The sequence below is a fragment of the Triticum urartu genome, chromosome 4A (assembly GCF_056163025.1).
Source record: "Triticum urartu cultivar PI428250 chromosome 4A, HENAU_Tu73, whole genome shotgun sequence".
NCBI classification, from domain to species: Eukaryota; Viridiplantae; Streptophyta; class Magnoliopsida; order Poales; family Poaceae; genus Triticum; species Triticum urartu.
In genome coordinates, this window is record NC_141876.1 from 239,693,731 (window position 1) to 239,765,819 (window position 72,089).

The 72,089-nt window shown below is 42.7% G+C and overlaps 1 long non-coding RNA gene across 1 annotated transcript; it reads left to right on the forward strand.

Moving 5' to 3' along the window:
• The first annotated feature begins 12,667 nt into the window (after positions 1 to 12,667).
• Positions 12,668 to 15,033, forward strand: LOC125551668 (uncharacterized). Its single transcript, XR_015600844.1, has 2 exons — positions 12,668 to 13,154; positions 14,452 to 15,033. It is a non-coding gene; the product is annotated as an uncharacterized LOC125551668 (long non-coding RNA).
• The last annotated feature ends 57,056 nt before the right edge of the window (positions 15,034 to 72,089 follow it).

Below are 72,089 nucleotides of genomic sequence, written 5' to 3' on the forward strand. Positions count from 1 at the left end.
TTTTAATTTGATCTTATTTGGTGGATACCTTGGGCTACAAAAAAGAAAAGAGAGATGTGCATGGGTAAAAACAGGGCATAATCATGGGCTAGTATCATTAGCTAGCTGGCTGGGTGGCCAGTTTAATTTGGGAGGCCCATTGATTGTGTGTGTCAATGGAGCCAGCCATAGCCAACCATCTCTGCATCATCATCAGCACTTTTTTCCTGCCCTGCTTCCACCTTTCAGTACTAGGTTTTGGAGGCACATGTCATCATCAGAACAAAGCTGCTGCAAATGCATACCTTTTTTTACAAGTGCATCTGCACCTTTTGATCCATTCAGAGTTATCATAAATATATTTCCAAGGGTTTTTTTCATTTCACTATAGAGTCTTTGCTTCTGGACTCAATGCACATGCTCCATGAAAGTAAATTGTCATGGTCCAAGTTGAGCTGATTTTTGTCCATATGAAAGCAGAGGACCATATGGTCTGTGGCCTTTTCATCCATATGAAAGTAGAGGCACATTGTGGTGCTAGTTTGCTGGGTTTTGTCTCCGACCTTCGTGTCGTGATGATTTTGCAGGTACCCCGAGAGGCCCTTGAGTTTGCCGGAATGTCGATTAACTTTCGCTCCGGCAAATTCGGGTACTCCATATGTCCTATTTTCAGCAAAGGTCATGCTGAAATTTTCCTTGAATTTTAGCATGACTTTGCTAAAAATCGGACATATGGGGTACTTGCTACTAATGCATGGGTCGGGGTATCTTAGTACTTAATTAAGTAGGATCAACTGCCCCTTTATCCTTGCTGCATTAAACCATAGGTTGCAATAGAGCCAAATAATTAGGCCCAACTTAGAGTCGACAAACCCTAAATGATGAAACCTTCGCTTTTAGGGTGCCTCAGTGTCGCGATGAGAACCTAAATGATGTACGCTTAGGATTTTAGGGTGCCTCGGCGTCGAAAAACCTTCACTTTTAGGGTGCCTCAGTGTCACAATGAGAACCTAAATGATGTACGCTTAGGCTTTTAGGGTGCCTCACCGCTATGAGGACGTCGCGGAAGACACCGATCCTGACTACACAACCCCTAGCGACGTCGGGGATGACACCACTGATGATGGCGTCGCAGATGCCACCACTGATGATGGTGGCGCACGCACAGATGGCAGCCAACCAAAGAGGCAACGGAAGGACCGGCGCCCGAGCGTGCTCGGCACCGTCAGGGAGGAATTTACTGAAGTGAACTCCGACGAGCATCCGACGGCGCCCAAACACGTAGTCAAGGGGTACTCGGTTCAGCTCGGGTGCATTCTCTGGAGCATCGTCTCGATCAACACCGAGAACCTAAGGCATAAGGACCGAGGGAATTTGCGCAGCCTCCTCTTCACGAAGCTGCACGAACGATACAAGTTCCCCACTGAGTTTGCAAGCACACGCCTCTCAGGGAATAAAGTGAACGGTGCCGCCCTCACGAGGATGAGCACGGCCCTGTCTACTTGGAAAAGCACGGTGAAGGCAATGATTGAAAAAGGTGATAGCTATGAGAAGATTAAGGCGAAATATCCTTTGATGAGCGAAGATGACTACAAGGAGTTCAAGATCAAGTGCGAGAGCAGCGCAACCTCCGAATCAAGTCGGTGGGGGAAAGAAATGCGGAAGTTGAACTTAGGGGTCCACCAACTCGGTCCTGGCGGTTACAGAGTGGCGGAGCCTATATGGGACAAGGAGGACGCGGAGCGTGCCGAGCAAGGCCTACCGCCCCGCTTCGAGAAATACCGTGACAAGCAGACCAGGAACTTTCTCAGGGCCTGGTACAAGGAGGACCCGGTAACAAAGGAGCTTACCACGGATCCGAAGACCAGGGCGCTTGAGCTTGTTCTGGTAAGGAATACATCCACCGCATAATTAGCTCCATATGGTTGCATTCTAATTAATCCCCAATATTTCTAAATGGTTCACATTCCTTCCGCAGGACAATGAAAGCAGTAGCGCGGGGTCGTCTCAGAGCTCCCCTTTCGACACCCCTTTAAATAGGGCGTTGAACGTAATGAAAAACAAGGATAAGCTCAGTAAGCCGACGTCAGCTAGGCGTGGCCGGCAAAGGCTTGTCCACAAAATGGTCGTCATACTATACCGCTGGTGGGCGAAAGGAGAAAAAGACCAGCTCAGAAAGCTAGTCGCGCGAGGTTGAAGCACTCAAGGCACAAGTGGCGCGGATTCCAGAGATTGTCCAAGAGCAAGTGCAACAACAACTGGGAACGACGCTCAACGCCATGGTGCCTACGTTGATTCATGGGCGGACGACGTGGATTGCGGGCGGCCAACAGGGGCCTCCCCCGGTTCCCAGCTTCATGGCCAGCAACTCGCACAACGCACATGCGGCGCCATTGGTGTCTCCGGCGGAGGCGGTATTCGTGTCTCCGGCGCCGGCACGGGCATTGGAGCTTAATGCACCTGGGTGTACGCCGGCCGGCACCTCGCCAGCAAGTGGCCCCTCCGTCAGTTGCACGCCCGCCGTTGGCGGTGCCTCGACATTAGCCGAGCTCGACGGCATCACGGTAACTAAGCCTCTCGGCCGATGACTTCATCTCCTTGCCTTTGACTGGGCATCCCTGACGCCCTACATGTTTTCGCAGGGTGCCGCCGATGTTCCTTGCACTCTCCTGCACTTCGTGGGCGGCGAGTTGGTCGATGTCGCCAAGGGCAGAATCGTTCAACCGGGCAACCCCGTGTTCCACGGTAATCCGATGCCACCCACAGTGTATAGGGTTGAAGTGGTTCGGGTGCTGCTAGGCTGCGACGAGCTGTTACCTCCGATTCGACCCGCTGGGGCCGACGAAGAAGATGAGATGACCCTCAGCACCTGCGTAAGCTGGCCCCTGCTTTGGCCGAAGAGCCAGATTCGTTTGGGGGTGGGGGACACCACCCCACAAACAAGACCGCCAGTCGTGCCGGCGCCAAGCCATGGCAAGAACGCCGCAACGCTACCGGACATGTCGGACATCCCTATGGCACAGGATCCGGACATGCATATGGCACGGGATCCAGACGACGACGACAACGACGATGGTACATTTACCAACGTCGATAAGTACTTTGCCGAACATGGGTACGGTGACGAGTTCTGCGGGCCTCCTTCTCAAGAATCCAACCAAGACGATCGCGATCTAGCTGGTACAGCGGAGAAACCCAATTGCAATAGGCGTCTGGTGTTCAGTTCTCAAGAGACGCCTCCAGCTGCCGCCTTCACCGAGCCTCAGATAGCTGAGGTGCAAAATATTATCAGCCCCAACACGCTCAAGAAGGCGGTCTGTGAGCAGAACTCGGTCCCATTATAGCAGATCAAGAAGAAGGGAAGGAAACGAAAGGCTAAAAAGGGCGCCGGTGCGAGCCAGCCGGCACCGAGTACGATCCGTGCTCAGGACGGGCCACCTTCACCTAAGGATATCTCGAGGAGGGTGCATGTGGCGGGTAGGGCGATGCTACCGACAAATATGCTCAATGCTGCAACCGGTGCTATGTGGAGTCTGCATGACAGTGTTCTTTCTTTGGAGAAGCGGCGTCTCAGAGAGAATGATGTGGCATACCCGGTTTTCATGGCCAAGGTGCCAGAGGGCAAGGGCTTTGTGGATGGCGCCATCGGGGGTACGATCATCCTGCGGTTCGATGACATCTTTGCTATGTTTAACCTTCATCCGCTGCACTACACCTTCGTTCGGCTGTTTTCGCTGAGTATGGAGATGCGGATCATTAGAGACAAGACCCCGGACATCGTGATAGTCGACCCCTTCTACATGTGTGCCAAGCTCTTGGGCAGCGCTGGGGACCGCCAAGTCGCGAGTTCACACCTCGAAGGTGTCATTCTGGAAAACCAAGATAAGGATAACTTCCTCGTGTCTTACTTTCCCGAGTAAGTCATCCCTTAACCGCCCCGTAACATATGATTTCTTAGATTTCCATTGTTTTTTTTTCTAACATTCTGTGTTCTGTGCAGTGACACACATTGCACACTCATCCTCTTAAGCCCGAAATATTCCATGGCCACGTATTTTGACCCGAACCGTGACTCCAAGATAGACTACACAAATATCAGGAAAGTTCTTGATGATGTTCTCCCCGGCTACGCCAAATCTGGAGGTGCCTTCACCAGGCCAGTTCATAGGTACGGCAGGCACGTGTTCGCCCACAATACTAAGTTCTGCTACGTCAAGCAGCCGCCTGGCGGTCAGAAGGATGCCTACTACGCCCTCCATCACATGCGGGCGATCGTACGGGACCATCATCACCTTCTGCTACCAGATAATCTCAAAGATTGGGCCGCGAGCTTGTCGGCAATCCAGGACGCAGACATCAGATAAGAATTCTTTCGCATCCAGTCGGAGTTTGCGGAAATCATCCATCAAGATGTCCTTCATACCTCGGGGCAGTTCTACCTCAGATATCAACTGTCCAACAATGAGATAGACACAACACTACAAATGCAGGCTGACAACGCCCGCGATTTTATGACCATCACGATAGACGCCGGCTTCATCCACGCTCCGGTCCCATGAGTCGAGTCGAAAGTAGTGATGCTATGTGTAGTTCTGAAACACTGATTAGCTCATGTTGTAATTAAACTTTAATGAATTGTATGTCTCTTTGGTTTGGACAGTCGTTCAACTTAGATGTAATCGATGCTATTTATTAGTAGGACCATGAATCGTGCTATTAATGTCTTGCTTTTCTCTTCCGATCCTTTTGTTGCATACTTATATATTGCTCATGTATTGTCTATTGTTTGGCTTGTGCATAGAGATGCTGTCGTATGTCGTGTACAAGGGTAAGGTTCCCGGAGTCTACGACGACTGGGAGGAGTGTCGAAGACAGGTTCACCGTTTCAGCGGTAACAGTTACAAAGGGTACACCACTAGGGCGGAGGCAGAATCTAGATACGCCCGCTATCTAGCGGGAGAGATGAGGGAGCGTTGGAGGAACCGGATGAAGACCAGTTTCATCGCGATGATGCTCATCGTGATGACCGCAGCTCTCTTCTATGTGATGGTAGTTTAGATGATCGATATCGACTTGTAATGTGAAGACAAACTCGCTACTCGCGGTCTCGAGACTTGTAATGTTCTATCTTTGTTTGGTCTTTTGAATTCGGAGACTAATATAATGAATTGTATTCAGAGACTAATCTTCTATTGTATTTGATGAATCTTCTGTTGCTGTGTGGTGCATCTATATTCTGTCCAATAATATGTTTTGTAACCTGTGCAAAAATCAGAAAAGTAAAGAAAAATAAAACCTAATATTCATACTAATAGCGCATCATCTCAAAGTGCGCCATTAGTATGCCGAAGGATACTAATGGTGCATCACTACACAGTGCGCCATTAGTATGCCAAAGCACATGGGTAAATATGGCCCCCTGGGAGGCATACTAATGGCGCATGTTCGTCTACACTAATGGCGCACGGCGTGGTGCGCCATTAGTATACCAGATACTAATGGCGCACCCGTGGTGCGCCATTAGTATATAATACTAGTGGCGCACCAGTAGTGCGCCATTAGTAGGCAAAACTGGTGCGCCACTAGTAGGCCTTTTCCTAGTAGTGACGCACGTGACACCAAACTGTATGAAGTGATGTTAGAGGCTTCCAAGATCCCTAGAAGGTTCTACAGGAACTCAGGGCCATGTGACATTCTTTCAATTGCTCTGGAAACAAAAGAGCACCCTGGCCGTGCAAGGGGTATAGGTGTCAATGTCCCGCACAAGAGGGCTTTCACACTCAGCAAAGAAGAGAGGCTTGGCATGAAAAAAGCAAGGAGTGAAATGAAGCAGAATGCATTGTATGAAAAGTTGAGGAAGGAGATTTATCCGGCTGTTCGAAAGGATGTTGAGGAGTTAATGATGATGCAGAAGACTCTAACACTGGCAGATAGCCAGTAGATGGGAGGGGAGGCAGGCATGGAGGATGTTGCTTATTGCGCGACAAAACTGCACAAGAGTAGTTGTGCATCAACTGACCCTAGCGACATTGAGACAACAGCTGCTCGTGATGATTCTATATTTGATCTATCTAGAATGAAAGACAGACTGAAGGGCGTGCTTACACATTAAGAAAGTACATTAAAATGTGCAACAGACTGGGTTTGCCCGCCCTTCTTGGAAGATGTCCTCTTCTTGGACAATGTGCCATTGAAGTCGGGCTGTGTGAAGTGCTATGTGACTGAAGTAAAGCCTGGATTCAATGAATTTTCCCTGAAGAATGTCCTAGGAGACTTCGATGAGCAAAGGACCTTGGGAGAAACACTGTTACATCACATCCAGTGGCCACGAAAGGAAATAGAGTTCATCGATGAGATCCCTGAAGCCCAGCCAAGTGCAACCACTGTCGCCCCTCAACCGGTGATGCTCTCCTTGCCACAGTAGCTCTCACAGGCTGATGCATCAACCTGCGATCAGCCAACCCGACTTTGTGGCATATAGGTCATGTCATCCTCTGCCCCAAAGCAGCCAGTGGCAAGGCCTACAACTGCTGAAGACGCACCACCGGTTCAGATGCATGTCGCTGAAGCAGCAGGGGGAGACCCAGCTGCAGCACATGCTCAGCAGACCAACGTAGTGGAACAGATTGCTAAGCAGTCTGATGCTTAGGAACCGCCTGCTAAGCAGTCTATAGGTCCAGAACCGACTGCTCATTAGTCCATCGGTCCGCAGTCGTTTTGATCAACATACCAATGCGTCAGCACTTCCTTCTCAGCAAACCAACATGTTGGCATGGCCTCCTCAGCACACCGACAAATTGGCACCACCTGCACTGAAACCCGACATAGCTTCAACCTATGGTCAGCAGTCCGATGCCTCTGCTCCTACAGCCCAGCAGTCTGATGCCTCTACTCCTACAACCCAGCAGTCCGTCACAGTTGCACCACCAGCTTAGCGGTCCGGCATAGATAAACTGTCTGCTAAGTCCGTCCAAGCTTCACCGTCTGCTCGACAGTCTACCTTGCAGGCAACCAGACGTTCTGCCAGAAATGCTTCAAGTACCAAGAAGGAAGTGGCCAAAAAGGCTACACCCACGACCATGAGGAAGCATAGCGGGAGAGTGAAGAGGAAAGAGAACGATTGTCTCTTACTTAAAGCACTCATCGCCCAGAACCAAATTAACAACAGCTTGTTCGAATCAGGGAGTAATATTATTTCTGACGCAATGGATGATGAAGTACGTTTGTTGCTTGCTAAAAGTAAAGCAGGCGTACTTGAAGCACGCAATTACGTCCATGGCCAGCCATTTCTTGTTGGAGAATACTTTGATGAGTGCAGCTCTAGTTCCCGTGAGTTACATGAATATTGCATGGATCAAATGTCAGCAGGTCATCATGCTTTGCTAGTCCACTATAATAGAGATCATTTCCGACACGATGCTGGTTCCATCAATGTGAGTTTTGAGGACTTACATCTCTTCTTCAACTTCAACGTGCTCGATGCCACTCTTGTTAGATGCCTGATTTTGTAAGAACTTAACAAACTCTCATCAAGTTCTCCATACAAGGTTGTAAATGATAAAGAGCTAACTGCATTTTATTCCTCTCAAGGGATTGAAAGCGTAGAGAAGAAAAATGGAGGGTGTATATTTCATAGATCCTGAATTAGCAAATGGCACAACAATACATGGTAAGGACCTACGGGACTAGGCCGTTAACACGGTCGTCTGTCTCTTCGAAAACACGTCCCATACAGAATCATCTGTCTAGCCATATCATGAACGGTAAGTCAAGTAAACAACCACGCACGCACTGATTGTCTTTCAGATTTCAACATAATTCGTAAGTTCATGGCTTTATTAATATGTAGTGATCATTAGATATTGGTATTCATTATTCCAAACAAGAGCACAGTTTACTACATCGATTCTCTCAGAGAGTCAACAAACGCTCAGGATCTGACGCATCTTCAGCAATTCATGGATAGATATTGAATTCTATGATGTTGAAATTAATTTGCATTCATATCTGGTTCAATAATTGATGTTGTCAAACTTCATCATCATTTGCAGTGTGCTCGCATTGTGGAAAACTAAACCAGGGAACCTATTCAAGAGGGAACTACCTCTGCAGCACGAGATCGTTTCTCCGGTAACACACCGAAATTCGTTATTTTCATAGTGTTAATCCAACAGTCTGCAAATACCTTTCCTTACGCTAGTCAAATGTTCAAGCTTCTAAATAAACCTCTTTCTATTTTTTCCAAATAAAAAATAATACATCTAACACCGGTTAGGTTGTTCCTAATGGGACAAATACATGACTAATTCTGTACAAAAAAATCAGTTTCCTCAACAAGAAGCAGGGACCAACCTTTGTGGATACTATGTTTGCAGACACATGATCTCCATCTGAAAATCTGATGATAGTTGTGATGATCCTCGCAAATTAGGACCACTAAGTCTATCTTAATTAATATCTTCTACTCCACTCATATGGCACATGCTGGTCTTAACAATACTGCAGCTCATCTTAAAACCGAGGACCCCTGAACCGCTCCCGGCTGGTGAATTGCTGATGGTTCGGAGATTTATCAGTGACTTCTTCCTAGATTACTACATCAATCCCACTAGTAGTAATGAATATTTCAGCATGCGTTCTCCTGAAACATTGAGTAAGAGTTAGCCGCTAAACATATAACGCATGGATCCATTGTTTTCCATCTGATGAGGTCTTCGTATTTCGTACACTATGATTAATTATGTAATGCATGTATGTGTGGACAAATCATTGGAATTTAGCTACCATATGTTCAATTGCAATTGTTGCGAAATCTGATGAATGTTCTTCTTGTGGACACTATTTGTTCAATTGAATATAGTGGTGAATTTGCTTTTTGTGTGCAGACTCAAAATGGGATATTTTTGTTTATTTGTTCAACTGAATATTGTGGCGAATTTTCTTTTTGCATGCCGATTCAAAATATAATATTTTTGTTTATTTCTTCAATTGAATATTGTGTCGAATTTGCTTTTTGCATGCCGATTCAAAATGGGAAATTTTTGTTTTAACCTGGCAATTGCTCCGCACACGGTTCAACTAAATGAGTGTGTGCGATCCACATCGGAAAGCATACATCAATCATAGCGGAACCGTCGGTGATACACAGCAGATCGCAAATGATTTGCTACGCTACTACGTGTGTGTAGGGTCTTAGGAACCGTTTGTTATATCGCGTTATCGCACACGAGAACTGGGAGTAAACCGTGCCCAATGTAAAATACAATCCCAGTCATAATTTTTTCAGGAAACGTGTGGGATCCCAAACGAAAAGCACACGTCACTCTTGCGGTAACCGTCGGTGATACCCAACAAATCACAAACGGTCTGCAACACTTGTATGTGTGCAAAGGGGCTACTGGAACTTTTGTGATAGAACATTATCACAGATGGTAATTGTTGGCAAACATGTGCGATGGAGTCTAGCATGGCAGATGGGTTAGGAAGAAAACTCGTGTGCGATGGGGCACAAATCGCACACAGCTCATATGTTGGCCAGTGTGCCTTACATATTGTTTCCCAAACGGTTCATTACGACAGACCGTATGGTTTCACTTCGTCATTGGAAACGCTTAATCACCGATACCACACGTGCAAAAGAATTTAGTGTGTGTTGTAGAGCACACGATTAAAATTTGGAAGGCCTCTGGATCACTGCTCCATATCCTGGATGGTTTCTCGGTCGTGTGGGAAGGACACCCTATCATGCACACTCACTTGGCGACAGTCCAAATGCCGTCGTGGAAAGGGATTAAAAACCGTTTGTGTAGGACCGATGCATACCAGTGAGTATATGAAAGTGACAACATAGGAGACTCTCTATCATGAAGATCACGGTGCTACTTTAAAGCACAAGTGTGGAAAAATGATAGTAACATTGCCCCATCTCTCTTTTCTCTCTTTTTTTGTTAGATTCTTTGGCCTCTTTTACTTATCCTCACATGGGGCAATGTTGTAATAATGAAGATCATCAAACTTTTATTTACTTACAACTCAAGAGTTACAACTCGATACTAGAACAAAATATGACTATATATGAATTCCTCCGGCAGTGTACTGGGATGTGCAATGACTCAAGAGTGACATGTATAAAAATATGAAAGGTGGCTTTTCCACAAATACGATGTCAACTACATGATCATGCAAAGCAATATGACAATGATGGAGTGTGTCATAATAAAACGGAATGGTTGAAGTTGCATGGCAATATATCTCGGAATGGCTATGGAAATGCCATAATAGGTAGGTATGGTGGCTGTTTCAAGGAAGGTAAATGGTGGGTGTATGGTACCGGCAAAAGTTGCGCGGTACTAGAGAGGCTAGCAATGGTGGAAGGGTGAGAGTGTGTATGATCCATGGACTCAACATTAATCATAAAGAACTCACATACTTATTGCAAAAATCTATTAGTCATCGAAATAAATTACTACGCGCATGCTCCTAGGGGGGATAGATTAGTAAGAAAAGACCATCGCTCGTCCTCGACCGCCACTAATAAGGAAGACAATCAATAAATAAATTATGCTCCAACTTGTTGACATAACGGTTCACCATACGTTCATGCTACGGAAATCACAAAGTTTAACACAAGTATTTCTACAATCCACAATTACTCACTAGCATGACTCGAATATCACTATCTTTACATCTCAAAACAATAATAAGGAATCAAACTTCTCATAGTATTCAATGCACTTTATATGAAAGTTTTTATTATATCCCTCTTGGATGCCCATCATATTAGGACTAAAGTCATAACCAAAGCAAATTACCACGCTGTTTAGAGAGACTCTCAAAATAATATAAGTGAAGCATGAGAGTTCAATAATTTCTGGAAAATAAAGCCACCGCCATGCTCTAAAATGATATAACTAAAGCACTAGAGCAAAATTGCCTAGCTCAAAAGATATAAGTGAAGCTCATAGAGTATTCTAATAAATCACGATTCATGCGTGTCCCTCTCAAAAGGTGTGTACAGAAAGGATGATTGTGGAAAACTAAAAAGTAAAGACTCATATCATACAAGACGCTCCAAGCAAAACACATATCATGTAGTGAATAAAAATATAGCCTCAAGTAAATTTACCGATAGACGAAGACGAAAGAGGGGATGCCATCCGGGGCATCCCCAAGCTTAGGCTCTTGGTTGTCCTTGAATATTACCTTGGGGTGCCTTGGGTATCCCCAAGTTTAGGCTCTTGCCACTCCTTATTCCATAGTCCATCAAATCTTTACCCAAAACATAAAAACTTCACAACACAAAACTCAACAGAAAATCTCATGAGATACGTTAGTGTAAGAAAATAAATCACCACTTTTTGGTACTGTTGTGAAATCATTCTTTATTTATATTGGTGTAATATCTAATGTATTCTAACTTCTCCATGGTTCATACCCCCGATACTACACATAGATTCATCAAAATAAGCAAACAACACATAGAAAACAGAATCTGTCAAAAAACAGAATAGTCTGGAGTAATCTCGAAATCTCGAATACTTATGTAACTCCAAAAATTCTGAAAACTTAGGACAGCCTGGGAAATTTGTATATGAATCTTCTGGAAAAAAATCATTATTTTATCATGGTTCTGTTAAAAATGAAATTATTTTCCTGGGCGCAAAAGTTTCTACTTTTCAGCAAGATCAAATCAATTATCACCGTAAGCCATCCCAAAGGCCTTACTTGGCACAAACACTAATTAAAACACAAAAATACATTTAATACAGAGGTAATAATGCGTATTTTATTCAAGAACAGTAGCAAAACAAAAAACTCAAAAAAAAAAATTGGTTGCCTCCCAACAAGCGCTATTGTTTAACGCCCTTAGTTAGGCATATTGCAATAGACCTAGGTATTTTCATCTTTGGTATGCAATCCATAAGTAGATCTCATAATAGATTCATATGGCAACTTAATTTTCTTTCTAGGAAAGTGTTCCATGCCTTTCCTTGGCGGAAATTGAAATCTAATGTTTTGCTTCTTTCATATCAATAACTAGCAGGTGTACCCGCGCATTTGCGCGGCTAAATTTTTTTCCGTATAATTCCTAGAGAATTGTGATCACTATTATTTAACATGTCACGTACTGTTGTTTTTAGGGATGATAATGTTAAAAATATGATGTTAGACTTTTAACCATGAGAATTTAAACGTTTTCTATGGAATTATGTTATAGCGACAACTTAATTTGCCATAAAAGATGTTGAATTTTCCATGCTAAAAAATCAGACAGGAGCGAAATCCTAGATCTATTTTCTTTCTCGGAAACAAATTTCTTTTGACATTCTATAGATTATAAAATACTCCCTTTGTTTTTAAATATAAGTCTTTTTAGAGATTTCAATAGAGACTACATATTTTGAAATGTACATTCCAAAATATGTTTATATATATCAGTATGTGGTCCATATTGAAATGTAAAAGGACTTATATTTAGAGACGAAGGGAGTACTCATTTATAGGCATCAAATATGCTTGGTACGGTCATAGGTATTCTCATCATTTCCTTCTAGTACGTGTAGTTTGCTCAACCATCCAGTTTTGCCACTTGATACATGCTCCTGGTCGTGTTAAAAAAAGATACATGCTGCTGGTCGCACCAGATCAAATATCTCGCAAACTGACGGTTCAATGTAACAGTATGAATGGAAAACTCTGGACTATACTGGCCACCGTTGTACCCGAAGCACCCAGACATGGAAAAAAATCCCCTTTCTCTTACTGCTCTTTGGATCGAGGTCTGGCCGAGGCAGGGATGGCGCAAAGCTTCTGGCCGCGGATCTAGCGCTGCTCACCTTCCCATGATGCGGCATCTCATCTCTGCTGAACTGGAGAGGCAGATGTCGGGTCAGAGAGCTGGGTCGTCGCGTTTGACGACCATCTCCTCCACAGTTTTCCTCGTCGATCTCGTATTCTCCAATCACCCGGGTCTGGCTTTAGCATGTCTGTTAATTTTCGCCATTTTACTTTCATTTTTAAATTGCCAATAATATATTTTTCTTTTTCATACGGGATGTAATATATTTCAATTATTGGATCTGCGACACAGGATAGAGGTCAGCATGCCTGGTATGGTCGATGCGCCACATCTATGCATCGTTCCTACTTCCTCCATAATGCCCAATTCTTCACAGGTTTGTTTCCCCTTCTAATTTAATTAAAAAGTATATAATTTTCTATTTGCTGAAACAACATATTAGCAAGTTATATAACTCATACGTTTATTGTTTATTTAAGACAAAGTAAAAACTCTTGCATGTTTTAACTAAAATTTGCTTCATATGCTTTAATTAACATGCACCCAATTCTCAATTGGCTTAATGGGTGTAGGTCATACTTGTGATGCCTCTAGGTGAATCGACACATAAATACCTAATGTCGATCTTTGCTTCTAGTGGAAAATTTGGCCTGTAGAGTTATTTGTACGAATTAGCACTGTGTGAGTTATTGTTCCGTGTGCATTCATAGGATCCTTGCTTATTCTTGCAGCCTCCCTCACAAGGGTAGTAGTCATGATTCTCACACTCACTGATATACATCCGTATGTAGTCCATATTGAAATCTCTAAAAGGACTTGTATTTAGGAACGGAGCAAGTATAATAGAAACATTCCTGTTTGAATTAGTAGATTTCTCAAATCAATGAACACATAGTCCTAAAAATTACCAAGAAAATCAAAGTTCACATTTTGAAGAAATTGTTAGACATATATAAGTCAAGTAAGAATGTAAGATGATGTTATAACATATATGACTAAATTGTGACTACCTGATCTGTCTAATTTTTTTTGCCTCATCTAAGGAAGTTCTTGTAACGCCCTTCCGTAAAACATTTGCTCTTCTAGTGTGCGTTGTAGTACTTCTATCAATATCGATCATTTTTGGTAAAGATTCTTCCGCTGGGTGCCTATATATATGGAGTGACATTTAGTCATAGTTAATTAGTCAATAAATCAGAATAGCTGGTGTTTCATACCAGTTAAGAAGTTCCCGAGGTTTGGGTATATCGAGATCGGTATATACTCATGTGGCACTGCTTGACTATAGGCACAAACGTATCAAGTAGAAATCTGTTAAATATTTTATTTTTGTAAATAACATATCAGGTTTTAAAATTGTTGAACTTACCATTGTTGAGGTCACACAGACACTTTGGTTATCGATGAATATGTATAACATAAACCTGCTCATCCATATAGATCACATCAAGGCTAATAAGTTCATCGATTGGAGGATTATTGTATCCCATGTTCCCATTAGTTTCACTTAAACATCCCAGTTTTGGTATCTTGTTGAAGTCTCTTAGTTTCTTGTATTCCCATTGCTTCAAAAGGATTGAAAATGTACTTGTCAATTGATAATGTTCATATGAAGATTTTTGCTGAAGAAATTGAGTTCATAGTAATAATACTTACTAACCTTGTTGATTCAGGTGAGAAGGAAACTTGGATGGTTGGGTGTGACTTATGTAGAAAAGAGTTGCATGCCACTTCATAATTTGGGCCGCCTTTGATATTGCCTGAGCACCAAGTCTGAACATCTCGCATCATAGAGAGTTCGCTTCAATTGTCCTGGTGGTGGGATCGTCGAGTCACGGCGTCGTAGAATTGGTTGGCTTCAATTTTCCTAGTCATGGTGCTGAGTCGTGAGTTGCTGGGTGTCTTAGATTTCCAGGCGGATGGTGGGCGTGTGTTGGGTGCTGGGTGCGGCCGGCTGTGTATTTTGATGTATGAGTTCTGGCTGTGCCCTTATGGAGTCCTTGTATGCTTATTATTTTTCTTCCAATTAAAGCCTATATGTGACAATAGGCTGATGGATGCGGCCAGTTTTGTATTTTTTATGGGGACTCTGTCCGTAAGCACTCCTTGTATGTGTTTACGTGTCCTTGGCTTACCGAGTGTCCGAGTTATGTATGTGTCCTTTAGAGTCCCGATTAGGAATTGCACGTGACAATAGTTGGACATGTAACGCCTTTATATAATATATTAGTGGAAGAGATAATTATTGTGTGTTGTGTTTTTTGGCTTCCTTCTACGATTATGTTGACGAGCCTTATGTGTGCGTCTATGTTGATGAGCCTTATGTGTGCGTCTCCATATAGACGTGACAGTTCAATTTGTTGATCCGTACATATTAACTTATTACGTAAAATCTTTTAATCTCAGCCATTGTTTTTATGATCAAACGGTGGTAATAATATTAGTCTGTGTGGATTAACATGGTGTATTATTTGTCTTCTATTTTAATTATATAATAGATTGCACTAATCATAAGGAAAGGTCTACTAAGAATAATAGGACATGTAGGATTGCAATCTATATCATGGACAATGAAATCTACGGGCACATAATTACTATTTGCAACAATAAGAACATAATTAATTTTTCCCGTAGGTTTCTTAATAGTGGAATCTGCAAGATGCAAATTTAAAGAACAATTATCAAATTCACGAAAACCTAACACATCACATAAAGTTTTTGGAATCGTGAAAACGCTAGAAAATCACACAAAGCATGGTGCTTATAATCTTTAATCTTAATCTTAATAGTAGGTTCCCACTCATCATGAAGTTTTCTAGGGATAGAAACTTCCAATTCAAGCTTTTCTTCAAAAGATTTCATCATAGCTTCAACGATATGTTTAGTAAAAGCTTTATTTTGATTATAAGAATGAGGAGAATTCAACATGGATTGCAACAAGGAAATGCAATCTATCAAAGAAAAATTATCATAATTAATATCCTTGAAATCCAAAAGAGTGGGTTCATCGCTACCTAAAGTTTTGACCTCTCCAATCCCACTTTTTATCAATTTTTGCATCAGGATCTATAAACTCCAAATTATTGGGACGCCTTTTAACTAAAGTTGACTCATCTCCAGTACCATCCTTATCAAGATTTATATTGGAAAACAAATATTCAATAGGAGTCACATCAATCACTTTAAGATCTTCATCATTATTTTCACAAAAACTAGAAGAACACGCTTTTACAAACCAATCTCGCTTAGCATGCATCTTAGCGGTTCTTTCTTTGAACTCATCAATGGAAATTCTCATAGATTTTAGAGATTCATTAATATCATGCTTGGGTGTAATAGATCTAATTTTCGAAGAATCAATCTCAAGAGAAATTCGATTAACGTTCCTAGCCAAATTATCAATCTTAAGCAAATTTTCTTCAACCAAAGCATTGAAATTCTTTTGCGAACTCATAAATTCTTTAATACTATTCTCAAGATCAGAGGGCGTATTATTATAATTTTTATAAGAATTGTTGTAGGAATTACCATAATTATTAGAGGAATTACTAGGAAATGGCCTGGGATTAAAATTACCTCTATACGCGTTATTACCAAAATTGTTCCTACCAACAAAATTAACATTCATAGATTCATTATTATTCTTAATCAAAGTGGACAAAGGAATATCATTAGGATCAATAGAAGCAATCTTGCTAGCAAATAATTTCATAAGTTCATCCATCTTTCCACTCAAAACATTAATCTCTTCAATCGCATGCACTTTTTAACTAGTGGAAGATCTTTCGGTGTGCCATTGAGAATAATTAACCATAATATTATCTAGGAGCTTAGTAGCTTCTCCTAAAGTAATTTCCATAAAATTACCTCCCGCGGCCAAATCTAAAAGATTTCTAGAAGCAAAGTTCAATCCGGCAAAAACAATTGTATAATCATCCATATATATTTAAACCATGAGCAGGGCAATTTCGTATCATCAATTTCATCCTATCACATGATTGTGCAACATGTTCATGATCAAGTTGCTTAAAATTCATAATATCGTTTCTAAGGGAGATGATTTTAGTGGGAGGAAAATACTTGGAAATAAAAGCATTTTTACACTTATTCCATGAATCAATACTATTTTTAAGCAAAGATGAAAACCAAGTTTTAGCAGGATCTCGTAGTGAGAATGGAAATTGCTTCAATTTAACAATATCATTATCCACATCTTTATTTTTTTGGATATCACACAACTCAACGAAATTATTTAGATTGGATGCGGCATCTTCACTAGGAAGGCCGGAAAATTGATCTTTAATAACAAGATTCAGCAAAGCGGCATTAATCTATACTACTATATAGTGTACGAGTTTTTGAATTTTGAATCCTAAGCCTAAGAAGCAATTTTGGCCGTTGATGACGCCAATCCTATGGTCCAAAGTGAAAGGATTCGCACCTACAGTGCTCACTGCACAAACACACTTCACTCTAGAGAAATCTCGACACTGCGGAATTGTTTATTGTTGGATGCTTCGACATTTTCTGTACGTGCAGCAGAAGTTAGCAGCCACTCCAATGTCCTGTGCTCCCATCTCCGATTTTCTCTTTCTTGGCATCATAGGATTTTCTGTGGCTACACACGATTAGTAGGGGATGGTGCAAGTGTGGCCAGTTATTGCTTTTCACGTGTGCACAATGCATCACAGGATTGGATTATATGTGTCCAAACTTTGTACCCCAGAATATTGCGTTTCTTAGAGAATATTATAACAGATTTGTTATACATTAGCTAAGTCACCTTGTGATTAGAGTATAACACGGTACAAATATCTGAGACTGATAATTTTTTGGCATGTGCATTTTCTTCTAAGTTTTGCAACTATAAAATACTATTCCTCCAAGAACAAATGTAATTATAAGATAATTCCTATTTACTGTATGCGTCATTAACAAATTTTTATTATGTTTGCACTAGAACCACCCACTGTAGGAGTGATAAGTGATAACTACCATAATAGCTTTATGTACAAACAAAACACAACAGTTGATTCGTTAGAATTTCTAAGATCCGTGTGTTTGATTTTCTTCTTTTGGAAAATTTGTATCCATGAATTGAACATTTCACGTGATGTGCACGTACCCGCGTACTAGTTTCAGAAGATTCCGCGCTAGTGGCGTGAGCAATCGGAGTACTAATAAAATTAGTATTGGAAAAGTCACACAATTTGGTATTCCCTCGAGTCATCGTGACAAAGCAAGCAGTCCAACACTCGAGCAAACAAAAAGCAAGCGAAAAGATGAATGGAAGAAGGGCGAATAAAAAGGCAAATCTTTTAAAAAATCGCTTTAGAAGTGGGGGAGAGGAAAGCGAGAGGCAAATGGCGAATAATATAATGCAAGAGATGAGAGTTTATGATGGGTATTTGGTAGGCTTGATGTAGATCTCCCTAGCAATGGTGCCAGAAATTCTTCCTGCTACTTCTTGACCTTGCGTTGGTTTTTCCCTTAAAGAGGAAAGGGTGATGTAGTATAGTAGAGATAAGTATTTCACTCGGTTAAGAACCAAGGTATCAATCCAGTAGGAGAAACGCGCAAGTCCCCAATAGATGCACCTGCACAAACAATCAAACACTTGAACCCAACGCGATAAAGGGGTTGTCAATCCCTTCACGATCACTTGCAAATGTGAGATCTGATAGAGATAGATAGAACTAAACAAAAGATAAAATATTTTTGGGTTTTTTGGTTTATAGATCTGAACATAAATTATTGCAAGTAGTAGATCAGAAACTAATATGATAGAAAATACTCAGGGGGCATAGGTTTCACTAGAGGCTTCTCTCATGAAGGCAAATAATACGGTGGGTGAACAAATAACCGTCGAGCAATTGATAGAAAAGCGCAAAGTTATGACGATATCCAAGGCAATGATTATGCAATATAGGAATCACGTCCGTGTCAAGTAGACCGACTCCTGCCTGCATCTACTACTATTACTCCACACATTGACCGCTATCCAGCATGCATCTAGAGTATTAAGTTCACAAAGAACGGAGTAACGCCTTAAGTAATATGACATGATGTAGAGGAATAAACTAGAGCGATATGATGAAAACACCATTTTTTTATCCTCAATGGCAACAATTAAATATGTGTCTCGCTACCCCTACTTTGTGACTAGGTGAAATCACGCAAGATTGAACCCAAAGTTAAGCACCTCTCCCATTGCAAGAAAAACCAATCTAGTTGGCCAAACCAAACCGATGGTTCGAAGAGAAATACAAAGATATCAAATTATGCATATAAGAATTCTGAGAAGATTCAAATAATATTCATAGATAAGTTGATCATAAATCCACAATTCATCGGGTCTCGACAAACACACTGCAAAAGAAGATTACATTGGATAAATCTCCAAGAACATCGAGGAGAACATGGTATTGAGAATCAAAGAGAGAGAAGAAGTCATCTAGCTACTAGCTATGGACCCGTAGGTCTGTGGTAAACTACACATGCTTCATCGGAAGGGCAATAGAGTTGATGTAGATGCCCTCCGTGATCGAATCCCCCTCCAGCAGGATGCCGGAAAAGTCCCCAAGATGGGATCTCATGAGAACAGAAGGTTGCAGCAGTGGAAAAGTGTTTTCATGGACGCCTTTGGTGGTTCTGGAATATATGTGAGTATATAAGAGGAAGAGCTAGGTGAGGGGAGTCCAGAGGGGCCCACAAGGTAGCCCCCCCCTAGGGCGCACCCTCCACCCTTGCCACCGCCTCGTGCCTCTTATGTCTTGGACTCCAAGTCCCGTGGGTGTCTTCTAGTCCAAGAACAATCATCGTGAAGTTTTATTTCGTTTGGACTCCGTTTAGTATTCCTTTTCTGCAAAGCTCAAAAACAAGGAAAAAATAGAAACTGGCACTCGGCTCTAGGTTAATAGGTTAGTCCAAAAAAATAATATAAAATAGCATATTAATGCATATAAAACATCCAAAATAGATAATATAATAGCGTGGAACAATCAAAAATTATAGATGCATTGGAGACATATTAGACCCCCTTTAACAATACGGTGTTTCCTATGACTCAAGAAAGGAAAATGAAACTACGAAAACAAAAGTCTTCACGCTTCATAACCTCACATCAATATCAATATTTTCAAGGTCACACCAATTTCCTCATTTTCAAAGTCTTCAACAAAACCAAAGTCTTCAATTGAAGACATTCATTTTTAGGGGTCAACTTTCTTTGAGTATATCAAACTCCTCGGAGACTTTTAGACATGTGTACACTCACAAACATATTAGTCCCTTAACCAATAAGTCTTCAATACACCAAAATCACTAAGTGGCATCTCCCACCCTTTTTGGTGATTGATGACAAATAGGTTAAGTTTTCAACGAGGATAAACAGATGAAGTGTAAATATTGATATTGGGGAATTTGATCACAAGATATAGAACTCCCCCTGAAGATGTGCATATTTGAGGAATTTAATTTGGATTGGAAATGCACATTGTAGAATAAAATCATGGATATCTCCCCCTATATCTTGTAATTCATACAAGCATTTAACATATGATATGAAGAATTTGAAATGCATGATGAAATATGGTATCTGGCAAAATTCAGCATGCCATTAAGGTACTTAAGGAAATAAGCATGCAGAAAGTAGCTCAAAAGTATCAGACCACCATCATACTTAAGTTTACAACTCATCAAACAAACACTTCAGAAGAGCGAGTGTTGTAACTTAAAGAAAAAACATCCCATATATAGACTCGCTTGAAGACTAACTCAAATTTGCCCCCCTTTGTCATCAAATGACCAAAAGGGATGAAAAATGACGACTAACGCCCCTGAAGAATATCGTCATGAGGTTGATGGAGGAGCACGCGCGTTGTTGGGGTCGTTTGTTGAATTAGGGCCTATCGCAGTGTCTTCGAGATCCTCAGCTTCATCCGTATCATGCGATGAAGAAAATGAACTTGTGACCAACTAAGGAACTTTGACCTTCTTGAATTTCTTCGAGGGGGGATTTGACCACTCAAAGTTCTGTTGAAAGTCCATCTACTTGAGGTCTTCATCACTGTAAAGATGAGAAATTATGGCCCAAGTGCGATTAAGATTTCATGCGGATAGTAATGATTCTTCTTCATAGTGTTCTAAGTAATAGTCATGTTATGGAGAATCGAGCCAAATAGACGCTTGACCCACTTGTGATTGTGATCGACCTTATGGAGAAGACTTAGAAGAAGCTCGCGATCAGTCATCACTCGTGGGGTAGTGGCTTGAGGATTTTGCGCATTGGCTTTAGAAGCAAAATCTTGAGTTGCAGAGTCATCATTGGTGGAATAAGATGCAGTCGTACGAAACTGACCATCCAATGGACGAGTGCCTTCATCAATAACAACATCCCTAGAGTAATGCTTGTAATTAGTGGCATTGCATCCATGCATCATGTCTAAATTCTAAAAGTTGAACTGAGGAAATTTGAAGGCCTCAAAATTTTAATTAGAAAGAACAGCAAGAACCCTGAGAATTTCATTCAATGAAACCAAAATGTTCATGTTTGATGTTTGATATTTTTGGCAAGGGTTTTGATCCAAGCTAGATATAATGAACACTTTTGAAGATTATTTTGGGCTTTGGATTGAAATCAAATGTCTCTAATATATTTTGTGAGCTTGTGGAGAAGTCCTTTGAGGAACATAAAATATGGGCATGAGTTTGAATCCTATTTTCAATTTAAACAATGGCAAATAAATAAATAAATAAAAGAAAACCAAACAGAAAAGTAAAACAGAGCAGAAACTACCTGGACGTACCTGGCTGCCCAGCCCACCTGGCGGCGCAACCAACCGACCCAGCCCACCAGGGGCAGAGGCGTCTTCCACCTCGCGCCAGTCGGGTGCAAAGCGCGTGCCCGACGCGCGCGCGCCCGTAGCTCGCCGCCTCCTTCTTTTCGACGAGCCCTGGACGCATGGCCGACTTCCTCGGTGTCGTCCGAATTCCTCTGGCTCGCTCACTCTTCCCCCTACTCTCTCCCTCGCCGTTCCCCACCTCACCAAACACGCCCGCCTCCGCCGACGAGCACCACAACGACCATCGCCTCTCCCTCGTCCCCTTGAGCAGTCCAGAAGCTCCGCATCATCGCCATCGTCCTCTCCGCCGAGCCACGCGGCACCAGACACCTCCGAACACCGCAGTCATCTTCTACCTCGGGCAACTGAGATCGCCGACGCCCGTTTGTCGTCCATGGTGCCTCTCGGAGCCCGCTGAGTCCTCCATTGGAATCCCACTGAGCTCCTCCGTCTTCCCCTTCACTCCCCGTGCTCTAATTTGTGCGCTAGCCACCACCCCGCGAGCACCCGAAGCCGTTGTCCGCCATTGCTGACGAGCTCGACGCTCTCGAGCTTCTCTGCTCGAACGCGTTGCACCACCGTGCTCCTCGTGACACGAGGAGGCCGTAGAGCCTACGCACACAAGCAGTCGAGCACCCTAGCTTCGTTTTCGTTGATGTTGTAGCTCTGGCCACCACATTCATCATTGTTGCTGTCACTGGGGGGCCTCCCCTCGCCCAGCCGCCTGCTCTATTGGACACGACGCACTCCCAGCGTCCCATAGCCACAAGCCGCACTCAAAACCGAGCCCCGTAGCGGTTTTCTGACGAGCTTCCGCCACGGATTTGGTCGTCGTCGGCCGAGCTCCGGCGAGTGCCGATGTGGCACTATCATTAGGCGCTAACCCCACTATTTAAACCCCCCCTCACACACACAACCACTGATAGCGGGCCCTACCACTGCTCAAACCCCAGTCAGCGCTAGGTTTGACTAGGATTAGTCCTTGTGTCACTGATGTGTGGACCCCACATGTTAGGTTTGACCTAGGCACCCCCGTTGACTTGCTGATGTCCGCATGGGTCATGCTGACACGGTATATATTTTCTGGGATTTAAAATAAATCAGAAATGCTTTATTTATTTTGAAAAAATATCCAAAACTTCAAAAATTCATATAAATTCAACCGTAACTCCAAATGAAATAATTTATATATGAAAATTATTAGAAAAATCTAATCTATCCATTTGTACTGGTTTCATGCATGACAAAGAACTTAACCTTACTATATAGATCAAAATAAGTTAATGCACTTTGTAAATTCATAACTTGAGTTTGATTTTGAACCTTTGGTTCAAATTAACTCAAACCCTTCCATTGGTAGCTACATTAGCTCAAATCACAGCATATTGACATGTCACATTCATACATCATATTGTTGCGTTGCATTGATTCTGCTCCTTCTCTGTTTGCTTGTGTTGCTCCCTCTCAGTGGACGTTGTTCTGACATCGTGATCATTGACACCGATGAAGAACTATACTATCTTTAGAGTGCCAGGCAAGAAAGCCCCCTTTGAGCATTCCGATACAATCCCACTCTCTCACTCCTGCTCTCATTTACTTCATTAGGACAATAACGATTCAACTGTTACATGCTGCGGTAGTTGAACCCTTTCCTCTGCATGACCTGTCTTTGCCATAGTAAATAGTTGAAACCACCACTAGCATGAGTAGGAGTTGTTTGAGCCATGATGTGCCTACTCATTCATGCTTGCTTGTTATGCCTGCTATGCTTAGAGTTGTGTCAGGTATGATTCATTTGGGATGGATTGGGATGGAGATGAACATGTCCTACTGATGAGAGATAAGTGTGTGAACATGATTCGGTAAAGGTAGCGATGAGAGGCCAGGTAGGAGTACAAGGTGGGTTGTCTCATTGAAGCCATCCTCAGGAACTAAGTTCCGTGTTTGTGATCCAAGAACAGCTACTACCACACGTTGGGCCCTGAAATATGACCCCGCTCGACTTATTAACCCCCTTGTCCTCCGTCCAGGAGTTGCAAGTAGTTTGTAGTGTTTATAGTATGCTGGAGGTCGTGCGTAGCGCTGACCCTAGGGGTGGGCTATGATGTGGTAGGCAAGTGGCACGGTATACCGAGGCACCCATTTGGTGGGCTCGGGAACCCTGCACACATCGTTTGGGGCCGTAGTGGAAAACCTCGGCTGGTCTTCCTTGCAGATGGAACTCAAATAGGCAATAAACCTGGACTAGAAACTTGTGTGGTTAGTCAGGTCGTGGTTTACACCCACGTTGGCTTTCGCTTGAAGTCTGCCGAGCACATGTCGTGTGCAAACGCTAAGTGGTGGAAACATGTGTGAAGAAGTACCCCCCTACAGGGTTATATATGATCTATTCGAATAGCTGCGTCCGCGGATGTGGACTACTTGGAATGCTTACATTGTTCATAGATAACTGGAAGTGCATACTCTAAAATGCGAAAGATAAGCGTGAGTGCTATCAATGGCCTTCTCATAGGGAGACGGGAGCGGGTCCATAGTGATGTATTGATTTGGTGAATATGTGGACTCGTGTGCGCCACCTCAAAGAAAGTACTCGTAGTACACGATAGCCACTGAGTCAAAGATGGCTTGTTGCAGTTAAACTCCACCACCCCTTTGTTGATACTGATGCATATGTAGATAGTTCTGATGTAAGTCTTGCTGGGTACATTTGTACTCATGTTTGCTTAATTTATGTTTTTGCAGAGAGACCTCATTCTCGCTAGTAGTTTCACGTGGGCTTATGAGCTTGGGAATCCCAGAGAGAGGTCCGGTTCCTTTGGAGGGTCTTGTAGATAGATAGGCTTCTTAGCCTTCTTTATTTTAGATGTCTATACTCAGACATGTTTATGCATCTGCTTGGCTTGTATGACTTTGTGTGAAGGGTCATGAGACTCGCTGCTTGTAATAAATGCTATGATGGCTCTTGTGGGCCTTTATCTATATGAGTTGTTGAGTTATGTTGTGATGCCTTGTTGTACAACGCATACTTGCATGTTATGCGTACGTGTAACATGTATTGCTATGTGTGGGATCCAACAACCTAGTCGTTTATTCTTGGTAGTCTCTCTTACGGGGAAATGTCTCCTAGTGCTTCCACTGAGCCATGGTAGCTTGCTACTGCTCCAGAACACATGGGATGATCGGCATGTGTCCTTCTTTGCTCTTTTGTTCGTCCCTCCGGGGAAATGTCATGCGGTGCTTACCAGAGTCCTGATTGCTTGCTATAGGCCAGATTCACTCGCTGCTGACCGACACATGCATTCCTGGGTCATGTATGCCTGTCCCAGTAAGTGAGTGCCACCTTGGGTTTATGACTAGTCATGTCGACCCACGGTATTTGTCATATGGATGGTAGCGACACTATCATATACGTGAGCCAAAAGGCGCAAACGGTCCCAAGCCAGGTAAGGTAGCACCCATGGGGATACCGTGTGTGAGGCCGCAAAGTGATATGATGTGTTACATGCTAGATCGGTGTGACTTAGGGTCAGGGTCCTGACAATAGGGCTTCAATTGAAACGGCGACAGTGCAACATTTGCCAAAGTCCTCATGAAGAAATCATCATAGTTAATGGGAATACCATGTATAATGTTGAATAGCAAATTTTGCATGATGCCAACAACTTCTTCTTCTTCAGAGTTGTGGCCTTTGATCGGACTGAGGGAATCCTTCACTAGGAAGGTGGTTCTAGGAGCTTGGCCTGGCCGCAAAGGCTTCATCAACACTTGCATGAGGTGATTTTGAAGTTCAGGTTCTTCATACATGAGCCTTGCGCCTTCTGTAGGAGGACTGACTGGGATGGCATGAAGTAATTCAGAGGTTGGAGCTTTATAATGAGTGTTTTCAGTCATCCAGTCTAGAACCCATGAATTGATATCAACCACATTGCCAGTGAGATGCAGGGTTGCATAGAACTGAAGAATTAGCTCTTCCTTCCAGTCACAGATATCAGCACAGAAATTGAGGAGTCCAGCTTCGTGAAGAACATTGAGAACTGGTTGAAAGCATGGAATGGACTCCATATCCACATGAGGAATTTGGCGGTGCTGGAAGACTTTGTCCTTATCAAACAGAAGATATGCATAGAAATTCATCTGGCTCGCAGTCCCAAACCTCTTGCACCTTAGTCTTGCTGAGTCATATGGATTTGCATCAGTGGAGAAATGATGCTCAGTGAAGAAATCATCATTCTTGAATTTTGGCCTCTTTGCATGAGGATTTTGAGGCTTGGGCTGAAGATTTGTAGCAGAAGGCCTCACAATCTCTTGAGACACAACTTCAGGTACTTCAAATTGAGGAATTTCAGTGGCAGTTTCATTGGCAGTAGTCTGGTTCTCCATTTCTTTAGTTATTACAGCTGGAACATCTTCAGGTATGGATTGGAGTGAAGCTTGATGTCCTGTAGATCGAGATGGACCTAGAGGGGGGGTCGTGAATAGGTACAATTACAAAATTTAATTATTACTTAGCAATTTTAGGCAATAATGTGGAATATGAAAGTGAGCCTAACAATTGCAATTGTGATGCTAAGAGCTAAGCAAGATAAACAAGTAACACAAGTAAGCAAGCGCAATTTGATATAAGTAAGAGCTAAGAGACAAGTAACCACAAGTAGAGAGTTAGGGTTAGGAATAACCGCAACTCTGGGAGATGAGGATGTATGCCGATGTTCACTTCCTTGGAGGGAAGCTACGCCACTGTTAGAGAGGTGGATGTTACCACGAAGGCACACCAACGCCACGAAGGCTCACCCTATTCTCCCTTTGAGACAACAGCACGGAGGCGTTTCTCAACCACTAGTGGTAGACCTTGGGGTGGTCTCCAAACCCTCACAAACTTTTCCGGGGGTAATCACAATGGTGAATTCCTCTCCGAAAGATTCCTACCACCTAGGAGTCTCCAACCTCCAAGAGTAACAAGAACGATGGGAAAAGCTCAAGACTTGCTCAAATCACGAATTCCTTTGGTGCAAAGAAGGGGAAGGAGTGGATCTATCACTTGATAAGACAACTTGTCTCAAATGCTGTCAAATCCGTTAGGGATCTAAGATTTGGTGTGGAGGTAGTGAGAGAGAGTGTGTGTGAAAAGTGTTCTAGGGTTTTGCTCAAAGTGAATGGTCAACCCTCTCCCGTGGGGAAGAAAGGCTATATATAGTGTGAGCACAAATATGGCCGTTGTAGTGCAAGTGAAAGGGCAGGCCGGACATCCGGGCTAGGGGCCGGACATCTAGCCTAGCAAGCCACTCGAAGAACAAGGTAGAAACAGGGCAGAAAACAGAGGGGCCGGACATCTGGGGGACAAGCTCGGACATCCGGCAAGTCAGGAAACCCCGGACATCCGGCACATGGCCGGACATCTGGCAAGTTTACCAAATTAGAAATGCCCTCTGGATAGCACAGGCCGGACGTCCGGCAGGCAAGCCCGGAAATCCTAAGTGCACTGGGATCCCGGACATTCGGCATAGAGGGCCGAACATCCGGCAAGCTGCACAGCACAAAACTGCTCTCTGGATAGCTAGGCCCGGATATCCGGCGACCAGGCCGGATATCCGGCGTGAGGCCCGGACATCCGGCTTGAAGCCCGGACATCTGGCAGCCCAGAGACAAAAGCATGAAGATGGAGCATGTGCATATATGGAAAGGAGGTTTGTGGCAAGAGCAAGCCTTTAACTAACCCTATCGATCCCCTCTTAATAGTGTGGGATCCTATACTCAAGAAAACGAATATGTAGTCAATTTTTATGCTTCATCCTTGAGTAAAATCACTTTGTATGCTCTTGATCCACACACTTCGATGAACCTGGGGCTAACACCTGATATTTACTTGACAACCATTGTTAGACCCCTACATGTATATTTTCATCAACATCAAAACATGATGTAAGGGCATGATTGCTCTTTCCATCTCCCCCTTTTTGTTTGTTGATGACAATCTTACATGTAGTATCATAGGTGCAATAAATAATCTTAGTATTGACAAACATGAGAGAAAAGGTACAAAATATGTTGATGTTTCTATTTGCTTTTAGCTCCCCCTCATTGTGTGCATGAGATGAATATGTTAGGATGTACAACACAATCTTCGTATGGTAGCATATGTAGCTCAAAGAGATATAAATGTGAGAGACATGCACATATGAGACCACCATAACACATGGACTAAAAACATTTCATAGACACAAGATAATATCATGTCTCAAACGATCAAGTACCATAGGTAGCAACATAATAACATAGTCGCACATGATCAAGTACCATAGGTAGAATAATACTCCCTCCGTTCCTAAATACTTGTCTTTCTAGGCATTTCAACAAGTGACTACATACGGAGCAAAATGAGTGAATCTACACTCTAAAATATGTCTACATACATCCGTATGTAGTAGTCATTTGAAATGTCTAGAAAGACAAATATTTAGGAACAGAGGGAGTAGTAGCTAACACAAATAGCAAACACATCATAGCATGACCATACTAAGATACTACTTCTCCCCCTTTGACAGCAACAAGTAAAAAGGGGCGAAGAACTAAACAGACACAGTCACTCCTGGCAGATGTCTCAGCAACAAAGAACTCAGAGTACTCGTCATGATATGGGAAACCGAAGGTGGAAGTGGACGGAGCCGCAGGAAGAGGATCATCATCACTCATGGGACTCCCATGGTCACGGAGGCGCTGCTTGAGTTGATTCTTCGAAATGATGAGGTGCTTCTGCACATCATGATTTTGCTCACAGTTGAACGTGATTGCCTTCATAATAACAGACCCTGAGCGTTGCCCAAGAATGAGGCAAGACGGCCACGAGGATCTATCAAGGAAGAAGGCACGGAAGAACTAGTGGGTTGAGACCCACCAGTAGTCTTCCTAGGTGGTCGAGGTGCAGTAGCCGGTCCAGGAGCAGCCATGCACATGTGGACGGGTGGCTTCCAAATGGAATGCCCAATGGTCTTAGCAACCTAAAACGGAGCAGTGTGATCAATGATGGCCGGAATGAATGGAGCATGTAGGAATTGACATGTCTGAATGAAGCTGGAGAGATGAATCTCATGCCAAATATAGTGAGTGGTGTCAAGAGGCTCAGTAGGTGCATCATGCATACGTACCAATAGATCAATACAGTACTTGTGAGCCCTTGAGTGATCTCCCTTCTTTGGATAGAGAGTGTGAAGCACACACTAACAGAGAATGTAGTAGGGAGACCGAAAAATAGATGACTCATTGGGTGGATATGCATGTTCCTCTTCAGTGAGATGAGAGGGGGCTTAAGAAGAGCCATGCACGCATCAATCCCTTTGGGCTTATAGCAAGGATCCATACTGTGAATGTGATGACCAACACCGGAGAAGCCCAAAATCTGAACAAAGCGGTCATAGGTGATGCTTAGCACAGTGTCATCAGTCATCCATGTGAGAGTGTGGTCTGGCCCAAAGAAGCAGGTGGCATAGAACTGAAGGATGGCAGCTTCATTCCAATCACACTTGTAGGTCATGGCTTGACCTAGAGTCATAGCATCGATGATCTTGACGGTGTTGTCAGGAAACATGGTAGGATGATCACGCAAGAACTGAAGATCCAGGTATTTGTGAGGGGCAAACCCACGGCCATGGACAAAACTTGAGTACAGATCTTTCTGCATGCGAGTACGGAACCGAGGATCCTCGACATCAACCACCATCTCATATTGGTTGGTATCCCGTCGGAACTCAAGGTATGGACTAGCCTCCGCGGTGGTGAAGTCGTGTAGAAGGTGGTCGCTGCTGTCAGGAAGCTCCATGGAGATGCGACGACCATGGACCATGGGCATGGCAGTACCACGGACTGGAGGCACCGGTGCCCTTTGAGTGCCTGGTTTTGACTGGCCAACAGAGTGTCTTGGATCAAACTCATCCTCTTCCTCCCCAACATAGTCCTCATCATCCGGATCCGAGACCGACGGACTTGTGGATGGAGCCCGCTTCTTCTTATTGGTGGTGGTCTTCTTCTTCTTAGGCCGAGCATGCTCATCAGAGTTGGTTGAGCCTTGCCGGCGATCGACTAAAATGGATAATGATAGGTCCCGATGAGATGGAGCCAACAAGTATGAACAAAGGGTAAAACAAATTAAACAGTGGGAGGAACATTTTTTGATCATGACCGTAGAACAAGTCCAGTGATAGGTCAAAAAAATTAGACATGCCCATGATTAAGTTCATTAGCCGAGTACATAGAGAGATTTTTAGGCTTAGGGAAGAGACACCAAAAATCTAGAGAGATATATGTGCCAAGATATACATGAGAGATAATGAATCCCTAAGATGATTTGGTCACAACAAGAGTAGAATGCAAGAGAGATAGCATCCATACCCCGGGAAGAAGGCACGGGGCGCTCGGGGCCGCAGTTCTTGGTATGCGCCATGAGGAACTCCGTGGGTGGATCCCACAATACAGCGGTCCCTCCCAAGAGATTCTCACCACAACCCAAGGAATGGATTGGATAGAGCCGTAGATCGGGAGGAGGAGAATTCGTGGGCAGGAGATCGGGGCCGGAGGATGGAGGAGAAGGCCGGAGCAGTGCCGGAGCACAGCCAGGCGGCGGCGGCTGTTTGAGGAGATGAGGAGAGCAACGGGGAGAGAATGGGGAAACTGCCCCCAAATCCCGAGCCCCGCCCCTGTTATGTGTGGCTGCGGGCGACAGACCGGATATCCGGGGTCCTGGCCCGGATATCCGGTGTGTGGAGGTCAAAGAGCAGTAAAAACTAGGACAACGAGCCGGACATCTGGGGACAAGCCCGGATATCCGGCGTGGATTCAGGGCCCGGATGTCCGGCTGAGGAGCTGGATGTCAGGGCAGTGGACAGAAAAACCAGGCAAAGGAAAAGATTTCTAAGGGGCCAACAAATATAATTGATATAGACTCCGCTAAGGAGTTTTTAGAGATTTAGGGGGTGAAAACCTGAGTATTCTGATACGTCCATTTTGCATCATGCTTTTATATCAATATTTATTGCATTATGGGCTGTTATTACACATTATGTCACAATACTTACGCCTATTCTCTCTTATTTTACAAGGTTTACATAAAGAGGAAGAATGCCGGCAGGTGGGATTCTGGCTGGAAAAGGAGCAAATATTAGAGACCTATTCTGCATAGCTCCAAAAGTCCTGAAACTTCATGGATGATGTTTTCCAAATATATAAACAAACATTGAGCTCAAGAACTTCACCAGGGGGCCACACCCTGTCCACGAGGGTGGGGGCGCGCCCTACCCCCCTGCGCGCGCCCCCCTACCTCGTGGGCCCCCTGGTGGCCCTCCGGTGACCATTTTCTGCTATATGGGATCTTTCGATGGGAAAAAAATCATAAGCCATCTTCTCGGACGAAACTCCGCTGCCACGAGGTGGAACCTTGGCGGAACCAATCTAGGGTTCTGGCGGGGCTGTTCTGCCGGGGAAACTTCCCTCCCGGAGGGGGAAATCATCACCATCGTCATCACCAATGCTCCTGTCATCGGGAGAGGGCAATCTCCACCAACATCTTCATCAGCACCATCTCATCTCCAAACTCTAGTTCATCTCTTGTATCCAATTCTTGTCTCCAAGTTCAGGATTAGTGCTAGTAGGTTGCTAGTAGTGTTAATTACTCCTTGTAGTTAATGCTAGTTGGTTTAATTGGTGGAAGATCATATGTTTAGATCCTATATGCACATTAATACCCCTCTAATTATGAACATGTTTATGATTTGTGAGTAGTTACTTTTGTTCTTGAGGACATGGGAGAAGTCTTGCTATTAGTAGTCATGTGAATTTGGTATTCGTTCGATATTTTGATGAGATGTATGTTGTCTCTCCTCTAGTGGTGTTATGTGAACGTCGACTACATGACACTTCACCATTGTTTGGGCTTAGAGGAAGGCATTGGGAAGTAATAAGTAGATGATGGGTTGCTAGAGTGACAGAAGCTTAAACCCTAGTTTATGTGTTGCTTCGTAAGGGGCTGATTTGGATCCATATGTTTCATGCTATGGTTAGGTTTACCTTAATACTTTTGTTGTATTTGCGTATGCTTGCAATAGAGGTTAATCATAAGTGGGATGTATGTCCAAGTAAGGGCAGCACCCAAGCACCGGTCCACCCACATACCAAATTATCAAAGTACCGAACGCGAATCATATGAGCGTGATGAAAACTAGCTTGACGATATTCCCATGTGTCCTCGGGAGCGCTTTACATCATATAAGAGTTTGTCCAGGCTTGTCCTTTGCTACAAAAAGGATTGGGCCACCTTCCTGCACTTTATTTACTTTTGTTACTTGTTGCTCGTTACAAATTATCCTATCACAAAACTATCTGTTACCACTTATTTCAGTACTTGCAGAGAATACCTTGCTGGAAACCGCTTATCATTTCCTTCTGCTCCTTGTTGGGTTCGACACTCTTACTTATCAAAAGGACTACTATAAATCCCCTATACTTGTGGGTCATCAAGACTCTTTTCTGGCGCCGTTGCCGGGGAGTGAAGCGCCTTTGGTAGGTGGAATTTGGTAAGGAAAAATTTATATAGTGTGCTGAAATTTACGGTCACTTGTTACTATGGAAAGTAAACCTCTGAGGGGCTTGTTCGGGGTATCTTCACCCCGACCAGTAGAGCAAAGAGTTTCTCCTCAACCTACTGAACCTACTGAAAATGAAAATGCTTGCTTCGAAATTCCTTTGGGTGTGGTAGAAAAACTTCTAGCTAATCCTTTTTTGGGAGATGGAACAAAACATCCTGATGAGCATCTAATATATGTGGATGAAGTTTGTGGATTATTTAAGCTTGCAGGTGTACCCGGAGATGTTGTTAAGAAGAAGGTCTTCCCTTTATCTTTGAGGGGAGATGCATCGACATGGTACATGCTATGTGATGATATGGAGTCTTGGAATTACAAACGATTGAAATTGGAATTTCATCAAAAGTTTTATCCTATGCATCTTGTTCATCATGATTGCAATTATATATATAATTTTTGGCCTCGCGAAGGAGAAAGCATCGCTCAAGCTTGGGGGAGGCTTAAATCAATGTTATATGCATGCCCCAATCATGAGCTCTCAAGAGAAATGATTATTCAAAAATTTTATGCTCGGCTTTCTGATAACAATCGCACCATGCTTGATACTTCTTGTGCTGGCTCTTTTATGATGAAGACTATTGAATTCAAATGGGATTTATTGGAAATAATTAAACGCAACTCCGAATATTGGGACCTCGACAATGCTAAGGAGTCAGGTATGACACCTAGTTTTGATTGTGTTAAATCTTTTATGGATACTGATATTTTTCGTAAATTTAGCACTAAATATGGACTTGACTCTGAGATAGTAGCTTCTTTCTGTGAATCTTTTGCTGCTTATGTTGATCTCCCCAAGGAGAAGTGGTTTAAATATCATCCTCCCATAGAAGTAAAAGTAGTTGTACCTATTAAAGTTGAAGAAAAGACTATCACTTATAATGATCCTATTGTTCCTACTTCTTATGTTGAGAAACCACCTTTCCCTGTTAGGATAGAGGACCATGCTATGGCTTCAACTGTGGTTTGTAAAAGAAATATTAAAACATATACACCTCCTGAGAAAGTTAAAGTTGAACCTAGTATTACTATTGTTAAAGATCTCTTGTCTGATAATATAGATGGGCATGTTATTTATTTTTGTGATGAAACTGCTAGAATTGCTAAACCTCGTGATATAGATAAACCTAGGCCTATTGTAGGTATGCCTATTATTTCTGTTAAAATAGGCGATCATTGTTATCATGGCTTATGTGATATGGGTGCTAGTGCTAGTGCAATACCTATTGACTTATACAAATAAATTATGCATGACATTGCACCTGTTGAGTTAGAAGATACTGATGTCACAATTAAACTTGCTAATAGAGATACTATTTCACCAATGGGAATTGTTAGAGATGTTGAAGTCTTGTGTGGGAAAACTAAATATCCTGCTGATTTTCTTATTCTTGGTTCCCCACAAGATAGCTTCTGTCCCATTATATTTGGTAGACCCTTCTTAAATACTGTTAATGATACCATAGATTGCAAAAGGGATGTTGTTACTGTCGGTTTAGATGATATGACTCATGAATTTAATTTTTCTAAATTTACTAGACAACACCGTGAAGAAGAATTACCTAGTAAAGATGAAATTATTGGTCTTCCTTCTATTGCCGTACCTCCTAGTGATCCTTTTGAACAATATTTGCTAGACCATGAAAATGATATGTTTATGAAAGAAAGAAGGGAATTAGATGAAGTATTCTTTAAACAGGAACCTATTCTGAAACACAATTTACCTATTGAAATCCTAGCGGATCCTCCTCCACCCAAGGGTGATCCCGTGTTTGAGCTTAAACCATTACCGGATACTCTTAAATATGCTTATCTTGATGAGAAAAAGATATATCCTATTATTATTAGTGCTAACCTTTCAGAACATGAAGAAGAGAGATTATTGAAAATTCTGAAGAAGCACTGTGCTGCTATTGGGTATACTCTTGATGATCTTAAGGGCATTAGTCCCACTCTATGCCAACATAAAATTAATTTGGAAGAAGATGCTAAACCAATTCGTGATCATCAACGCCGACTGAATCCTAAAATGAAAGAAGTGGTAAGAAAGGAGATACTAAAGCTCCTTGAGGCAGGTATAATTTACCCCGTTGCTAATAGTCAGTGGGTAAGTCCTGTCCATTGTGTCCCTAAGAAGGGAGGTATTACTGTTGTTCCTAATGATAAAGATGAATTGATTCCTCAAAGAATTATTACTGGTTATAGGATGGTAATTGATTTCCGCAAATTAAATAAGGCTACTAAAAAGGATCATTACCCCTTACCTTTTATCGATCAAATGCTAGAAAGATTATCCAAACATACACATTTTTGCTTTCTAGATGGTTATTCTGGTTTCTCTCAAATACATGTGCCAGCCAAAGATCAACCAAAGACTACTTTTACATGCCCTTTTGGTACTTTTGCTTATAGACGTATGCCTTTTGGTTTATGTAATGCACCTGCTACCTTTCAAAGATGCATGATGGTTATATTCTCTGACTTTTGTGAAAAGATTTGTGAGGTTTTCATGGATGACTTTTCCGTCTATGGATCTTCTTTTGATGATTGCTTGAGAAACCTTGATCGAGTTTTGTAGAGATGTGAAGAGACTAATCTTGTCCTGAATTGGGAAAAGTGCCACTTTATGGTTAATGAAGGTATTGTCTTGGGGCATAAAGTTTCTGAAAGAGGTATTGAAGTTGATAAAGCCAAGGTTGATGCTATTGAAAAGATGCCATGTCCCAAGGACATCAAAGGTATAAGAAGTTTCCTTGGTCATGCCAGTTTTTATAGGAGGTTCAATAAGGACTTCTCAAAAATCTCTCGGCCTCTGACTAATTTATTACAAAAAGATATATCATTTGTCTTTGATGATGATTGTGTAGAAGCATTTGAAATAATTAAGAAAGCATTAATCTCTGCACCTATTGTTCAGCCACCTGATTGGAATTTACCCTTTGAAATTATGTGAGATGCTAGTGATTATGCTGTAGGTGCTGTTCTAGGACGAAGAGTTGATAAGAAACTAAATGTAATTCAATATGCTAGTAAAACTCTGGACAATGCTCAAAGAAATTATGCTACTACTGAAAAAGAATTCTTAGCAGTTGTATTTGCTTGTGATAAGTTTAGACCTTATATTGTTGATTCTAAAGTAACTATTCACACTGATCATGCTGCTATTAAATATCTTATGGAAAAGAAAGATGCTAAACCTAGACTTATTAGATGGGTTCTCTTGCTTCAAGAATTTGATTTACATATTGTTGATAGAAAAGGAGCCGAGAACCCCGTTGCAGACAACTTGTCTAGGTTAGAAAATGTGCTTGATGACCCACTACCTATTGATGATAGCTTTCCTGATGAGCAACTAAATGTCATAAATGCTTCTCATACTGCTCCATGGTATGCTGATTATGCTAATTACATTATTGCTAAGTTTATACCACCTAGTTTCACATACCAGCAAAAGAAAAAGTTCTTCAATGATTTGAGGCATTACATTTGGGATGACCCACATCTATATAAAAAAGGACTAGATGGTGTTATTAGACGTTGTGTACCTGAGCATGAACAGGAATAGATCATACGCAAGTGTCACTTCGAAGCTTATGGAGGGCACCATGCTGGAGATAGAACTGCATATAAGGTACTACAATCTGGTTTTTATTGGCCTACTCTCTTCAAGGATGCCTGTAAGTTTGTCTTATCTTGTGATGAATGTCAAAGAATTGGTAATATTAGTAGACGTCAAGAAATGCCTATGCATTATTCACTTGTTATTGAACCATTTGATGTTTGGGGCTTTGAATATATGGGACCTTTTCCTTCCTCTAATGGTTATACACATATTTTAGTTGCTGTTGATTACATTACTAAGTGGGTAGAAGCTATTCCAACTAGTAGTGCTGATCATAACACTTTTATTAAAATGCTTAAAGAAGTTATCTTTCCAAGGTTTGGAGTCCCTAGATATTTAATGACTGATGGTGGTTCACATTTTATTCATGATGCTTTCCGTAAAATGCTTGCTAAATATGATGTTAATCGATCATAGAATTGCATCCCCTTATCACCCTTAGTCTAGTGGGCAAGTAGAATTGAGTAATAGAGAACTTAAATTAATTTTGCAAAAGACTGTTAATATGTCTAGAAAGAATTGGTCCAAGAAACTTGATGATGCATTATGGGCCTATAGAACCGCATATAAAAATCCTATGGGTATGTCTCCGTATAAAATGGTCTATGGAAAAGCATGTCACTTACCTCTTGAACTAGAACACAAGGCTTATTGGGCTATTAAAGAACTTAATTATGATTTTAAACTTGCCGGTGAGAAGAGGTTATTTCATATTAGCTCACTTGATGAATGGAGAACCCAAGCCTATGAAAATGCCAAGTTGTTTAAAGAGAAAGTCAAAATGTGGCATGATAAAAGAATACAAAAGCGTGAGTTTAATGTAGGTGATTATGTATTGCTACACAACTCTCGTTTAAGATTTTTTGCAGGAAAACTTCTCTCTAAATGGGAAGGTCCCTACGTTATCGAGGAGGTCTACCGTTCCGGTGCCATAAAAATCAACAACTTCGAAGGCACAAATCCGAAGGTGGTAAATGGTCAAAGAATCAAACATTATATCTCAGGTAATCCCATAAATGTTGAAACCAATGTTATTGAAACCGTAACCCCGGAGGAATACATAAGGGACACTTTCCGGAACGTTTCAGACTCCGAAAAGGAATAGGTATGTGGTACGGTAAGTAAACAGACTCCAAAACAGTTTTTAAGGCAATATTTCTCCGTTTTGGAATATTTAGAAAAATAGAAAAATAAGCAGCAGTCCAGAAAGGACACGAGGGCTCCACGAGGGTGGAGGGCGCGCCCTACCCCCGTGGGTGCACCCCCTGCCTCGTGGGCACCTCGTGTGCTCTCCGGACTCTGTTTTCTTACCGGAAACGTATTTTGGTCGGTAAAAATTCATTATATAACCTCCCGGGGGTTTTGACTCCCGTATCACGCAAAAATCTCTTGTCTTTGTTTCGAGCTATTTTTCTGACAGATCTAAATTATCATGACATCTCCAAGTGCACCCAAGGACAAGTTCTTCGAGAAGGTCATCAACCCTTACCTCGTGGAGGTGTAGCGACACCCTCAAACCATTGAGATGCGTGATGGGTTGCTGCACATCCGTGATGCGGAGGGACCGAAGGGGACTGGAAGCGTGGAGACGAGGCTCGAAGCAATAGAGCAACAATTTTTCAAGTGTCAGGGGATGGTGGAGCGTGGACTCAACTCCAACTACATGATGATCGCAGAGTTCACCAACAAACACAAGCTGGATGCCGACAACATCGGGGAGACCATCTTCAAGCTTCACGAGAAAATTGAGCACCTTCAAGCTCAAATCTATGACCTGCAAAACCAAAACTGTGAGTATGAATATAGATTCAAAAGGATGAGTTTGGCTGCAGATTTGAGGATCCCGGAGGCTCGGTCATCTTTCTATGATGGTGAGCCTATGCCTTGGAAGAAGGACGACAAGCCTACGCCATCAACAAAATCACCACCATCTCCACCAACAAAGAAGAATTGAATACCTGGTATGGGCACTCCACTTGGCAACTGCCAAGCTTGGGGGAGTGCCCCGGTATCGTATTACCATCACTTTTATCTTTACCGTTTTTCTTAGTTCGATCCTTTTGGTAATATTTTGATCTAGTAGAATAAAAGTTCTTAGTATGATCTAGTCGTGAGTTTTTCTTTATTATCCTTCTATGTAATCGAGTCCGTGAGCTATATAATAAATATTAGTGTTGAGTCAAGGGCTTGATTATTTTGCCATGATCCTAAGTGAATAAAAGAAAAGAGAAAGAAATAAAAAGAAACAAAGAGATCATATGACTCTTATGGAGAGTAATGATCTCACATAGAAAGAGTATGATGAATACAAGTTATTGAGGGTTGACAAACATAGTTTTGGTCATCGTTGCAATTAATAGGAAGTAATAAAGAAAGAGAGGTCTTCACATATAAATATACTATCTTGGACATCTTTTATGATTGTGAGCACTCATTAAAATATGACATGCTAAAGAGTTGACATTGGACAAGGAAGACAACGTAATGGGTTGTGTTTTCTTACATCTGAGATAAATTATATTGTCTTGGATCCTCCAACATGTTGAGCTTGCCTTTCTCCCTCATGCTAGCCAAATTCATTACACCAAGTAGAGATACTACTTGTGCTTCCAAATACCCTTAAACCAGTTTTGCCATGAGAGTCCACTATACCTACCTTTGGATTGAGTAAGATCCATCAAGTAAGTTGTCATCGGTGCAAGCAATAAAAATATTGCTCTCTAAATATGTATGGTTGATTGGTGTGGAATAAATAAGCTTTATACGATTGTGTGATATGGAAGTAATAAAAGCGACAGACTGCATAATAAAGGTCCATATCACAAGTGGCAATATAAAGTGATGTTCTTTCACAATAGGATTTTGTGCATCCAACCATAAAAGCGCATACCTCTGCTTCCCTCTGCGAAGGGCCTATCTTTTACTTTTATCTCCTACATTGCATAAGAGTCATGGTGATCTTCACCCTTCCTTTTTACATTTTATCCTTTGGCAAGCACAATATGTTGGAAAGATCCTGGTATATATGGTAATTGGATGTGGGTTTTCATGAACTATTACTATTGACATTACCCTTGAGGTAAAACGTTGGGAGGCAAAAACTATAAGCCCCTATCTTTCTCTGTGTCCGATTAAAACGCCATACCCATAAGTATTGTGTGAGTGTCAGCAATTGTGAAAGATTATATGATAGTTGAGTATGTGGACTTGCTAAAAAGCTCTTATACATTGACTCTTTCCTATGTTATGATAAATTGCAATTGCTTCAATGACTGAGATTATAATTTGTTAGTTTTCAATGAAGTTTACGATTCATACTTGATATTGTGACTGAATTATTACTCTAGCATAAGAAATCATATGACAAGAATTATATAAGTTGCTGTTCTAAGAATGATCATGATGCCCTCATGTCCGTATTTTATTTTTAACGACACCTTCATCTCTAGACATGTGGACATATTTTTCGATTTCGGCTTTTCGCTTGAGGACAAACGAGGTCTAAGCTTGGGGGAGTTGATACGTCCATTTTGCATCATGCTTTTATATCAATATTTATTGCATTATGGGCTGTTATTACACATTATGTCACAATACTTATGCCTATTCTCTCTTATTTTACAAGGTTTACATAAAGAGGGAGAATGCCGGCAGCTGGGATTCTGGCTGGAAAAGGAGCAAATATTAGAGACCTATTCTGCACAGCTCCAAAAGTCATGAAACTTCACGGATGATGTTCTCCAAATATATAAAAAACATTGAGCTCAAGAACTTCACCAGGGGGGCCACACCCTGCCCACGAGGGTGGGGGCGCGCCCTACCCCCTGGGCGCGCCCCCTACCTCGTGGGCCCCCTGGTGGCCCTCCGGTGACCATCTTCTGCTATATGGACTCTTTCGATGGGGAAAAATCATAAGCCATCTTCTCGGACGAAACTCCGCCGCCACGAGGCGGAACCTTGGCAGAACCAATCTAGGGTTCTGGCGGGGCTGTTCTGCCGGGGAAACTTCCCTCCCGGAGGGGGAAATCATCACCATCGTCGTCACCAATGCTCCTCTCATCAGGAGAGGGCAATCTCCATCAACATCTTCATCAGCACCATCTCATCTCAAAACCCTAGTTCATCTCTTGTATCCAATTCTTGTCTCTAAGTCCGGGATTAGTGCTAGTAGGTTGCTAGTAGTGTTAATTACTCCTTGTAGTTGATGCTAGTTGGTTTAATTGGTGGAAGATCATATGTTCAGATCCTATATGCATATTAATACCCCTCTAATTATGAACATGTTTATGATTTGTGAGTAGTTACTTTTGTTCTTGAGGACATGGGAGAAGTCTTGCTATTAGTAGTCATGTGAATTTGGTATTCGTTCGATATTTTGATGAGATGTATGTTGTCTCTCCTCTAGTGGTGTTATGTGAACGTCGACTACATGACACTTCACCATTGTTTGGGCCTAGAGGAAGGCATTGGGAAGTAATAAGTAGATGATGGGTTGCTAGAGTGACAGAAGCTTAAACCCTAGTTTATGTGTTGCTTCGTAAGGGGCCGATTTGGATCCATATGTTTCATGCTATGGTTAGGTTTACCTTAATACTTTTGTTGTATTTGCGGATGCTTGAAATAGAGGTTAATCATAAGTGGGATGTTTGTCCAAGTAAGGGCAGCACCCAAGCACTGGTCCACCCACATACCAAATTATCAAAGTACCGAACGCGAATCATATGAGCGTTGTGGCGCCCCCGATTCAATTGTACACTAATCATACACGCAAACGTGTACGATCAAGATCAGGGACTCATGGGAAGATATCACATCACAACTCTACAAATAAAATAAGTCATACAAGCATCATATTACAAGCCAGGGGCCTCGAAGGCTCGAATACAAGAGCTCGATCATAGACGAGTCAGCGGAAGCAACAATATCTGAGTACATACATAAGTTAAACAAGTTTGCCTTAAGAAGGCTAGCAAAAACTGGGATACAGATCGAAAGAGGCGCATGCCTCCTGCATGGGATCCTCCTAAACTACTCCTGGTCGTCGTCAGCGGACTGCACGTAGTAGTAGGCACCTCCCGAGTAGTAGTAGTCGTCATCGACAGTGGCGTCTGGCTCCTAGACTCCATCGTCTGGTCGCAGCAATGGGGTATAGGAAGGGGTAAAAGGGGGAGCAAAGCAACCGTGAGTACGCATCCAAAGTACTCGCAAGCAAGGAGCTACACTACATATGTATGCATTGGTATCAAATGGAATAAGGGTATCATATGTGGACTGAACTGCAGAATGGTGGAATAAGAGGGGGATAGCTAGTCCTGTCGAAGACTATGCTTCTGGTAACCTCCATCTTGCAGCAGAAGAAGAGAGTAGATGGTAAGTTCACCAAGTAGCATCGTGTAGCATAATCCTACCCGGCGGTCCTCTCCTCGTCGCCCTGTTAGAGGGCGACCATCGGGTTATATCTTGCACTTGGAAGGGTGTGTTTTATTAAGTATCTGGTTCTAGTTGACATAAGGTTAAGGTACAACTCCAAGTCGTCCTGTTACCGAAGATCACGGCTATTCGAATAGATTAACTTCCCTGCAGGGGTGCACCACATTTCCCAACACGCTCGATCCCCTTTGTCCGGACACACTTTTCTGGGTCATGCCCGGCCTAGGAAGATCAACACGTCGCAGCCCTACCTAGGCACAACAGAGAGGTCAGCACGCCGGTCTAAATCCTATGGCGCAGGGGTCTGGGCCCATCGCCCTTTGCACACCTGCATGTTGCGAACGCGGCCGGAAGCAGAACTAGCCTCCTTAATACAAGAGCAGGCTTACGGTCCAATCCGGCGTGCGCCGCTCAGTCGCTGACGTCACGAAGGATTCGACTGATACCACGACGTCGAGTGCCCATAACTGTCCCCGCGTAGATGGTTAGTGTGTATAGGCCAGTAGCCAGACTCAGATCAAATACCAAGATCTCGTTAAGTGTGTTATCTTGAAGTAACCGCGAATGCCGACCAGGGCCAGGCCCACCTCTCTCCTAGGTTGTCTCAACCTGCCTTGTCGCTCTGCCTCAAAGTAGCAGTCGGGGGCTATCGGGAACTCAGGCCCACCACTACCTGGATGGAGCCACCTGCCCCTTCAGCCCCCACATCAGAATCACTTGCGGGTACTCAACGAGCTGACCTGACTTTAGTCACCACCTGTATAGCATGTATATATGTATAAGTATATACCCATGATCACCTCCCTAGTGATCACGGCCTGATAGTATAGCATGCAGACGGAAAAGAATGTAGCGCCACTGATGATAAACTAGCATCCTATACTAAGCATTAGGATTGCAGGTAAAGGTAACAACAGTAGTAGCAAGGACAGGCTATGCATCAGGATAGGATTAACGGAAGCAGTAACATGCTACACCACTCTAATGCAAGCAGTATAGAGAAGAGTAGGTGATATCTGGTGATCAAGGGGGGGCTTGCCTGGTTGCTCTGGCAAGATAGAGGGGTCGTCAACACCGTAGTCGTACTGGGTAGCAGCGGTGTCGGTCTCGGTGTCTAGTGAGAGAAGAGGGGGAAGAAACAATAAATATAATGCAAACAAATGCATGACGATGCATGACATGACAAAACGTGATGCTAGGTGTGCCCTAACGCAGTACGAGGTGGTACCGGTGTAGGGGGAAAACATCCGGGAAAGTATTCCCGGTGTTTCCGTTTTTGGACAGATGAACCGGAGGGGAAAGTTGCGTGTTTGCTATGCTAGGAATGCGTGGCGGACGAACGGGCTGCGTATCCGGGTTCGTCTCGTTGTTCTGAGAAACTTTCATGTACAATGTTTTTTCATCCGAGCTACGGTTTATTTTATATGATTTTTCAAAGTTTTAAGCAATATTCTAAAATTTACTAAAATTACTTTAATTAATAAAAAAATAAATAGGCAGAAATGGCTGGGTGCACCCGGTGTAGTGCACCAGGGATGCACTGTGTGGTTGTCAGGTGGGGCCAGACAACTACTGACTCAGCAGTTGACTGGTCAAAGGTTGAATGGTCAACGGGTCCAATGGGACCTGCATGTCAGTGACTAGAACCTACAACTAACAGTTTAATTATTTTGAACTAGCTAATTAGTCAGTGGGGGCCACATGTCATAGAGTGCAACTAAAACTAAACCTAAACATAAAGTTAAACTAACAGAGGGGCCTTGGCTTAAGTGGGGATTAGTCCCCTAATCTAAACGAGGGCCAGTCTCAAAGGCCGGGCACGCATGCGTCCTCACAGAGGAGGGCCGATGGCCACGGCGGGAAGCCCCGTCGGTGGGGGCCCCTCCACAGCGAGTGGGGCGGTTGGCGGCAGCGGGCGGCGAGGGCGCATCAGCGGGCTGCGGCTCGCGTGCGGGCGACACCATAGCGCGGGCGAAACGCTGCGGCCGTAGCGGGACGCCGAGCGATAGGGGAGCTCCGGCGAGAGCCGGCGCGCGGCGGCAGGCGCGAGTGGTGCAGGAGCGTGGGTGACCGCGGGAGCGGAGCTCCATGCGTGGCGGCAGGGAGGGCGCCGGATTCGGCCGGGAGGAGGCCTGGGCATCACCGGGCGTGCGCCGGACGAGGGCAGCACTGATGAGCGGGCGTGGGGCGCGCGGCAGAGGCGGGCGGTGCGGGCGCCCAGCATCAGGGAGCGCAGGACGACACGGTCAGGCATGCGCTGGGGGCGGGGCACGACGGAGAGCCATGGCGGCCGCGACTAGGAGCAGCAGTAGTAGTACGCGGGGACGCGTGCGGACGCCAAGCTCGAGCGGCCATGGCGGAAGGAGCTCACGGGACGACCAATACGGGCACGGATCGAGCTCAAGAAAAAGGGTAAATGGAGGAGGGGCTCACTGCGATGTCGAAGGTGAGGTCGAGGTGGTCGGGGACGGGCTGAAGATGAGGCAATCGACGATGACGGCCGGTGAAGTACATGGTGAAAATGAGCTCGATGGCAAGCCTACCGGGCGGCTCCACTTGATTAGATGCTCAGGATGGACGAAGTCTATGGCGGCCGTTCTCCTGGACGCGGTCTCGGGGCTTGGGGAGGCCGGTGGCCGCGACGATGACGATGGCCATGGCGGATACTGCTCAGGAAGCCTCGAACAGACGAACGGGAGTGAGAGGAGGGAAGAAACAGGGCTAGGGTTACTAGGGGAGAGAGGGGGGACTCGGGGCTTGCTCTTATACATCTCCTCGACTGTGGGATGATCGATAGCGGCGCCACCGGCGACCATGGTGGTTGGATGTGTGCCACGACCTCTGTCTCGTACAGGGAAAAGGGATGACCCCCATTGGGCTGGGCCAGTGCATAGTAGCGGTTGGGCCAAAGTGAAAGAGAGACTTTTCTTATTTCTGTTTTGTATTTTCTCATATGTTTTGCATTTTATTTAAATTCAAAAGAAATTTTTTGCACATGAAAATTTTCACATAAATACCTTGCAATGCTTTGGGATCTAACCACAAAGTTTAGGGGCATTTTGTAGTGCATACATAATTCTTTATTTTGAAAAGACCAATTTATTTGCTGTTGGAACACTTATTAATTTCCTAGGGATTTATCTATGAGTCAAATGAAGTTGGTTTCCACATGAAAATGATCTTGGTAATTTATAGAACTATTCGAACATTTTAGTTTTATAGTTCGAGGAAAAATAATTTGACTCGTCTTTTAAAAATTGAATTTAATGTCAATTTGGAACAAAGTGAAGATTAGCAAAATTTAATTATGATGGCGTGGCACCATTAACATGAGTTTACTGTAGCATGACACCCGCGGTGTTACAAATCTCCTCCACTACAAGAAATCTCGTCCCGAGATTTAAGAGATGGAGTAAGGGGGAAGTTCTAGTTACGAAATTCTAACGGATCTTCTCGGTCTTATTTGCTCTTCTCAACGAGGTCGGTCCACCACGTTGATGTCTTCATTCCTCTGTTTCGAGCCATTATGATGAAGTCGTCATCCTGTCTTCGGAAACTCCATCTTACTTACGAAAGAAAAAAAAGGGGAGCATTCCAGGAGAACGGAACTCTACGAGGTGGCTATCTTGGTTTATAACTCAGGGAATGTGGTAGAAAGTAACTCTCGAACGGAAACTTAGGACAATATCGAGAGCAAAGTAAGTAGGTACCATGAGAAGTTTCGAGCGGGTAGGCAATCATTCGATTCCTGAAACAAAGTGTGAAAGGGGTCTAGAGCAACGAGAATAAATATTGCGTCTGATACCAGAATAGATCACTTGGCAGGTGGCCCGTGAATTACATAAGAAGTCAAGCGCGAGAATAACTTTGACATCAGGGTGTACAAGAGAGTCAGGTTTCGGTCCTAGGACCTGTGGGTTATGGGCCCACCATGTGGGTTAAAAGTAGGAAGAGCGAGGACGTCTTGCACGATCATGTAAGCAAGGTATGTCAGAGGATAGCCTATCAGTTATGTCGGCAACAACATCAGTACCAAGGGCGAGGGACTAAGAGAACCATCTTCCTGCTCGTTTGAATGAGGCGGACCAATAGGCAAAGTTATCGTCCGTCGGTGGTTAGCAGAATGTCAACAACAATAGTAACAGGGTCTTACTGACAGAGTTGTACACTGAGGTGCTTATAAAAGTAGTGACGTATTACTGCTTAGATCGTATAAACCTCAAGAAGGTTAAACAGAACAATGGAAAGCAAAATGTGTTTAAACACATATTTCAGGGGTATATCCTTCCCAAGAACAAGCAGATTATGATATCCAAGACCGGATAGAAGGTAGAAAACCACTTAAGTAAGGGGGAGGAAGCTCATGATATTACCCATACAATGGTGTTTGGATAATTGAGCAGGAAACATTTAGCATTAGCTTCAATGTTCTTGTTGAAAATCGGAATACCATAGACATGCTTCGAGATAGCATTGACATGGTCAACAGGTGAAGATTAGACTCTGGAGACACAAAGGATCCATCAGGAATAACTTGAAGAGTAGGTCTTACAATTCCCTCATGGAAGAAGGGATAACCCTGCTCAAAAGGAATCTATAACAACAAGTCCTCCAGCCAGGTGTGATAGGCATGACCTCACCTTACCGATATATAAGGACCAATGTAATATCTCTTGGAAATATGTCCCAACCATGATATCTGACCTAGATTCAGATCTGATGGTGTCAAAATACCTCAAACTCAGGAGGCCTAAGAAGGAAAGGTGCAACACAAATTCATGAGATGACAATGTAAAGTTCTCGGGAAATAACGTACGGAAGCAAGGCTCCGAAACAAGAGTTCATCATTAAACCAAGGAGAGGATGAGGAGGTGGTTGATGGACTCAACGATAATTCAACGAGGTATCCAAAACGATGGATCTCCACAATTATGTGGATAAGGAGATAGCATTTGTCAGATCAAATGATATAATGAAGTGTGCTCGAGGAAAACATACACAATTAAACATTGGTTGAAAGGTGCGCCCGAACTATGGGTTGGGTTGCACGACCAATGTCAGAATGGTGATTCAATAATCAATAGTCTAAAAATGAACGGCCGACCATTAACTTCAAAGCAACAGGGTTGCTAGAAGGAAAGAATCCAAACAACAACCGTTCACTTGTTGGAATCAACACGGGGACCAAGAAAGAATGGTGATGGTGAGAAGTATCACTATACCAAGAATTCTTAAGAGGTGGAGTAATCCTCATGACATTCTTGACATAAAAGATGGGAATACTCCAAGGTAAAGAAGAACAAATGTTGGATAGCAAGGAACTCAAGGTATAACACAGGACACGAACAAGTTTGTGTTGGAGGGAAGGCAATAAAGTGGTCGATGACAACACAAATCATCGAGGGCAAGGATGGTATTTATGATCATGAATTCAATTGATATCCTGGAAGAGCTCTAAATGCTGATGATGATCACGACACATTTGTTGAGAGATTTCATGAAGATGTAATCGATCGGTGATAACATCAGGTTAAAGGAATGATGAAGCGAAAGGTTATTTGAAACAAGGGTACGACACAAACTCGAAATTAAGCTTGTTGTTCAAGAACAAATGATATGACGAGGAAGATCGATGTAAGATTAACTCACCGTCGAAATTTGTGCTCCGGGAAGAAGGACCCGGTAGCACAGTTAAGAGCAGCACAATAATGATATAGCCGATCAAGCTAGGAATGACTTGAAGGATTATTTAAACTCGTAAGCAATGAAAATTATTTAGGGTTATTGAATCAGAGTGCGGACTCGATTCACTATACGGTGTCCCTGAGTGTCTAACAACTCAGAACCCGGGGAAAAATTGGAATCGGTGAGAAATAATACTTGAAGAAGAACTCATAAGGGGTAATATGGTTCTATGATTTTATCGAGATACCACGGGGTAATACTCGAAGGTAGAACATAATAGAGGTTGCAGAGGTGTATTGAGCTACAAAAGACAAGTGCTTTAACTAGTCAGAGAAATGGAATCAAGGAGAAAATATGATTGGAACCACGATTGCAAAGGCTCAATTCATAGATACCAAATGGTATTATATCAAGGGAATAGTTATTATTACAAGAAGCTTCCATGGTAGGATATACATCGTGTCCATGGGCATGAACACAAAGTTCAAGGTCGACTCCCACTTCTTCAATGTATAACCTTCCATTCACTTTGCGTCTTCAATGAAGTTATGGAGTTGAAAATTTATCTAGCAAAACACCAGTAGATATAACCCGCATAAACTTCGGGTTCGCACAGACTAAAGAAGGCATAGGTTCAACCCCTAGGGGCATCTTAGGAACATATACCATGAATTTCAAGAACAAATAACACAAGCTCGATAGTAGAGCATGCTTGAGAAAGCAGAGGATACAATTTATCAAAGGCATCATGTATCCAAGGGAAGGCTCACAAGCTTATTGGATATGAAGGACATTGTTGGATAAAATCGAATGAAGGGTCTGGTGGTCCACAAGGGACCCGATGTGAGCATCGGTACTCAACCATAGGAAGAAAGAAGGCCATGAGATCAGATTATAGAAACAACTAACTAACTCAAAGCTCAAATGCAAAGGAATTATGAATTCCGAGACAAGGGATCAGAAGCAATGCTCTGATTAGGGATGGATAAGTTGAATAGCCTTAGGGGTACAATCGATGGCAATTTGATTGGTCGAGATCCAGCTCATGTTTAAAATGACGTCTGAGCCGGAAGGACGAAATGAAGGATCTGATTAAGGATTGCGAGCATTCACAACATATTGATTCAACAAACTCAAACTGATAATGACTAAGGATGCCAATAAGATTACCTAACTTATGGGATTAACCATAATGCAAGCAAGCAATAATTTCAAGAGCAATAGGTTGCTCAGGATTTTTGGAAGATCGAATGGTATTTCAAAGACTGTTGTGAAATACATGAATCAACTAGGGATGAGCGGATACTCGGTAAGCGTGAGAAATTATCCATAGGGGTATTCATGTGGCAAGGAACTGCAAGGCAGTAGGCACAAAGTATTCTCGGAACAATAAAGAGAATTCTGGGGTATCTTGTAATAACAAGATCAACGGGGAATGAATGTAAGAATGGCAAGTGTACATAGTTATCCATAGGGGTTTATCGATGGAAAGGAATTGGAAAGGCGATGGCATAAAGTCTCGAGAGAACATCATAGAGTATCTTCAAAATCTTTTGGTGCAGCAAACGATCATCGGTAATAAGGTGCTCTCCGGGTGAAAGTGATCACGAGATCCTAAGGTTAGATTTAGCAAAATTCATTTAACACAAATAGAAGAGAGATCAGAGTCTCAGAGTATAGATGAGGAATAAAAGATCCTAATACCACCCAAATGGCGACGTGGGCCCGTAAGGCACATAGCCATGTTAGTAAAAAGTTTTGCAACGTCTAGACTCGACTTCGGCCAAGGAGTGTGGAAGGGGGATTCCTACAGGCAGTCGACTCTGATACCAACTTGTGGTGCCCCCGATTCAATCGTACACTAATCATACACGCAAACGTGTACGATCAAGATCAGGGACTCACGAGAAGATATCACAACACAACTCTACAAATAAAATAAGTCATACAAGCATCATATTACAAGCCAGGGGCCTCGAAGGCTCGAATACAAGAGCTTGATCATAGACGAGTCAGCGGAAGCAACAATATCTGAGTACAGACATAAGTTAAACAAGTTTGCCTTAAGAAGGCTAGCACAAACTGGGATACAGATCGAAAGAGGCGCAAGCCTCCTGCCTGGGATCCTCCTAAACTACTCCTAGTCGTCATCAGCGGACTGCACATAGTAGTAGGCACCTCCCGAGTAGTAGTAGTCGTCATCGACAATGGCATCTGGCTCCTGGACTCCATCGTCTGGTCACAGCAATCGGGTATAGGAAGGGGGAAAAGGGGGAGCAAAGCAATCATGAGTACTCATCCAAAGTACTCGCAAGCAAGGAGCTACATTACATACGTATGCATTGGTATCAAATGGAATAAGGGTATCATATGTGGACTGAACTGCAGAATGGTGGAATAAGAGGGGGATAGCTAGTCCTGTCGAAGACTATGCTTCTGGTAACCTCCATCTTGCAGCAAAAGAAGAGAGTAGATGGTAAGTTCACCAAGTAGCATCGTGTAGCATAATCCTACCCGGTGGTCCTCTCCTCGTCGCCCTGTTAGAGAGCGACCACCGGGTTGTATCTGGCACTTGGAAGGGTGTGTTTTATTAAGTATCCGGTTCTAGTTGTCATAAGGTCAAGGTACAACTCCAAGTCGTCCTGTTACCGAAGATCACGGCTATTCGAATAGATTAACTTCCCTGCAGGGGTGCACCACATTTCCCAACACGCTCGATCCCCTTTGTCCGGACACACTTTTCTGGGTCATGCCCAGCCTCGGAAGATCAACACGTCGCAGCCCTACGTAGGCACAACAGAGAGGTCAGCACGCCGGTCTAAATCCTATGGCACAGGGGTCTGGTCCCATCGCCCTTTGCACACCTGCACGTTGCGAACGCGGCCGGAAGTAGAACTAGCTCCCTTAATACAAGAGCAGGCTTACGGTCCAATCTGGCGCGCGCTGCTCGGTCGCTGATGTCACGAAGGATTCGGCCGATACCACAACGTCGAGTGCCCATAACTGTCCCCGTGTAGATGGTTAGTGCGTATAGGCCAGTAGCCAGACTCAGATCAAATACCAAGATCTCGTTAAGCGTGTTATCTTGAACTAACCGCGAACGCCGACCAGGGCCAGGCCCACCTCTCTCCTAGGTGGTCTCAACCTGCCCTGTCGCTCCGCCTCAAAGTAACAGTCGGGGGCCGTCGGAAACTCAGGCCCACCACTACCTGGATGGAGCCACCTGCCCCTTCAGCCCCCACATCAGAATCACTTGCGGGTACTCAACGAGCTGACCCGACTTTAGTCACCACCTGTATAGCATGTACATATGTATAAGTATATACCCATGATCACCTCCCTAGTGATCACAACCCGATAGTATAGTATGGCAGACGGACAAGAATGTAGGGCCACTGATGATAAACTAGCATCATATACTAAGCATTAGGATTGCAGGTAAAGGTAACAACAGTAGTAGCAAGGACAGGCTATGCATCAGGATAGGATTAACGGAAGCAGTAACATGCTACACTATTCTAATGCAAGCAGTATAGAGAAGAGTAGGCGATATATAGTGATCAAGGGGGGGGGGCTTGCCTGGTTGCTCTGGCAAGATAGGGGGTCGTCAACACCATAGTCGTACTGGGTAGCAGCGGCGTCGGTCTCGGTGTCTAGCGAGAGAAGAGGGGGAAGAAACAATAAATATAATGCAAACAAATGCATGAAGATGCATGACATGACAAAACGTGATGCTAGGTGTGCCCTAACACGGTATGAGGTGGTACCGGTGTAGGGGGAAAACATCCGGGAAAGTATTCCCGGTGTTTCCGTTTTTGGACAGATGAAGGGGAAAACATCCGGGAAAGTATTCCCGGTGTTTCCGTTTTTGGACAGATGAACCGGAGGGGAAAGTTGTGTGTTTGCTATGCTAGGGATGCGTGGCGGACGAACGGGCTGCGTATCCGGGTTCGTCTCGTTGTTCTGAGAAACTTTCATGTACAATGTTTTTTCATCCGAGCTACGGTTTACTTTATATGATTTTTCAAAGTTTTAAGCAATATTCTAAAATTTACTAAAATTACTTTAATTAATAAAAAAATAAATAGGCAGAAATGGCTGGGTGCACCCGGTGTAGTGCACCAGGGATGCACTGTGTGGTTGTCAGGTGGGGCCAGACAACTACTGACTCAGCAGTTGACTGGTCAAAGGTTGAATGGTCAACGGGTCCAATGGGACCTGCATGTCAGTGACTAGAACCTACAACTAACAGTTTAATTATTTTGAACTAGCTAATTAGTCAGTGGGGGCCACATGTCATAGAGTGCAACTAAAACTAAACCTAAACATAAAGTTAAACTAACAGAGGGGCCTTGGCTTAAGTGGGGATTAGTCCCCTAATCTAAACGAGGGCCAGTCTCAAAGGCCGGGCACGCATGCATCCTCACAGAGGAGGGCCGATGGCCACGGCGGGAAGCCCCGTCGGTGGGGGCCCCTCCACAGCGAGTGGGGCGGTTGGCGGCAGCGGGCGGCGAGGGCGCATCAGCGGGCTGCGGCTCGCGTGCGGGCGACACCATAGCGCGGGCGAAACGCTGCGGCCGTAGCGGGACGCCGAGCGATAGGGGAGCTCCGGCGAGAGCCGGCGCGCGGCGGCAGGCGCGAGTGGTGCAGGAGCGTGGGTGACCGCGGGAGCGGAGCTCCATGCGTGGCGGCAGGGCGGGCGCCGGATTCGGCCGGGAGGAGGCCTGGGCATCACCGGGCGTGCGCCGGACGAGGGCAGCACTGATGAGCGGGCGTGGGGCGCGCGCGGCAGAGGCGGGCGGTGCGGGCGCCCAGCATCAGGGAGCGCGGGACGACACGGTCAGGCATGCGCTGGGGGCGGGGCACGACGGAGAGCCACGGCGGTCGGGACTAGGAACTGCAGTAGCAGTACGCGGGGACGCGTGCGGACGCCGAGCTTGAGCGGCCATGGCGGAAGGAGCTCACGGGACGACCAATACGGGCACGGATCGAGCTCAAGAAAAAGGGCAAATGGAGGAGGGGCTCACCGCGATGCCGAAGGTGAGGTCAAGGTGGTCGGGGACGGGCTGAAGACGAGGCAATCGATGATGACGGCCGGTGAAGTACGTGGTGAATATGAGCTCGATGGCAAGCCTACCGGGCGGCTCCACTCGATTAGATGCTCAGGATGGACGAAGTCTATGGCGGCGGTTCTCCCGGACGCGGTCTCAGGGCTTGGGGAGGCCGGTGGCCGCGACAATGACGATGGCCGTGGCGGATACAGCTCAGGAAGCCTCGAATAGACGAACGGGAGTGAGAGGAGGGAAGAAACAGGGCTAGGGTTACTAGGGGAGAGAGGGGGGACTCGGGGCTTGCTCTTATACATCTCCTTGACTGTGGGATGATCGACAGCGGCGCCACCGGCGGCCATGGTGGTTGGATGTGTGCCACGACCTCTGTCTCGTACAGGGAAAAGGGATGACCCCCATTGGGCTGGGCCAGTGCATAGTAGCGGTTGGGCCAAAGTGAAAGAGAGACTTTTCTTATTTCTGATTTGTATTTTCTCATATGTTTTGCATTTTATTTAAATTCAAAAGAAATTTTTTGCACATGAAAATTTTCACATAAATACCTTGCAATGCTTTGGGATCTAACCACAAAGTTTAGGGGCATTTTGTAGTGCATACATAATTCTTTATTTTGAAAAGACCAATTTATTTGCTGTTGGAACACTTATTAATTTCCTAGGGATTTATCTGTGAGTCAAATGAAGTTGGTTTCCACATGAAAATGATCTCGGGAATTTATAGAACTATTCGAACATTTTAGTTTTATAGTTCGAGGGAAAATAATTTGACTCGTCTTTTAAAATTTGAATTTAAGGTCGATTTGGAACAAAGTGAAGATTAGCAAAATTTAATTATGATGACGTGGCACCATTAACATGAGTTTACTGTAGCATGACACCCGGGGTGTTACAAGCGTGATGAAAACTAGCTTGATGATATTCCCATGTGTCCTCGGGAGCGCTTTACATCATATAAGAGTTTGTCCAGGCTTGTCCTTTGCTACAAAAAGGACTGGGCCACCTTGCTGCACTTTATTTACTTTTTTACTTGTTGCTCGTTACAAATTATCCTATCACAAAACTATCTATTACCACTTATTTCAGTACTTGCAGAGAATACCTTGCTGGAAACCGCTTATCATTTCCTTTTGCTCCTCGTTGGGTTCGACACTCTTACTTATCGAAAGGACTACGATAAATCCCCTATACTTGTGGGTCATCATATTCTAAGTCCATAATAAGATGTAATAACAACCCAACAATATTAAGTAAAGAATGTCCATATAAGCAATTCACAAGCGGTGACCGAGGTCACCATGTTTGAGCATATGGAACATAGTGCCGCAAAGATGAAGACTTTGGGCACATAGTCACGACTCCATCATGTTAAAGCACCATAGTTCGAGAACCATGATAACTTTCAGAGTGTTTGTTCTATTTATGCATTATGTAGGGTGAGAACACTCATGAATTGAATGTCTCCCCCTAAATATATGACTACATCAAGACAAGACATTAAGTTCATGCATGAATGGGTACTAGATTTCACATAATATTGTCAAGCTCCAAGATACCAAGTTCACGCCTAAGTTGACAAAACCTTGCTTCATCCAATGACTTGGTGAAAATATCTGCAAGTTGCATATCTGTGCCAACATGAGCAATGTCAATATCACCCTTCTCCACATGATCTCTCAAGAAGTCATAGCTAATATCAATGTGCTTGGTGCGGGTATGATCTTTGGGGTGCTCAGCAATATTGATGGCACTTTCATTATCACATAGAAGAGGCACATGTCTATAGGTGATACCGTAATCCTTCAAAGTTTGCCTCATCCATAGTAATTGAGTTACACAACTGGCGGTTGCAATGTATTCAGCTTCTGCGGTGGAGAGGGCAACACAATTTTGTTTCTTCGAGGACGAACTTACGAACGAGCATCCACGAAACTGACATGCGCCGGAGGTGGACTTACGATCCACTTTGTCGCTAGCCCAATCTGCACCCGTGTACCCAATGAGATCATACTTAGCATCCTTGGGGTACCATAGACCCAAGTTTGGGGTGTGAACAAGGTATCTAAGAATATGCTTAACTGCCTTATGATGGCTTTCCCTAGGGGAAGCTTGAAATCTAGCACACATGCATACACTAAACATGATGTCTGGTCTAGATGCACAAAGATAAAGCAATGAACCAATCATAGAGCGGTAAATGGATGGGTCGAAAGGAATACCATTTGTGTCTTCAGTGAGTAAAATTTTGGTTGGCATGGGTGTCTTACATGGACTAGCATCAGACATGCCAAACTTCTCTAGGATATCCTTGAGGTATTTGGCTTGAGACAAGAAAATTCCTTCTTGAAATTGTTGAATTTGAAATCCGAGGAAGAACTTAAAATCCGCATTGAGTGACATCTCAAAATTCATGGTCATGGAAGCCGCAAACTTCTTGCATAAATGAATGTTAGGAGAACCAAAAATGATATCATCTACATAGATTTCGCATAAGATCAAATCATCCTTGTCCCTCTTAGTAAAAAGAGTGGGATCGATCACCCCTCTCACAACACCATCATCGAGTAAAAACTTCTTAAGATGATCATACCAAGCACGAGGTGCTTGTTTGAGGTCATACAAAGCCTTATGAAGTTTATACACATAGTCTTTGTGATCGGGATCAACGAAACCGGGTGGTTGTGATACATATACTTCTTCTTGTAGAGGACCGTTAAGGAAAGCACTCTTCACATCCATTTGATGTAATGTAAAACCATTGAAAGCAGCCTATGCAAGTAAGATTTGAATGGATTCAAGACGGGCGACGGGGGCAAAGGTCTCACCAAAGTCCAAACCTTCAACTTGTGAGTACCCTTGTGCCACTAACCTTGCCTTGTTATGGATGATTACACCATTCTCATCTTGCTTGTTCTTGAAAATCCATTTTTTTCCAATGACGTTGTGGTCGGTAGTTGGCCTCTTGACTAATGACGACACTTGGTTGCGTTCAAAACTGTTCAACTCTTCTTGCATAGCAACGAGCCAATCGTTGTCCACCAATGCATCTTGTACCTTGAGAGGCTCAACACTAGACACAAACGAGAAGTGAGCACAAAAGTTTGTCAAATTTTTACGAGTGACTCTACCTTCCGATATGCCGTTGACAGTTTTGTCAATATCAACATGATCGGCCACACGAGGCATGGTGGAGGTAAGAGTTTCACGAGGTTCAACTTCATGTCCATCATCCACGTCCTCAACATATGGATCATTAATGTGTGGTGGAAGATCTTCTTCTTCATCTTGCATTTGTTGAGGTTCATTGTCAATGATTGCACTTTCTTGTTCTTGCCCTTGAGGATGATCTTGTTCTTGATGATTATCATGAAGAGGAACTTGATCATCATCTTGTACATGGTCTACGGGCATTGGTTGAGCAATAGGAGCTTGTGGTGGTAAGGGTGTTGAAGTAGTTTGATGATGCGTGAAGCTTCCATCTTCTTCTTCATCATCATGAGGTTCTTGTTCCATTGGAAGAAGTGCACCAACACCCATGGTCAAGATATCTTGAGAAGAATCTTCTTCACCTACATCACTTAGGTCAACTTGCTCCCCATGGGAGCGATTAAATTCATCAAACACCGCGTCACAAGTTTCTACAACACATCCATTGGATTTTTTGTAGACTCTATAGGCGTGAGAGTTCAATCCATAACCAACAAATATGCCCTCGATGGTTTTGGATTGAAATTTTCCTAACTATTCTCTTTTGTTGAGGATGAAACATTTGCACCCAAATACACAAAAGTACTTGACATTCGTCTTGTTCCCAGTTAGGAGCTCATATGGAGTCTTTCCCAATAAGTGCGAAGGAAGAGCCGGTTTGATGCATGGCATGCGGTGTTGACAGCCTCGGCCCAAAAACTATGTGGCGACTTGTATTCATCCAACAAGGAACTTGCCAGCTCCACAAGTGTGCGGTTCTTCCTTTCTGCTACACCATTTTGTTGGGGAGTGTATGGAGCTGAATATTGATGCTCAATCCCTTCATCACTAAGAAACTCTTCCAAGGTGTAGTTCTTGAACTCAGAGCCATTACCACTTCTTATTGCTAAGATTTCTTTGTCAAACTTGCGTTGTGCTTGCTTGGAAAAATCAATGAAGGTGATCTTCGTCTCGTCCTTGGACTTGAGGAAGAAGACCCATGTATATCTTGAGTAATCATCTACAATGACAAGCCCATACTTTTTCCCACCAAGACTATCCCATGAAGGAGGCCCAAAAAGATCCACATGAAGGAGCTCCAAAGGCCTTGAAGTAGACACAATATTCTTGGGTGGGTGCTTTGATTGATGTTGCTTCCCGGCTATGCATGCACTACACACACGATCTTTCTGAAAAGAGACATTGGTTAGTCCAAGGATGTGATTACCCTTTAAGAGATCTTGAAGATTTCTCATGCCGACATGGGCTAGCCGGCGATGCCATAGCCACCCCTTGTCGGCCTTGGCCATTAGACAAGTTTCATGGAATGTGCTCTCTTTCGAGAAATCAACCATGTAAAGGTTGCCATCCAACTCTCCAACGAAGGCCACTTTGAGAGTATCTCTCTTAAATACTTTCACATCCGTTAGTCCAAAGAGTGTATCATAACCAACAGAAGCCAATTGGCGAACAGGAAGCAAATGGTACTTAAGGGATTGGACAAGCATGACATTTGCAAGAGACATGTCATTTGTGATAGCCACCTTGCCCAACCCGAGTACCTGTCCTTTTGATTCTCCACCAAACATAATGCTCATAAATGGTTGAATAGCTTCCATGAAATCGTAGAGCAATTTTCTATCTCCAGTCATATGATTGGTACATCCACTATCAATTAACCATTTTACTCCACCAGAGAAGGCAACCTACACACAATTATGACTTGGTTAGAGGCACCCACTTTGCAATGGGACCTCTCAAGTTAGTCAGAACGGTCTTAGGGATCCAAATAGCATAAAACTGGAATGCATTTCGAGGACCAACAAACTTTGCATAAACTTCTCCATCCTTAGTCTTATGAAGTACATAGGATGGAGGCATGAACTCTTTTGGCTTGTTGAGAGTGGGCATGCCCCTTGTGGCCTTCCCACTAACAACCTTACCTTTCTCCTTGTGCCCTTCTCTTACAAAAGTTTCTTTTAGAGGGGTGGTGCACTTTTGTGAGGACGTCTTCTTCTTGCTTGTGCTTGGGTCAAACCCGAATCCCTCTTTGGCAAACACCTCATTGTGTTGTCTCAATACCTCATTAAGGTTCTTTTGCTCTTGAGCGCGTGTCATGAGACCTTTCTCGATTTGAGCCTTGAGAAAGCGATTCTCCTCAAGAATAGATGCTAGATCACTACTAGAGTTAGTAGTACAAGCATCAACATTGATAATAGGAGAAGAATAAGCCTTGGCTAGAGTTTCAAGATAAGTATGCTTGAGCATCTCAAAACCCTTTGTAAGAAGGGTGATCTCTTCTTCCTTAGTCTTGAGGGACATGGGTAGGAGCTCACAATCCTTAGAGAGAGAAGCATTAGACTTCACAAGCTTACTTTTATCATTCATCAACTCTTCGCATGAGTCAATAGCCTTTTTCAAGGAGGCAAGATCTTTAGTATGAACATCAATGTTTGCACCAATTTTTGAGCATAGTTCATCATTTCATGCTTCCTCATATTGGACTTTCCACTCAAGGATTTCATATTTTTCCTTTTCCTCGGTGACGAGGGTTTCGAGTTCCTTAATGGTGATGGTGTGCTTGCTCACAATCTCCATAAGCATACGAAATATAGTGAGCTTCTTTCCTTTGAGGGAGCACATGAACTTATTTAGTTTAGCAAGCATAGGATCATCTATATCATCATCCTCATAATTATCCTCTGCATCAAGATACTCATCACTAGGATTAGGAGGAGTGAAAAGAGGAGGGTTTGATCGTGGGGTTACCTTGACCTTGTCAAGAGAACTTTGGTCCTCTCCATCTTCAACCACGACCTTTGCCATGTCCTTCATATAGTTGTAGGTGACAACATCACCACTTTTTTTGACTAGCCTCAACGTGTTTTGAGAATCTTGAGCAACTCCGGAAACACCACTAACATCATCTGGATCGGATTCTTCATGTGAAACCATTGCTTTACGATCCCTCTTTTTGAGCTTGGAGTTCAAAGGATTTGGCAACTTATTCTTGGGAAAGGTCTTGGGAAACCTTGGTTTATCTTCTCTCTTCTCATAAGGGAACTCGTTGGAGAAGTGGTTGGTTTCTTCATAGTTGTAGCATTTTCTCACTTTCTTCTTCTGGAATCTTCCCTTGAACTTTCCCGTTCTAAACTTCTTGACAAAGAGAGCAATGTCTTCATATGACGGGCTCTCATCTTAGTCAACCTCATCACCTTCCTCCTCCTCCACATCTTCTTCTTCACTTTGCTCTTCTTCGCATACATGCTTTGCCTTCAATGCAAGATTGATCTTTGATGTTGAGGTACCATGCATGGCAAGATGTTTCATAGCATTTGCCTTTGACTCATCAAATAATTGGAAGGTGGATATCATGTCATCCAGAGTCATTTCCTTAAATCCATGGTGTTGTCTTATGTCCCACACCATTTGATATGATATGGAGCAAGAGCATGAAGCAACTTATCCACGAGAAATTTCTTAGTCAAGTTGAATCCATCTTGTGTCTTGTCACATTCACATGACTCGATGTTGGCGGTGAGAGTCATGAGATGCTCAAGAAGTTGCTTGGGAGGTTCACCTTTCTCCATACAAAATTCTTGCAATTGACCCTTGGCAATATCATATTGTGCAAGCCAGAGAGTGGAGGTACCGGTCTTGGTTCTTCACAATGCTATCCCATAATTCCTTGGCACTTGTGATATGTATGTATGGTATCTTTTGCTTGTCAGTCATACTTCTTCTTATGCACATGGTTGTTGTGTCGTTGAGATTCTTGTCATATACCTCTCTTGGCGTAAGATTCTTCGGGTCAACAGCTTGGTAGCCATACTCCAAGATCTCCAACATCTCATCATCTCCATATCGAAGATGGTCCTACATAGCAACTCCCCACAAAGCAAAATTGGTAGTTTCATCAAGTAAAGGAGGTTTGCCTTGAGGATTATACTTAGGTTTCTCTATTTGAGGTCTTTCATAAAGCCAAGGAACACTGGAGTGTTCATTGCTAGGAGGTTGTTGGCCAAGTGAAGGAATAGGCACAGCTCACCTCGAGGCCACACCACCAGAAGATGGTGCAAGCATCAAGGTTAGTGTGGCTATCCTCATTTGGACCAAGGCCTCAAGAGAGGCATCATGCTCCTCCTTTTGCTTAGAAAGAGATCGTTCCAGATCCTCTGAAGTGAAGGACTTGGCTTCCGTGGAAGCCGCGCCCGCATTCTTTGGATCTGCAACAAGGAGGGTCCCATCGGGGTTCATCTCGCTCTTGGGCAGTTAAGCCACAAGAATAGAGCACGAGGCTCGGATACCAATTGAAAGGATCGAGATGTACCTAGAGGGGGTGAATAGGTACAATTACAAATTTTAATTATTACTTAGCAATTTTAGGCAATAATGCAGAATATGGAAGTGAGCCTAACAATTGCAAGTGTGATGCTAAGAGCTAAGCAAGATAAACAAGTAACACAAGTAAGCAAGCACAATATGATATAAGTAAGAGCTAAGAGGCAAGTAACCACAAGTAGAGAGTTAGGATTAGGAATAACTGTAACTCCGGGAGACGAGGATGTATGCCGATGTTCACTTCCTTGGAGGGAAGCTACGTCACCGTTAGAGAGGTGGATGTTACCATGAAGGCACACCAACGCCACGAAGGCTCGACCTATTCTCCCTTTGAGACAACACCACAGAGGCATTTCTCAACCACTAGTGGTAGACCTTGGGGTGGTCTCCAAACCCTCACAAACTTTTCTGGGGGTAATCACAATGGTCGATTCCTCTTCGAAAGACTCCTACCGCCTAGGAGTCTCCAACCTCCAAGAGTAACAAGAACGATGGGAAAAGCTCAAGACTTACTCAAATCACGAATTCCTTTGGTGCAAAGAAGGGGAAGGAGTGGATCTATCACTTGATCGGACAACTTCTCTCAAATGCTCTCAAATCCCTTAGGGATCTAAGATTTGGTGTGGAGGTAGTGAGAGAGAGAGAGTGAAATGTGTTCTAGGGTTTTGCTCAAAGTGAATGGTCAACCCTCTCCCATGGGGAAGAAGGGCTATATATAGTGTGAGCACAAATATGGCCATTGTTGTGCAAGTGAACGGGCAGACCGGACATCCGGGCTAGGGGCCGAACATCCGGCCTGGCAAGCCAGTCGAAGAACAAGGTAGAAACATAGCAAAAAACAGAGGGGCCGGACATCCGAGGGCCAGGCCCGGACATCCGGCAAGTCAGGAAACCTCGGACATCTGGCACATGGCCGGACATCCGACAAGTTTACCAAATAAAAAACACACTCTGGATAGCACAAGCCGGACGTCCGGTAGGCAAGCCCGGAAATCCGAAGTGCACTAGGAGCCTAGACATCCGACATAGAGGGCCGGACATCCGACAAGCAGCACAGCACAAAAGTGCTCTCTAGATAGCTAGGCCCGGATATCCGGCGACCAGGCCGGATATCCAGCGTGAGGCCCGGACATCCGGTATCCCAGAGACAAAAGCATGAAGATGGAGCATGTGCATATATGTCCAGGAGATTTGTGGCAAGAGCAAGCCTTTAACTAACCCTATCGATCCCCTCTTAATAGTGCGGGATCCTATACTCAAGAAAATGAATATGTAATCAATTTTTATGCTTCATCCTTGAGTAAAATCACTTTGTATGCTCTTGATCCACACACTTCGATGAACCTGGGGCTAACACCTGAGATTTACTTGACAACCATTGTTAGACCCCTACATGTATATTTTCATCAACATCAAAACATGATGTAAGGGCATGATTGCTCTTTCAACTGGGGAATTTGATGTAGAGGTGTGTCAACTGGAGAACTGGGGTGAAGATTTTCCCAATAATCATCATTCTGCACAGGAGTTGTAGAGCCAATGTCCATATGCTCATCAATTTCTTTAACGCCCGCCTCTTCTGCAGTGAACTGAGGCATGGGCGATGATACCAATGGTGTGGAAATAACACCTTCCACTTCAATTTCTTCATCCAACTGCTTTGAGGAAGCAGTAGAAGGATTGTCTTCATCAATGCCATCATCAGGGATGACATATTCTTCACCAAATAGGACTAGTTCCTTTGATGGTACCATTGAAATCGGAACAACATCAATTGGTTCTTCACATCAAAGTCCTCACTTTCTTGGGAGCTGAGGACTCTGCAGAGGTTGATTCTTTCCTTTTCTTTGCGGCTTTCTTCTCTGCAGCCTTAGTTTTCTTCAATTCTAATGCAGAAGGAAGTTCGATTTTTTCACCGTTGTAGATTTTGCAGGAGGAGCAGATGAAGTTGGTGCATTTTCTTCAGGCATGACTGATGCAGTCGCCCTGGAATTCTCAGTTTCTTCAGATGCGTCAAATTCTTTAGCTGGCATGGGTTGTTCTTCAGGTGCAACATTGGTGGTTTCCCTAGCATTGTCTTCAGGAGCTGGAATTTCTTCAGTAGCACTCATAGCTTCTTTAGCAACCTGATTTTCATCAGCTGCGCTTTCATTTTCTTCAGCAAGCTGAACATAAGCTTCAGCCTGAGGAATTTGTTGTTGCGATGGTGTTGCAATGTTTGCCTTGAGGTTCTTGGCAATCTTGACAAATTTGACCTTGGCACCAAGCCAATCTGCATGATATCGATCAAATTCATCACTGAGATATCTGATTTCCTTCTGAATAGTGACAAGTTCTTCAGGAGCCAGTGTAAGAATGTTGTTCCTTAGAAATCTCTCCTTCTTTTATTGGTCCTTCTTGACGCGCCTAGCCTTCTCAAATTTCCATTTCTCTTCACCTATGAAGGCATTGAGCATGTGACTTTGACCAGGAGTGAGATTCAGGTCAGGGAGTGCAGTGTTGGGATCTTTGTGCCATATGTCAATGAAATCTAGGACCTTCTTCGGATCCAACATGAGATGCACATCACTGCCCCTTGACTCTTGCACCCCTTTCTAGTCTGTCTTTGATGATTTCAGTCGGTTCTTCATCATCAGCTTCATCGTCATCAGATAGAACAAGGAATGCCACTTTCTTCTTATGAGGACTTGGCCTCTTTCCACGTCTAGCAGTGGAGTTGACTTTCAGCAAAGATGGACCACTTGAGAATTGTGGTTGAGCTGAGGAAGTTGCAGATGCCCCTGAAGCAATTGAAAGACCAGCAATCCGTTGACACATTGCAAGGTGCATGGATGTTGAGGACTTTGTGGCAGCAGCTGAGGATTTTGTAGCAACTAAGGGGATCGGTGCTGCCCTTGAGGAAGTTGCCTGAGGAATTTTCCCTGAGGGCTTTGCAGTTGAGGAACTTGGCTATGAGGGCATTGAACTTGAAGATTTCTTCACAACAGACTTCTTCAGGATGGCCTTCTTTGGCGCAGTTTTACGAGAAGAGGCCTGATGCAGCTTGAACTACGTTGGTATTTCCCCAAAGAGGAAGGGATGATGCAGCACAGCTACGGTAGGTATTTCCCTCAGTGATGAGACCAAGGTTATCGAACCAGTAGGAGAACCACGCAACACTACGTGAATGGTACCTGCATGCAAAAGGGAAATTTATTTTGAAGATTAGAGATGGCACATACAAATTTGCTTAGAACAGCAAAAGAATACCGCATATAGGTAGGTATAGTGGACTCATATGGCAAAACTGGTTTAAGGATTTTGGATGCACAAGTAGTAATCATACTTGGTGCAAATGAAGGCCAACAAAAGATTGAGAAACATCCAACTAAGAAATGAAAAATCTCATAAGCGAGCATTAAGCATAACTAATACCGAATAATGCACCACAAGTAGGATGTAATTTCATTGCATAACTATTTACTTTCGTGCTTGCATAGGGAATCACAAACCTTAACATCAATATTCTTACTAAAGCATAATTACTCATCAACATGACTCACATATTATATCATCATATCGCAAAACTATTACAAGGAATCAAGTTTACTTTGTCCAATGATCTTTCATGAAAGTTTTTATTATATCCGTCCTGAATATCTATCACTTTGGGACTAATTTCATATGTTGCTTTTAATAACTCAAACAAATCTAAGTGAAGAACATGGGCATAAAATTTTCTTCTCTCAAAATAGTTTAAGTGAATCACGAGAGAATTTCTTAAAAAGTTTTACTAACTCTCGAATATATCTAAGTGAAGCATGAGAGCATTTCTCCAAAAACAGTAAAGCACACCGTGCTAAAAAAGATATAAGTGAAGCACTAGAGCAATTCCATAGCTCAAAAAGGTTTAAGTGAAGCATAGAGAGCAATTCTAACAAGTCATGGCATAATTTTGGCTCTCTCAAATAGGTGTGTTCAGCAAGAATACTTGACTTAAACTAAAAAGTAAAACAATCAAAGACTCAAATAATACAAGACGCTCCAAGCAAAACTCATGATATGTGACGAATAAAAATATAGCTCCAAGTAAAATACCGATGGTGGTTAGAAGAAAGAGGGGATGCCACTCGGGCATCCCTAAGCTTAGTTGCTTTCTTATCTTTTATATAATAGCTTGGTATGTCATGGGGCATCCCCAATCTTAGGCTCTTCTTACTCCTTATTCCTTCATCCATCATGATCTCACCCAAAACTTGAAAACTTGAATCACACAAAACTCAACAAAACCTTCGTGAGATTCGTTAGTATAACAAAGCAAATCACTACTCTAAGTACTATTGAAAACCCATTAATATTTTATTTTTGCATTATATCTACTGTATTCCAACTTTACTATAGCTTATACCCTCCAATACAAACCATAGATTCATCAAAATAAGCACACAACGCAAAGAAATCAGAATCTGTCAAAAACAGAATAGTCTGTAGCAATCTAAAAACTTTGACTACTTCTGTGACTCCAAAAATTCTGAAAAATTAGAAAAACATGGGCAATTTGTATATAAATCTTGTGTACAAAAATCAGGATTTTAACGCGCTTTTGCTAAGAAATAAAATTGTTTTACTGGACGCAATTTTTTTGTTTTTTCAACAAGATCAAATCAACTATCACCCACATGATCCCAAAGGTTTTGCTTGGCACAAACACTTATTAAAACATAAAAACACAATACAATCATAAAAGTAGCATAATTGTTCAAACACTCAAGAACAGAAAGGAAAAGACAAAAATAAAATTTATTCATTGGGTTGCCTCCCAACAAGCGTATCGTTATAGCCATTAAGATAGGCTTTGCGATTTCAATGATGCTCACATGAAAGATAATAATTGAAACTCAAAGAGAGCATCATAAAACATGTGACAAACACATTTAAGTCTAACGTACTTCCTATGCATAGGAATTTTATAGGCAAACAAATTATCAAGACAAGAAATATCTAGCATATGCATAGGAGAGAAATAAAACAATAACAATCTCAACATAACGAGAGGCGATTTAGTAACATGAAAATGTCAACAACCATATTTCCCTCTCTCATAATAATTACATGTGGGATCATGATCAAATTCAATAATATAGCTATCACATAACAAATTCTCTACATGATCCACATGCATGCAAAGTTGACACTCTTCCAAAATAGTGGGATTATCATCAAATAAAGTCATGACCTCTCCAAGCCCATTTTTATCAGAAATTTCATAAGATTGAACACTCTCAAAATATGTGTAATTATTTTTACCTAGAGTTGACACTCTTCCGAACCCACTTTTAATAATATTGCAAACATATTCATCATGAGGCTTAAATAAACTATCAAGATCATAAGAATCATCATCACCCCAATCATGATCATTGCAATAAGTAGCGGACATAACAAAACAAGCATTCCCAAGCTTGGGGTTTTGCATATCACTAACAAAATTGACATTAATAGAATTTATAATAATATCATCATAATCATGCTTTCAAGTGTGGGTGCAATAGCAATAATTTCATGTTTAACATAAGGAACTATAGCAAGTTCATCTCCATAAGCATCATGAATATTGGCATCATGTCCACAAGAATAGCAAGCATCATGTTCATCAAGAGGGGGTAATTCAATCAAATCACTGGAATCATAATGATCCATATCTTCCTGCATATCATTATTTTCTTCCAAAGCAGCTGACGTTCTCTCAATAAATTCTTTAACATAGGCATTATGAGCATAGTTTTCATAGCAATATTTAAGCATGTCAAAAATTTCAGATTTTTAGAGAGTAATATCATACTATTAAATCAAAGAAGCAACTTCATAAGCACCCTTAAAAGCAACAAATTCTTCGATTTGTTCGATATCATAGTAACTATAAATCTCCTTGGCATAAGAAGATAAGATTTCATTGTCATTAAAATCACATAGATAGGGAGGTGTTTTTTAGGGTTCTTAGAGCAACAAGTAAAATCACAAATTTCACAAAGATTCCAAGCATAGCATAGCAAACAATTTATTTGATTCCATAAGAGATTCCCTTTTTAAAACGATGACGCGCAAAATGAGCATGCTCATCGAATGATTTTCCCTCAACTAAACTAGTTGGGGTTTCAGCACGAGCACATATGGATGGAAGATGATCTAGGTAGAAAACTTTGAGTGGATCCATAACAATAGATCTTTAGCAAGCAAAGATGAAAGCAAAATAGAAGGAAACATGGAAACACAAGCAAACATAAGATCGAACGAGAAAAAGGCGAACAAAAAGAAGGCAAATAAAATGGCATTTTTTGTGAAGTGGGGAAGATGAAAATGAGAGGCAAATGGTAAATAATGTAAATTGCAAGGAGATGAGATTTGTGATTAGGAACCCGATAGATGTTGGTGATGTCTCCCCAGCAACGGCGCCAGAAATTCCTTTTGATGCGGCTTGAACTACGTCGGTATTTCCCCAAAGAGGAAGGGATGATGCAGCACAGCTACGGTAGGTATTTCCCTCAGTGATGAGACCAGGGTTATCGAACCACTAGGAGAACCACGCAACACTACGTGAACGGTACCTGCACACAAAGAACAAATACTTGCAACCCGACGTAAAAGAGGGGTTGTCAATCCCTCCCGGGTAAAAAGATAGATAAAATTCTAGTAGATTGGATAAATAGATCTCGCGGGAACGCGAGATAAAATAAATAAAAAAAAATTGCAGCAAGGTATTTTTGGATTTTTGTATTGATAGATCTGAAAACAAAAACGAATAAAAATATATCTGGAAGGCAAATATGATAAAGAAGAGACCCGGGGGCCGTAGATTTCACTAGTGGCTTTTCTGGAGAAAAATACCATACGGCGGGTAAACAAATTACTGTTGGGCAATTGATAGAACTTCAAATAATTATGACAATATCCAGGCAATGATCATTATATAGGCATCATGTCCAAGATTAGTAGACCGACTCCTGCGTGCATCTACTACTATTACTCCACACATCGACCGCTATCCAACATGCATCTAGTGTATTTAGTGCATGGAAAAATGGAGTAATGCAATAATAAAGATGACATGATGTAGATAAGATCTATTCATGTAAGAATAGACCCCATCTTTGTATCCTTAATAGCAACGATACATACGTGTCATTTCCCCTTCTATCACTGGGATTGAGCATCGTAAGATCGAACCCATCACAAAGCACCTCTTCCCATGGCAAGAAAAATTGATCTAGTTGGCCTAACTAAACCAAAGATTCGCAGAAGAAATACGAGGCTATAAGTAATCATGCATATAATAGATCAAGAGACTCACATTACTTCCATGGATAAAAACATAGATCTGATCATAAACTCAAAGTTCATCGGATCCCAACAAACACACCGCAAAAAGAGTTACATCAAATAGATCTCCAAGAGACCATTGTATTGAGGATCAAAAGAGAGAGCGGAAGCCATCTAGCTACTAACTACGGACCCGTAGGTCTACAATGAACTACTCACGCATCATCGGAGAGGCACCAATGAGGATGATGAACCCCTCCGTGATGGTGTTTAGATTGGATCTGTGGTTTCTGGAACTTGCGGTGGCTGGAATTGTGTTTCGTCGACTCCCCTATGGTTTTTGGAATATTGGGGTATTTATAGAGCAAAGAGGTGGTGCAGTAGGCCACCGAGGTGGGCACAACCCACCAGGGCGCGCATGGGCCCCCAGGCACGCCCAGGTGGGTTGTGCCCCCCTCGGGTCACCCCTTTGGTACTTCTTTGGCCCATCCTGTGTCTTCTGGCCCAGAAAAATTCTCCAAAAAGTTTCGCTGCGTTTGGACTCCGTTTGGTATTGATTTTTTGCAAAGTAAAAAACTAGCAAAAAACAGCAACTGGCACTAGGCACTATGTCAATTGGTTAGTCCCAAGAAAATGATATAAAATTGCTATAAAATGATTGTAAAACATCCAAGAATGATAATATAGCAGCATGGAACAATAAAAAATTATAGATACATTGGAGACGTATCAAGGCCTCAGCGGCAGCAACTTGAGAGTCCTCACTGAATTTCCTCACTGCCTTTGCAGCAGCTTTTTGAAGCTTTGCTTGGCGCTTGGAGCATTCTTTTGGAAATTCCTCACCATGCATGATGTTGCTGGGATAAGCTCATTGGCCAGCAGGCAAAGGTGGCCTTGGACATGGAGGGTTCATAGCGAATTTCTTCATGTACCTAGGAGTAACATAGCAGTATTCCCTCCATTCCTTCGCCCATCTCCTCTCAATCCTCTGTATGTGCACTTTGCGCTGATTCTTGTTTTCCTTCCCATAAGTTTCTTCATCGAGTGTGCAATATTCATCATAGATGCCCTCAGGAATCTTAAATGTTGTGTTTGTCTCAGGCCTCTTTCCTCCCTTCTGTGGTCTCTTCCCATCTGCCATTTTCCTGACTTGAGGACTTTGAACTTTGGATGTTTCTGAGGAAGTATGCAAATTTTCTTCAAGGAACGCTGCACATGAGTTAAGTGGATGAGAACCTAGTGATTCAGCAGCAGACATTTTGTACCCATGAATAAAGTATAGGTGCGAAGAATTTGGAGAGGTCATATGCATTCTCAGAATTTTTTCAAAAAGTATCAAGTTGAGGAATTTGACCGTAGGTGTATTGAGGAATTTCACTAAGCGTTCTTGACTCGGGCTCTAGAGTTGTACAGATTACAAAATCCGCACAACTGAGGAATCTTGAAAAAAATCATAGCTTAGAGAAACAAAACAAGGGAAAGAAGCATTGAGGTGTTCTAAGGACTAGATTTGAAGAATAAACACCTTTTGACGATTTTGTGGAAATCATAAGAATCAAAGTAGGGCAGTAAAATTAGATTTTAATTACCCTTGATGAAGAACACGGCGAACAGGGAGTGGAGATGGAGAAGTTCGTCAGCTCAGATCTCCCACGCCCTAACTTGGTGGCGGGAGACAGCTATGGCGACGACGGAGTGAAGATTATTGTGGCCGGCGCAAGTATGACGGTGACGAGGTCCGAGGCAGTGAAGCTCTTCCTCACCGGCGACGATGGAGTGTAGCGGCGGCGCTAGGTCAGAGAGCTTGAGCGGGGGAAGTGAGATCGAGTGGAGTAAATGAAGTATGAGGAGGGTGAGGGGTATTTATAGCCGAAGTGAAAAACTGCTCGCCCGAAGATTTTGGACGAACATGCCCCTGACCCTTGCTATCCTAACAACATGTGTGACCCACGTACAGAGGTGGAGATCATGGGGGATCGTGGGTGAGTATTTTAATCCATCGTGGGAAGCGGAACGGTTTGAGCGGCAACAGCCAAAAATTCAGATGTGAAATTTTTAAAGTTTCGTTCGCAAATTCTTCAGCTGCCAAGGACACAGTGAAGACTTTGAACGGGTTTCAAATAGAACGCACATGAAGAATTTATGAACAAACTGGGTTGAGTTTAGCATAGAGGGGGGACGGTTCCGATCACATTCACTTAGACGAGAATCAACTTGAAGAATTAACAATAAGTGAATGTTGTAGAGGACATGAAAACTCAAATCATTCTGTTATCCTACTTGAACTAATGGTTTTAGGCGGTTGTACTCATGATCTTCATCTCGTCGAACCGATCGTCTTTTCGTCGGAATGGGGCGTGTAATATATCATTGGAAAGCTCTTGACATCTACATTAAAAATATATAGGAATGTTATGCAAAATCATCAAGGTTTAAGAGCAGTTTTGGAAAAAAAACATTTTTTTTGAAACCAAAAACACGAATCGTATTTTGGACTCAATTTTCAAACGGTTTATCGGAGTTGAGAAAATAAGATGGCGTTAAAAGCTAGTAAAATCCACATCTTCCATATATCTACTATTTTTTCAAATTATATACAATTTAAGTAATTTGAAAAATGGCAAAATTCTGGGCGAACCGTATTTTTGCGTTTTTTCTCAAACGGTTTGTTGGATTGACGCAAATGATACGGCGTTGGAAAGCTATGGAAATGCGCAACTTTTTCGTATAGAAATGTTTTTCTATTTCCTTACAGTTTAAAAATGAATTCGAATATGGTCAAATTTGATTTTGAACGCGATTTTTTAAAAAGTTTGTCGAAATGGGGCAAATAATATACCGTTGGATAGCTATCGAAAATGCGAAACTTAGTCATGTTGAACGTTTTCTCAAATTCGCAATCTTTGATGAGTAATTTTGAAGATGTTGAGACACGTCGTGATGCTTTTCCGTCAAAAAAAGCAGAGTACTTCTACTGAACTATGTATGTGTCTGTACTGATTTATTTTTCACAGAGTAACTTTGAAAGGTTCCAAAAAGAGAGTACTTGAACGGATGTCTGTATGGATTTGTACTGAGCGTTTCATGGACTAGACTTTTACTCTGGTTTTTTGGTATATAATTTTCCTCGTAACGTTTCAATGGTACACAATATCATAATCACCGAACTTGCATGGTTTATATGTTGAACTGAATCATATTTTTTTGAAAAGAAAATTTTCATGTGTTTATTTTTTGAACTCAACTTTTTTTGCAACGATGTGTTGGACTATGTTTGTACTGATTTATGTGTGTGTTTGTACTGATATATTTTTCATATAGTAGTTTTGAATGGTTCCGAAAAAATAGTACTTGAACTGATGCCCATATAGATTTGTACTGAGCGTGCTTTCACAGACTAGATTTTACTGTTTATCTTTGATATGGTTTTCGTCGGTTTAAGGTATCACAGTCCTCGAACTTGCATGGTATATACTATTGAGCTGAATGATATTTTCTCATAAAGAAAAGAGAAAAAAAATCATGTTTTTATTTTTGCCACGATGTTTTGGACTTCTCTCGTCTCAACTACTGTTTTCCACTAACATAGGTTTATCATTTGATAAAAAAAAGTTCTTACTAAACAAAATGTTTTGAAATTTTTCACCGACAACACATGAACTTCTGAGTTCTCCCGATCATACAATATAATACATAGAATAGATCATAATAACATTTATCACAAAAAAGTGTTGAGCGGTCACTGCTCCATGTATCATCTTCAACTAATGGAAGTATGTCATGCAGTACACCATCTCATGAAGATATTGTGTCCATTGCCCAATGCTTCACTTATCCTTTTGTAAAATCAACATCTTCATCAACGTGTCACACAACATAGTAAATAGTGTGAGCACAAAATAGTACAAGTGAATAGACTATTTCTACTTATATGACTAGATTATTTGAACTACCTCGGGTTGATCATGAACTTATAGAAGTAAAAAAATTGTAATTTTAAATGTGTTTTCTCATCTGAATTGACGGTGTGATCATCATTGAACTTGCATAGTTTATATAGTTTCACTGACTGAATTTCCTCCCGAGAAAAGTTTGTGTTTTGAACTTATATGCTAGTGACACATTTTTAGTAATGATGGAAGAGCTTGAACAATCCATAGACAGGAGAGTTTTGAAAAGAATTTTGTTATGATGTATTTAACTAAAACCACATCAACTTTTTCAGAACAGTGGTAATAATACAGTACAGGAGGAATTTAGTTGAATGTTTTTCAATTTTAATGAACTTGCAGTTCTCTCAATTCTAAACTTCAGCTAATGAACTTGCAGTACAGGAGGACATACAAGCATAATGGAAATTTGCAGAACTAACATGGTGTATCCTGATACATAGTACTGATGCTTTGGGAATTTTTGAACTGAGAAAAGAAGTGCAGGCGGCTCGAGCGTCAAGAGCAGAAGAACATGGGCTCACTGAGGAAGGAGGTAGACAGATGACAACAACATCAGTTCAAGATCGAGACAGTAGCGGGAGAAGGGCATTTTGAGGCCCGGCTTGCCGACATGCTCCAGTTCGGGCTGGATTCATCAAAGATGTCAAGATTATAAGCACTGTAAGAACAACCAAGATTGAGAGAATACACTGAGCACCATGTCTAATTCTTATGTTAGTGGTTGGTCCAATAAAATTACGAGGTCAATGCTTCCATAGAAGTAACAAGATGCAAGATTAGTTCTTAGGTTACAAATTTGTAAATACTAGTACTGCTACCATGATTTACAAATACTAGTGAACTTGAATTTGTGGTCTATCGAGATTTGAACTGACTATGTTACAAGCACTAATACAAAATCTAACAAAGCTGGTATAAGTACATGTTAGAAAGATAATCAAGTTCAGGTGTATTAATTGGGAGAAGTTCAAAAAGAAACTTTTAAAACATTTGTATTAAAAATATGTGTACTACGTAACATCTAGTGAGGAGGACCAGACTATTGAGAAACTAAGTACTTTTAACTTATTCTAATCTAGAGTAGCCTGGAAAGAAACAACATATGTGTTGCATTAGTTTATGCACTAATACATCATTAGTTCATAACCAAAAGTATGGATGTCACATCCTGGAAACCTTTGCAATTGACATGAGGGTGCTTCCATATGCACCTTCGATCATGCACCAAGACTTTCATTTTATGTTTTTTTACAGTAGAACAAATA